At 40.8% G+C, this 72,089-nt stretch overlaps 3 protein-coding genes across 3 annotated transcripts; 2 read left to right on the top strand and 1 right to left on the bottom strand.

The window, feature by feature from the left end:
• Positions 1–15,289: 15,289 nt before the first annotated feature.
• LOC146133465 (uncharacterized) lies at positions 15,290–47,793 on the top strand. The gene is made up of 7 exons (XM_083397754.1): positions 15,290–15,749; positions 21,642–21,739; positions 22,551–22,878; positions 43,291–43,510; positions 45,830–46,317; positions 46,863–47,336; positions 47,648–47,793. Exons 1-7 carry the CDS (start codon positions 15,290–15,292, stop codon positions 47,791–47,793), a joined length of 2,214 nt encoding a protein of 737 aa, XP_083253880.1.
• Positions 47,794–48,651: 858 nt separating this feature from the next.
• Positions 48,652–58,374, top strand: LOC146133463 (uncharacterized). Its single transcript, XM_083396990.1, has 6 exons — positions 48,652–48,915; positions 49,518–49,732; positions 50,352–50,519; positions 55,268–55,722; positions 56,340–56,530; positions 57,283–58,374. Exons 1-6 carry the CDS (start codon positions 48,740–48,742, stop codon positions 57,656–57,658), a joined length of 1,581 nt encoding a protein of 526 aa, XP_083253116.1. The 5' UTR covers positions 48,652–48,739; the 3' UTR covers positions 57,659–58,374.
• Positions 53,816–54,490, bottom strand: LOC146133464 (uncharacterized). Its single transcript, XM_083397018.1, has one exon. The coding sequence runs from the start codon at positions 54,488–54,490 to the stop codon at positions 53,816–53,818; it is 675 nt and encodes a 224-aa protein (XP_083253144.1).
• Positions 58,375–72,089: the final 13,715 nt, after the last annotated feature.

Below are 72,089 nucleotides of genomic sequence, written 5' to 3'. Positions count from 1 at the left end.
ACCACAGCAGTTTCGCATTGGTAAGTAAATCTTATATTTTACTGACCGCAAACCTACATTGCTTTGCTATTCAGATAGGCTTATCCATACGAGAGCTCTGATAATCCGTATTTCAGTTACATATACAGGTTGGCACAATTGTTGTATGAGGTATATCTATAAGTGTAAGGACTTGTACTTTCAACCGCATAACGACGTAGACTTAACTACAACACCAGCTTAAGCCCAGGGCGACCATGTGCAAACAATGAGATTGCTCATACTTTTATAATATTCCAGTGGCGCAAATTGCTGGAGGGTTGCAGTCTTACCTGTTCGTATTTGTGCCATTGCAGCCCAAAAGATTTACTACGACCTATAGTAGAATCCGTGTGACATCAGCAGCGAGAGATGCACAGAGACAGTTTTTTCAGCGGTGGCCATTTTGTTGGATCGCAGCCATATTTAAGTAGCAGTCAGTTAAACTGCCAAGTCGTTTTGCCGCTTTTTAGGCAAATCCTGAGATGTTGGCAACCTACCGAGTTACTTGACTTTGATGAAAATTCCGAACTAGTTATTTTAATCAACCTGTCTGCACTTGACAATTTCCGCACATCATTTGCTAAGTGTATCTGACGAAAAAAGTATCGCGAGCTGTTGTAATATTATGCCTGAAGATGCGGTGTACGTTGTTCTTTTTCGCTGACTGATTCGTAACAAACGTAACAATTGACCAAAGTTTACTAACATAAGTATTGTCAGGCTTTAATCGACAAACAATACAGTTTAGTTGAAATGTTCAAAAATAGCCAAGCTATCGATTGAAATATAAATAAAATGAACACTTTTCTATGATGGTGTCAATAAACATTAGGTTATATTGTCATAGGTCTGTTTAAATTGTTTGCATCGTGTTGTTATTAACTGAAGCCTAGTGCTTAACTTGGTAAGGCTGCGCAAATCGCCTTGTTAAAAACGAATTCTCGCCTTTCGCTTTGTCTATTGGCTGGTATAGCGCCGAACAGTTGCTGTGATGGCAGAAAAAAACCACAACCTTATTCAATAGGCATCGTCAATTGGGCGACTTTCGCTTTTCAATAAGGAGAAATGTCCGAATAACGGCCAGACGCAGCAGTGCCGAAAAAAAACTTAGTTGTATCTCAAGTTGTTTTGAATTGTACTGGGAGAGTTGCAATTGTTTGGTGCGCGGCAAAAGTTTTGGCGACCTTGCGACCGAGCATGATGGTTGGCGGTTGTAGTAAGACGTAGTAAGAATATCAAAGCCCATACAGAATTAGGTATCATTTTAAAAGTTTACGAATCCCTCTTTATCTTTAAAAATTTATACTAGGCAATAATTTGACATTAGTACGGGTCCTCCAGGTATAGTTCAGACAGACAGGAACTGTTTAAACTTTAAAAGAGATTGATATTATTTGTCAAGGTTACGAAATTACGATAAAACAAAACGTTCTACTTCAATTGTTATTGAAGTAGAATTATGTTTTTAGGACTTCAATGTGTTCTACATGAAGGTTTTCCTTTTTTACTGAGAATTTATGTTGGTTATACTTTTCTTATATGAGCTTTGCCATTATTAATTGATCGGTTTAAACGTCATCAATATGTCTAATAAATTATTTTTTTTATGTTATTTAGCATTGGATAGTTTAGTGAAGAGCCTCTTTTGAATTAGATGGATAATTGCCTTTATTTTTCACTTAATTTCAATGGTAAATCATTGTTAAATTCTAATCTAGTGAAATAGATTTTTGTAACAAAATTCAGAAAATACATTCAGACCTATTGTATTTAAAATATATGTAACGAATTAAATACAGAAAATACATTTAGATATATTGTATTTAAAATAGATCTTAAAATTAAAATATAGAAAATGTATTCATATTTTTTTATGTTTGACTAAATATGATCAACTTCTTAGGACATTTGTTCAAACAACAAGAGATTGCATTGTTTTATTTTATTTTTATTCAAAGGTATTGCTTGATATTACTAATTAGTTTACAAGTGTGTTAGAGAAAATAGCTTTTACTTTCCATATGTTTTGTTGACTTTTTTGCTAAATTACAATGCTTTATATTGCTTTACACAATTGGTTCTATAATAGTCAATTAAAAACTATTTTCTTCAATATTGTGGTAACAATTGGAAAATATTTGAGACAAAGCTTATTAGTTATTACACAACATAAGGTAAACCAGCTAAGGACACTAACGTTAATTGGGTTAACTTATATCAGTATTACGAAACTCCCGCCAATTAACACCTGTTGACAAACTATTGTACTGAGCAAATTTCTAGATCCAAGCGTATTTCTCAATCATAAACGTAAAAAATAAAAACAAAGACCCTCTTACTGAAAAAAGGAATGTTACAATTACTTAGCGAGATAAGACCTTATAATTATCCTAATAAGTTAACCTTAATTTTATTCCGTATTTTAGGGAGTGTGCTATTACGAAACATCGGAAATAAGGTTTCTTCTATCTTTTGCTGTCCACTTAACAGGATACCCATAGGGAGTCAGGGTTAGGTTGGGGTTAGACTTGGGTCAGGCTTGGGGTTGTAATTCTAGGTGGACAGAACACTGTTGGTATGATACCTGACAAATTGCTGCTACAAGGCTTATTACGCGCTAGGCTTGTTGTCAAACCCGACAATTTCTTTTAACACCCTGGTTTCTTTAAAAAAACCTAAAGTTTGTAATATAACACGGAAGTTGTAATACGAGCAATTTAATCGTTATACCGGTCGTTGAATGCGCGCACATGTCGCCTTGAATAACTGCACAACCTTAAAACTAGATTCCGAATTGACTTCGCCTCGGGGTTATCCAGCCGTCCTTCCTTGAGAGTTGTCGCGAATTCTGTTTTTTGAACTCTAATAAAAATTAAACCAAAAGGGGCGTTTCTAAGTATTTTCACGCCCATCTTTGTAGCCCGTCTGTCGTCCGTAAACAATTATAATATTAAACGCGGCGCGAAACCGCTTTTAATTAACTTCTCAGTGCCGGGCCTGGCCTGCTGCGAAAACCTAACATGAAATCGGATTCGCTAGTATTGACCCTTGAAAGGGTTTGGTTCAAAAAGGGCGAATGGCAAACCGTTTATTTCACTGGGGCTGAGGGTAACGGGTCAACGATTGCTGTTGTGTTGTCTATTGTTTGCAACCAGTTCCCAAGCTATTTTGACTTGGACTTTTCTGCGCCAAGTGCCCTCAGCGGGGTAGCACGAAACGCGCTTAAACGTAGAGAATTGATTTCTCGGACAAACGCCCGATAAACGGTTAAAAGTCGATCCAAAATTCGCAAATGAAAAATAACCAAGCTCCATAATTGGGTAAAGTAGCGTATCCCGCGATCCATGGATTAAATACGAAAAAAGTTTGATTTTTTTCAAAGAAATGACCAACACTACATTAAAACAGTAGGCAAATTGATGGATTCAATATTTAATAAGGATTTGTAAAATTCGGTAAAAGTGTTAGGAGCTGAAGAAAACGTGCCAAAAGTTGCCTCGTAGCTTGAGGGCTGAGCCTAGTATGACGGCAATCGTTTGCAACCTTATTCCGTGAAAGTTTTACTTTGGGTAACCGCATTTATTGAAATTCTTTAATGAAAAGGTGTACCAAATACCAATTCGCAATACAGCAGAAACTCTAAGTGGAAATGCCAAAAATTTGTAAAGGAAAATCGGGGCGCGAGAGGCCGCAGCGTCGCGGACCCTTGTCAGCGATATCATTGCAGGTACCAGGCACACCCGTCGCATACACAAAGCGGCGGGCAACCTAATCCGGCCCAAACAAAGTTGACGGACTGGCTGGCCTGATGGCTCGATGCCTGGCTGCTGAGTGCTCAGCAAGGCTCGCCTTTCTGATGTGACGGGCGCCCTCTCCGCCGTCGGCCGTTCGTGTGTTTGGCTTGTAGCGGAGCAAGGCTGGCCGCAGACGCGCGCCTTTCTTTATTCTCCCAGGGCCGTCACGCACGGCCACCTGTGCGTTTGCCAGCGCGCTCCACGCACACACGCGGCGTCTGGCAATGCAACTTGACAGTGGACAGTCGTCTGGCGGCGGGCGCTGGCTAGCGGCGGGTCGCCCGACGCAGACTGCTGCTGGTTGCTGTAAGTCGAACTGGGCGCGTATGTGTCGCGTTACGGCCTCCGCGCTAGCTAGGGATAAACTCTTTACCGTGTAGTAGAGGGTTCGCTTATGCCGGGCTGGAGTGTGTGCGCTCATTTTGCGCGTGCCTGTGTGTGTGTTGGGCATTTGTGTGCTGGACTTTTCGGAGCGAGCTTCGCTGCCTTGTCCCGTCGTTCGGAATTCGCCGAAACGCGATCGAGCTGGTTTGGCTTGCGTTTGTTCGTTGGGTTAAGCCTCTCCCATGCTGTAGCCTCGCGCAATATCCAATCCAAGTGGACGGGCAACTTTTAAGTCCAAGCCCAAATCGTGTTCTCAAAGGGTTCTATTCTTGTTTTCTGTTTATCCCCTGCAGATGAAATTTAACCCTCAATTTAATTTATGCCTTAACCACCCAGAAGAAAACACACGTGCCTACAATGTTGCCCCAAAAGCTACCAAACAGATTTCAGGCCCTGACAATATTTCAAACTAACTCCCTATTTTTCCTTTAGCAACTTTCTGTATCGTTGTGTGCTTAAATGCCATCGTTAATGTATGATTCAAGAAAGAGAAAACCTACGCTATCTAAAATCTAAATCTTGGACCACGAATCAAAGTTTTAATAATAGTATTCAACGACAAGGAAAACTTGTGAAAAATGGTCTTAAGTAAAACTTGCAGCAGCAGAAGAACCAAACAGCTTTTCTAAGTTTCCCAATAAAAACGGCCAAATTTTTTGTATAATTAAGATTTGCTAAATAGCCTTATTCTATAATCCCCAAGAGTGTTTTCCACCGACTCAAAAAATTTGCAATAAGGCCAACATATATATGGTAAATGTTGCACAGATTAGTATTTTTTGGATTTAGGTGTACTGTAGTATAGACGAATAGTGCGTAGCTCGCACCCTGGAATAGCTTTATGCACTTTAATCATGACTTTCATCCGTTCTTGTTAGAAACGCAGTAGGCGCTTATATCACTCTAATATTGAACTAGAGCTGACGGAACATCGTGGGTATTAAGCGAGCCTGCTTAAATTACTTAAAACGAATTTTTGTAAACCTGTTTTCCATTATGGCATCAGTTGTACGTTTCACGTGTGTATATTGTAATCATTTTAGGTTACAGCCGCCGGTCAATACGGTTTAAATGCGCAGTATAATGTATATGGTTCATTTGATTTCAAACTAAAACCAGATAGCATAAATGAGATTTTTGTCAAGCTAGGGGTCTTACTGTCCCAAGTTTCTTCGACAGCAAGCGACAATAACACTTTGCCAATCATAAATTATGTATCTTTTCTGTGCGCGGGCCTGGCTCTGTTTGCCCCGCTTTAGTTTTCATTAAGATTTTCCACAGTATATATTAAGCGGTTATGATTATGAAGAATCTGGCAGGCTTGAGTTTTTCAGCGGTTAAATCTCAAATGTATGGTAGTCATGTGCAGCGTTGCTGTTTGCTCGAAGGCCAGCCGCGACCCACCATCCGTCCGGCCTCAGTCATATTTGCTTGTTCGCTGGAGAGAGAGCGACGGGAATTTTGGAGTACCCAAAGGCGGGCGGAGGTCGTTCGCCACTCTCGGTCAGTTCCGCGCTCGCTTCTCCCAAAAGCTCAAAGAGAAACAGTCGCTCCTTCTCCGCGCTGATCCTGCCTGCGTCCAGACTTTGGCGGTGGTCTGTAATTATTGAATATCTCTCGTCGCGCCGCGCGCCCGCCCTGGCCTCTGTGTTCAAACACGAGTGCCCGAAATGCGTTCTGGCCAAGGGCGGGTGGCCAGACTTTCGGACAAGTATGGCGACGTGCTTTTGCTGTTGCTTGTTGTCGCGTGTCCAGTCAATGTCCAGTCGACAGCCGGTTTGCGAGTTGCTGGTCAGCAGGGCTATGACAGCCGCTCTCTAGGTGCTGAAATGGCACTAGGCAGGTTTCCCCGTAAGCGCATATTATGCTTAGGTCGAGAAACGCCCGAGCGATTTTGCTAAAATTGCGTTGTAATTAGTTGTAAAAGGCGCTGGATGGAATCAGGTGTAAGGTAGTTAGCAAAGGTTAGTTTTGTTATGTACCTTACGCTCTTAGAAATGCTATTCAGATTCCCGAATTAGTTTCTCGCATATATGCGCATAATTTCCAAGGCCGTGCTGATAATTTGCGTTATAATCATTTATTGGATATACGTTTTTTTAGCACAGATGTTGTGCTTTGTATTCGATTCTTACCAGTGTCTTTAATAGAACCTTTTTTGCTATTAAGGTTTGCGCAACGCTTTTAAATCGACAAAATCGAGAAATTCGAAAAACTGTAGGTACCTTTAGGTGTAAAACGCTAAGCTTTACTATTTCATGTGCTGTTGTTTTAACAGAAATCGCGAAATCGATATGTTGTGCACTCGGCCCCCCCCGTAAAATTTGCGGAAAACGTTGGTGGCAACAAAAAATCGCCGAGAGCTTGAGTTTGAAACTGTTAAGAACTTAAGCCCTGCCCGAGTGTGGCACTTGACATAGACTAATGCTGTGGCCCGTGACTGTTGTAAGAGTGATTCGCCCTAAATGCCGACCGCTTTTTGACCACCACGGAGTTTTGGGCAGACCTACTGTTTCGCAGCAGGTTGTCGCTTTTATTAAAGAGGCCACGCTTAATGCCAGCCGACAACCCGTGGTTTAAAGTTATGTTAGTTTCCTTTAACTTGGCTTCAATAAGAAAAAACAGCAGGGATTTTCCGCGTATTAGGCTTTGCGCTAGTCTGGCATAAGGCATTCCCAAAATTTGAAACCCGTAATGACCATGTGCAATGCTAGTGTGTTGCAGTAACATCAGCCGCCAAACTTTAGAGAAGATTGTGAGATTTTATATATAAATGACAAGAAATACCTGAGGGAATGTTTCATGTGCAAACATATACACGGAGCTTTTGGAAAAGGACAGCCGATAAGCTTTGTTATAGAAAACAAAAAATAGTTGGCTTAGACCAATTGTAGAAAATCGAAACAGTAACAGCTGTGCAGCCTACCGAACTATATGGATTCTCTGAGATATCTTAAAGTCAAACGATACTCGAATTTGTTCAACTTCAAACTATTTACTATATATTATCTCGACCTGAACGCTAGTTTCGCGGGTTAGAGGTTCTACAATTACCAGTGCACTATTTCTTTTGAACATGTCGTAGTATGATTAATAAAGTTGAGTTATCATTCGCCAAGGAAGCATGGACTGTGTTGTACTTGTACTACTTATTATTCAGATTGGGTTATGTTTATGCATTTTCCGACTGAGCAGCGTGCATTTGTTTAAAACAAACGGATTTCAATTTGTGTCTGTTCCATAGGAAAACAAGTGGTTACTTTAGTGACAACGGGTAGTTTTTTTGTAACTGCCGTTTTAAGTTGTGCACTGTAAACTCGTGTAAAGATGCCGGTCCGTGTCTAGCGCGATGATGGACTTTAAGGAACTTCTACGCGGGGAGCAAGGCCTAGATTAAGTGAGTTCACTTTTGCCGTCTGTAAAACATCACGGAAAGTTCATAGTAGTATGTAGTATGTACAGTGCATTTCGTAAGTATCCAAAATGCTCTACCACTTACATTCGTTTAAATACCATGTTCCATTTGTTAAGTATTTTAGTTAACATTTTTCGTTTTTTTAGTTGTGTTTTGCCAACGTTAATTTAAAAGTCCTCGAAAAAATGACGGATCTCCCGTTTATAGATGTTATCCTGTTGTACTGAGCACTGACTTGACCCAAACTTAAGTGATTTACGAAAATTATTTGGTTAAAATTCAAGTGCTGCTATCGACGTTTTGGTAAATTTGGGTTACGTTCGTCAAGTACTATTTAGTGTAAAAATGTTAACTTGCGTTTTGATTCGTTTTTTTTTGTTTTTTTCTATGTGCAATATTGCTGAGAATGGACCGAGCTCAATAATTTTGTAAGTTTAACATATTTTTTAAAAGACAATGACGTGACTTGGATTCCACTTGGCATGACAATGGCTTGGACTGTGCTTAACTAGCTATTTGTCGCAATCTATTGGACTGTGACTTAGTCGTTTCAAATTGACATGTTTTAAACACTAAGAATTAATGTTGCAAATAGCTGGATTCCTTGCAGCAGTTACAAAGTTAACATCACGTCTAGTACAGGGCAGGAGTTGTTTATCCTCTGGCCCAACGTCCAAACATCTAGGCAACGTATAATTGTGGTAGTAAATTCAGTATATCTCACCCCCTACAATGGATGTTGGTCTCATGTATTATTAAGTATCAGCTATATTTACATACAATACATAAGTATACTGAATACTGCCTTTTATCCCGTGTAACCGGCTATTTCGTCTCGTCACCTAGGTCGCATAAAGTTCATCGTTAATTTTAATCCGTGCCTTAAAATGTCATTATTATTGTTATTTGCACCGCTCGTGTGCTACAGGGGAAGCAAATGCGATTAATTGAAAGGCAATTTAAAATGCCGACAGCTAATTTTTGGCCGAGGTTTGCCTTAAAATATTTATTTATCAACCCTGCAAATTTATACCGAGTTTCGGTATTGTTGTTTTTGTTTTGCTATGGGCTTTCCTAACCGTTTAAGTCTGAAGCTGTTTTATGTTTAACAAAACGACTCACATCAAAATGCATCTATGAAAAAGTTATAGTTAAGATTTATTTACGCGAAGGTTTGCATAATTATGAGATGGCGCGATGTTAGATTTTATGTTAATTAATACAAAACCAACCAGAATTTCAATGTGTTTTTTCACAGACAGAGGTTTATAGTTATTAGCTGTTTTGTTTTGCCATGCAAGTCACGTTTCTTTTTTATCAGTTGATAATTTTGACAAGCAACTTTCTGCCCAGAGGATTTGGAGAAGTTTAGCGCCTTTCTTTCGGCAAACATTCGCCGGTTTACTTGTCAATCGCATATTTAACAAAACAAAGCAGGGTTCTTAACAAGTCATTTTGAAATAACTTATGTTCCAGTCAGGCCATTTGTAAAATACACTGTTATAATGCATTACGTCAATGTGCACTTAAGTCACTGTTTTCCAATGCCCTGACTTGACTTAAGTCTTTTGAACAAAATGACTTGACTTGACTAAGTATTTTAGACAAATCACTTGGGTTAAACAGAGTGTTTTCATTAAGAATTTTTGTATTCATTTTGGGTGTTCATTCTTATATTTGCACATAAAACAAGTTGCTTGCTGTATTGTGCTATTTTTTTTTAGTTGAAGTGGTACTCATAAATTAGATGGAGATGTCTATAAGGACTTTACTTGGAATTAATTTGCTCTAATTTATGACTTGACTGGGACTTAATATATTTCAAAATGACTTGTTTACGATACTGTTAAATATAGTCTAACTTAAGTTATTTTGAATAAGAATCCAGTCAAAAGTCATAAGTTGCACAAGTCAAGTCATATTTTTAAATCCAAAAGACTTAGGTCGAGTAGGTTTGCCTACAAGACTTAGGTCTAGTAATTCGGCCCAAATGACTTTAGTCTAGTCAAATCATTTGACAGCAGTCAATTACGTGCGCTGAAGTCAAGTCATTGACGCAGACGAGGGAAAACAACTCTTTCGCGCAAGGACGATCCAGCTGTGGGGCACAAATTCTTTTTCGCGTGTTTCGATCTGTTGTGGGCCGCTCCACAGACAGGACAATGCATCCTCTATTTCGGGCCAGACGACGGCAATTACGCGATGACCTGTATTGTGAAATGGACCAGTGACATTACAGAATATAAGGCAGGGAGATAGGGGATTGTACCATCGATATGTCAATGGGCAGCCGTCCGGAATCGCAATGGGTGTGTCTGGTGGTGTAATAACTTATCTTTCTTTACGGAACAAAAAAAGCGACCTAATGTATACCTTTGTCATTCTGGAACTTATTTGCCAGATGGCTTCTAATTTTATATTTGATAAAATTTTACAGTTCGGTGACATTTGTTATCCCGTTTGTGCTGTGGGTATACTTTGTAAGTGGTGTTCTAATCCAGTGACCTTTCGTTAATAGGCACACTGACTGGTCCTACATATAACAGGCTTTTATTAATTTTCTAAACCGTTCTTAACTTCCCAAACTAGGACAATCGTTTTAGTGTTTTTCATGCGCCTATCTCTACCCATTCCTTTTAACAAATGACCTTTTTTAATCTGTAATTAGCCCCGAAAGATGTTATCTATATGATCTAGTTTACTGTTAGGCTTACGCAATTTCTATTTCTTATATAGTATGAGATGTAAGATACACCAAATTGTAACTGTGTGCTTCATATTCTGGCTGAGCATTTTAAATTCAACGTAATATAATTAGTGGATCGTAAAGCTGTTTCCGGTGGACCGTGCACTTTCGACTAAGGTTTCTCAATATGGTTGGGAAAAACCTAAGCTATAACATTTTTAGATAGAACCTAGATATTTCAATTTTTATGAGGATGGGTTCAAATCATATTCTCCTGCATGCAAGGGCGTCGATGGTTTTTCACCACCCCTTATAGTAACCCTTTAAAGCAGTGTTTCTTAACCTTTTTAGCGCTCGTGCTCTTTGAGCTTTCATGAAATTTTCTCGTACCCCCTGTCTACAATGGTTTATAACCTACGTGTTGAATGCATGCATTAAAACAGTCTTGTAGAAAATATTTACAACACACAAACAAGCAGTCAATTTACTAATGTTTTTTGTTGTTGTTGCTTTTCGTAAATTACGCATTCTTCAGAAATATCCAAAATAACGCATAATTTCACACTGCATGCCGTACCCCCTGCTTTGGTGCTTCGTACCACCAAGGGGTACATGTACCCCTGGTTAAGAACCCCTGCTTTAAAGCAATAGTGATTAAAACTGGGGCACAAGGCATAAAAAGGGTTGGTGAAAGTTAGCCACGAAATAAAACAAGGTTACGAAGGAATATTGAAATGGGAAACAACAAAGTTGTGCTGTTTATTACAATCGTCTCTTCCGAATAAAACAGTAAAAAAAAAACTCTCGATCACAAACCAATAAAAAACGTCCCCATTTATTTTTAACTAAGCGGATAAGATCTGTCCACACAATGCCTTAACAACGGTACTCAGCCTTTTCAGTTAGTCAAGCCTCACAAAAACAAGTATTTCTGGCCAGGCGCTATCGGGTTACTACGTCAGGCGTCTGGATTTGGCCGCCGCCGCCTTTGTCCTGGACATTAGTGAGCCTTTCAAAACATGTGTTGACTGGTTGTCCTTTCGCCCGACAAAAATCGGACTTTCGTTTCATCTTTGCTTTTTTACTCGGGCCATAGTTGTTCTCTCGTTCTGTCAGATTCATCAGGGCTGCCTCGTGGTCTCTGAATCTTCAAAAGTGCGTGAATTGATTTGCGCATTGTAATGTCGTTTAAAAATCCCTTGTTTTTTTCCAAAACTATTTGAATAGTTTGATAAATTTCAAAGCCAAAAAGGGCGAGTAGATCGACATCATCTTGATTAAGACGTTTCGATACGAACTTGTATCACCTTCAGTTAATGTGACTGAGAAATAAATCAAAACATTACATTCATCTATTAATTTCAAGCTATATTACAGATCCGTGCATAGTATACCTAAGTTGCTAAGTATCTTTGACTAGACCTTATCTTTGAATAGTATTTTTGAATATAATTTATTTCTGTCCAGCTTAAGTTGTGTGCTAAGAAAGTGCCACTGTAAAAGTAATTTTTCAACTATTGTTATTGTGTTGACCATGCCATTTATTATGTTTTGTTTTAGAGTAATATTTAAAAAAAAATATCAAGCTGTCCAATGTTATGCCTTTGAAAAGCAATTCAAAAGTCTTAAAATGTTTTAGATTTTTTTTATTATAGTGCGTGGCACCCTGATGTTTTCAGTTGTACAAGACAAACGTTTTGTCGACATTCTACAAATTTAATACAGTTCGACTTTTCACGTTCCAACTTATGTTTTATTCAATTCCCTTCAAAACAAAAACCAATAAAGGTCGTATTAAATAATATGTTACATGCTTTAAAACGTAAATTGACACTTGCCTTCTGTTAGTTGCATCCCTTTGCTTTAGGCCGCTTTTTTTCAGGGACACATATGCAGGAAAATGAAACATCTCTTCAATGGCGTCGATCCAACATTGACTAAGTCGATTGTTTACTTGTTCATTGTGTGTCGTCCAATCTGATCGACGCGTTCAATTCTAAGTGACCTAAACAATAAAGGCTTTGATCATTGCCAGTTAGACTGCCTTAAGTTTAAAAAGAAATGCCAAGGAAATTAAACTGATCGAAAATCGCTCATACGATTGTAGAATTCGTTTCAACCTATTTTACTGTGCACTGTGCAGTGTACAATTCCACAACAATATGATCTGACTTTTCCGTATGGTTTTAAAATCCTGCTTAGCCGCAAAATGTCCTCCGCGAAATTTGTGTCGTTCAGTAATGGCACTGCCAACACTTAACATATGGAATCAATCATTTTCATCCCCGAGTTTGTTGAATTTGGTCATCTGGCTAATGGAGACTCGGAGATGCAGCCGGTTTCGTCAAAAATGTCGATTGTATATAATTTTCAAAGTGTTAGACTTCATAGACGTTTTCTGTCTGTCGTCGGTTGATTTAGCTGAAGCCCTAATTGAAACTGGCTATTAAGTGCGATAAGGAATTGCTAAGCGTCAATGCGCCGTAGCTGCCCTGGAAAGCAGCCGCTGCAATAATAGTGTGGAATGAACCACGGTAACCCGCATACAATCAACAACACTGCTTTTTCCGTTAAAAAATAAAATAAGTATCAAAAAAATTGAGGAAGGAGGTTTAAGTGGCGACCATACTAACGCCCAAATAGAAAATTAATTTGCATTCGGCGTGCTTAAATGTTTACTACATCTTTGCTCTTTTGCCCAATCACAAACAGCTATTCGGCCTTAATTATTTACAATTGAAGCGGTCTGGACTAGTCAAGTGTACCGTCTATTGTTTTCCAAACTTTTCAGTCCCCGACCCTTTTTATTTTCTTAACTTTCCGCTACTATTCACGTTTGACCATAATAAACTGTTGTCTTTAACTGCACTCAAGTTATATGCAACTCTTTCGGGCATTTTATCTTCGCTCGCATGTTATGAAAGTTTTCTTTAAAAAAACGGGAACAACTTATGAAAGCAACATTTTATCTGAGGGTTACTTAAAGCTATTCTCGACTCCCGAAACTTGTTGTGATACCCCTAGCATGGGAGTGACCCCGAGGTTTAAAAACTCGGTTTTAGATCACAATATCATTGTGTTTACTGCATACCTTGCCGTGTACTTATGGTAACAAAGCAATGTGGCAAATTAATGTGACAGAAAGTGTAGTGCGAACTTTCTGTTTACGATAAACACCCTTCAGAGCACCGATTTTACCCCTATTGCCAAAGCACAACACTGTTTAAAGGTTCTTACCAAAGGATGGCAATTGAAAAACGAAAAGGTGTGTTCTTCGTTACGGCCCGCATCTTTTTTTATGCTGAGCATTCATTTGAATATGTATACTCCTGTGGTATTTGCAGTGTGGACGCCAGACGCCGCCTTATAGCATGGACGTTGTTAAATAAAAAAGCGTCTAAGACTAAAAACATTGTGACTTTTAACACTAGAAGGTTGTGATAATAAGTAGTATGATTGACAAAAGTGAGGGAGAATTCGTTCAAGGATAAAATTGAGTTTGGGGCAACGTTTTTGTCATTGCTGCATTTTATTTAAAGTATGCTATAAAGGTTGGCATGCTAAGAAAAAGCTCTCCCGGCACTTATTCATTTTCTCCAAAGTTTTGGCTACCTATGCAGGAAACCTTCATCATGGAATGCAACAACACCACATAAAGTAAGACGACTCGGTCCTTTTATCCTCCTGCCATGTTTCATGCAAATACCCGCCATATGTCGGTGCCGGCGACAACTATACAGATGTTTCTGCAGCAAAAAAGCGGCGGAGATGTAACGCGAAACCGCCCCTTCGACTATTTTCGCCGGTTTCGAAAAACAAGACGCCTCTTTGGCGATCGTGACTACGAATGCGCCAGACGCCCATCAATTCAACTCCAACACTCATTTTTTGCCTTCCGGATTTCTTTTTCTCCGCCTTTGACGCACTCGGGTTTCATTTTCCCCGTACCCAAGTCTTGTGAGATTTTACTGGAATTAAACGATTGTACACTGTATGATTCGCCAATCTCACGGAAACCTTAATAATACCAAGATCTTTGTTGATGGACGCATTTGTTCAACTCGAAATATGAAATTTAGGAACTTTAAATTGAAGCACAGATGTGCGTAAGCTTGTCAAACTTAAAGTACGCCCTCTGGCGTTCAACTGCCACATGATTTCCAACTCCAAGTGACTGTAAAACTCTTCTATAAATCAGGACAAATATTTAGCGGTATGCACATGTGTTTCTCCTGTACGGATAAAAAGTGGAATTGTGTATGTAGGAATACAGTGTTGACAACATTCTTGATTGTTCATACATAATTGTCTTTCAATTTGAATCTCAGGACAGTTTTATTTGGTTAGATGTCTTACGGCCGATAAAGGTAGTTCTAACGGTTGCCAAATACACTCTAATAATACAAGTAAAAAATATAAAATCGAGGCTTGTCTGTTCGGCACTAAACAACAAACCGCTTCCCCTTGGGTGGCGAGCGTGTTACCCTATGTAAAAAAAAATTCCTATTCGCCAAGAAATCTCCGTCGCTTCTGCTCGCAATTTACGTCGCAAAACACAGCCGGGATCGGGGGAGAGTTTTAACATGGCGGCAAAAGTGGCAACCGGGCAACTACCACCACTACCACGACACACATCGCCAACAAGTGCGACGCCGCAACAACAAGAGTAGGCGTACACGCCACCACACACGCGCAAAAAAAGGGGCGACGACCGGACGAGGTTATCTTCGTTTTTGCCACGTGACCAGAGAGCGGCACAGGAAGCGCTGGTAGGAAACACGTGACCGCTGGCTGGTTGGCTCGCTACTGCTGCTGCTGCTGGTGCCTGTCTCTAAACCGCTGACGCTCACGCCGTTGCCGGCATTTCAGCGAATCGCCTGCCGCTGTCAGTTGGTCCGTTGTTCTCGCGCTGGAAGCAGCAAGAATAGGATATGCGCGTATGACTTACCGGCGCCGCGTTACGGCAAGGAGATCCTATAGTGAGCGTCGATGACCAGTGTACGTTCTGTCAAGCCCACCCTGGGCACACCAGCGCTATGCAGCCCCGGCTATAGCGCGGACTACGAGGCAGACTTTGCACAGTCGCCGATCAACCTGGCCGTCGATGATAACAATTACCGAGCTCATCACCGGCAAAATCAAGCTTTAGAAGACTCCCAGGGCGTCCGTGCGACCATCACGGACGCCGAGAAACAGTTGCGCCGCCAGAACTCGAAGCTGTCTGAACTTGTGCGGGAAATCACCGAGAAACGGCGCCTGTCGATCAGCGAACAGGCGCAGCCTTCGCAGTCGCTGGAACTTGGGGTCGCCGGCGCCGAGCAGGGGTCCGGCCAGGGGCGCGGCGACCCGGGCGCGTCGGCCCTATCTTTGCCGACCAGATGCGACCCGAAGAACGCACACGGGTCGAACAGAAGGAAACAGAAACCCTTCAAGAATCCCCGGCATTCAGGTATGGCCTAAAAACTCTCTCTTCGTAAAGAAGATGCGCGACACACAAAAAAGTTCGAGGCAAATTGCAGCGGCCGAAAGTTTCAGTCGAGTTTGAGTTGAACTCGAGGGCAAAGGCTCTTTCGTAGGAAAACGAATTGTGTTCTGTTCAAAGTCAATTAGTTGCGCCAAACGGAAACCAGACGGTTTTCCACGAAACCATTACGGCATTACGCAAATGTGTATTCTCCTTTTCAGAGAAACATTTTCGAACCTTCGGCTCGCAGGTCAAAATTGGTAAACTTTTCTTGTGCCTTGCTTCTGCTAACATTGATCATAACGCAATGCTCTATAGATTGTTAATTTAACACAGCAACTCGCGTTATGCAAGGCAAAGACGACGATTATGTCGTAGAAAGTGGCAGGCTGTTTCAGGCGGCTGTAAGTTGTTGATCATCTGGTCGATTGTTCACTGAAGCTCGTGTAGATTGCTATTTTCCCGCTTCCTTATATAATAGGCGTGTCTGCGGCGCGCGTGTGACAACCATACAATGCGGAATACTAGTTAACGCCCTAATTGGATAAATTGTTTCTGGCTCGTCAAAAACACACTGTAGGCTTTAAGGTATTATTTTATTATTTTAAACCAGGAGAATAAAATTCAATGCGTTGTTTTTAAAGTACTATATCCTTTATTACATATCTGTGATATATAACTTTTCGAGAGTGGTTTGTATTAAAGATATCGTTTTTTTTGGCTGTTAGGGTTGATTCGAGTGCTTTCAGTCTTTTTGTCGTTTGCAGCGTTCGCGTTTGCAAACTTGCGCGACACGCGACATTATAGGCCTATAGACCGCGCGTGCGCATTTTGCGCGATTCGTAACTGTCTCGCTCGTCTGAATGCCGATGGGAAGAGGGGTGGCGTGTTGTGTTGTTCTGACTGCTAATTTTGCCACCTGAACAGCTTGCAGGCGTTAACAAGAGGGGGTACGTGATCTGGTTTGCCCCTTTAGAGTCGAGCCGGCGCCTTCACGCAGACAATATTCGGCGATAATTGCAATCGGACCGGTTATGCGTTCCCAAAATGCGACAACCATCATCCAGTTAGCGGGTCACGAACCTCGACAAATCGCGCCCAAATGCGATTAGCTGTTGCCGCGCAGACTAGCACCTGGCTGGCAATGACACCGAACATTGTTTCATCCCCGGCTTGATCGATTAACAATCGGCGCGCTCGTCTCTCGTTTATCAGTCTCTACCGAACAGTCGCGAACGGTCGCCCGGATAAGCAATCGCGACTTCCACGATTGGCGGGCTGGGCATAGTTTTGACGCGCGCCCTGAACGAGCGGCCAAAGCGCCGCGGCTGACATTGGCAATCGTCTGCGGGGAGACATGGCCCGATGTACAGTGGTTTGGAAATGTTTTGTTTTTTTTGGCGATCGTATTACTTTCTTCGCGATTAAACCCTTTTCTGTTTTAACCTGCTGCAGAGTTTTGTTATTGACGCAACTCGACTTGTACGAAACAAAATAAAAATGCCACCGCTGTTACCAAAGGTTGAAAGCCATTCTAGTATTTTCGATCTAAAAATGTGAATTTCAGTATGAAATCCAACTTCAAATCAACCTCATTTACCCTTAACATTGCCAACTAATTCAAAACTAAAAGTCATTCTTTGGACATAACTCTTACAGTGTGAAAAATGGTTTATCGCTAAAGGTGAAGTTCTAAAACGTTTTCAATGTAGAAAAAGTGTGCTTTACAGAGGTGTTCATTGGCCAATGTCTTTATTTCGTTAACTAGACAAAAATTTAATTGATAAGGAGACGCGACGCGTTGGATAAAAAACAACACTTTTTTCAATATAATCTCGTTTGTCAATAGTATTTGGGCATATTTTTTGTGTTTATCTCGTTTTAAAAGAATGGCTAAAAATACATTGGCCTTAACTCTTAAGGCCAACAATCTGAGTCGGAACCGGCAATAATCCATACCTTAACCAAACGAAATCGAGATATTCTAAAAAATCATAAGTGCAACACGAACGTAAGAGCCGCATAAAACTGGGTGAAGAACGCATGCGGCGAGCGAGCCGCGTGTCGGCCACCCCTGCACTATGTCGAGCACTTTGTGTCGCAAGCGGCTCCCGAAACATACGGGCGTTTTATGTCGTCACTGCTAGACGGACAATCATGGTCCACGGACAATAGCTAAAGATCTGTTTGACAATGCACCATAGTCGATTGTATAGTTCTCAGAACCGCGCCCTTACGCCGTAATGAGTGGCGTGCAGCTGCACAAGCGCTGACTTAAAGACAATGAGTTCGGCGTGACTTATTGGCTGCAACAAATAATGGTTAGACTTTAGTACCATTGTCCATTGCACTTCACACACGCATGTTAATCGGAGACTGTGTGGAAAACGGCACTTTAGACGTCCCGCTTACTCAACATTAAGACACAACCCTGGTGTTTTGGTCATAAATTGAGATCGAGTACATTGGGTTTTTAATCCCTCGGATTTTGCCGGTTAGGATTACTGCAAACCCAAAAGAGGCAAATAGAAATATTAATTTAATGAATGTGGGAATGTATTGAACGGGAATGCGCAGCTAACACAAGTGTGAGAATAGCATTTACAACATGTTTGTAAGATTTTACAAAGACGTAGCAGACAGCTTTCTCCGCAAACAGACGACCAACACAATGCGCATACTTGTGCTAGCTTCGTGAATACTTCTATCGGGATTATGTGCATCGTTCGTTTAAACCAGGGGTTCTTTAACTTTTTTTACCGCGGACCCCTAATTTTTTTTTGCTTCGCGTGGACCACGGTAGGCAAAAAATTAAAAAAAATTACGTCATCAATTAACGTTACAATACAAACAGACTTTAGAAATCTGCAGTTTTAGGTCCAAAAAATGGAATGTAAAATGGATTCTAAATAAATGCAATGCAAAACGTTTTATTTTTGATTAACCTTTTAAAATTAGATTTCTTCTTAAATTTAACGGTAGACTACAGTAATATTACTACACTAATATTAATACGACTTTCATGAACCGCCTAAAACTAGTTCACGGACCCCCAAGGGGTCCATGGACCCCAGTTTAAGAACCTCTGGTTTAAACCAAGTCCGTCTGTTGATTTTTTGTCTCGATTGCGAAGAGGATGGACAGTAGGCATAGTGCTGGTTGCTGTTCGGCGAAAAATATCCGGACATTGTTGGACAAACAGGCGCAAAAAGCTTACGGTCCATTGTTTAACCGCATCCGCATACGGCGCTTTTCTGTTGATGTGTTTTGGAAGGACATACGGCGACGCGCTTTTATTTTATCTGACTATTTTTTGTGCACTCTCCGTTTTCGTGAAACTTTGCTTGGGGTAAATGTAAAAAAAGTTATCAGATCCCACAAACGATTTTTCATAATTTTTAGTTGTTTTTTATAGTTTTAAGTTCTACATTTCTTGTTGTACAGCGTTTAAAAATCGATTTAAACGATATGACTTCTGTGATATGTGAAGATTTTTTTTAATCCCAAAGGGAAAAGGTTGCCTCTTGGGAACGTTTCTTCTTAAATAAATCAAGGTTCATTTTACCGGTTAACGCTATGTTAACTGTTCATATCCGAGCTTTTATTTTTTTATATTTCGTCCTACTACAGCGCCAATGATCTGAGGCGTAAGTGTTCTTATTTGCATAAACCCCCACCCTCTCCATTTTACCCATGTCCGATTACCACATTTCAAGGCCCTGCATCCCTTTTAGCGACTAGTTCATGTTTTATCAGCAGCTTCCTTTAACCGTTTCGACTGACAATTGTAAAAATCCGCGATTTACGCCTTTGTTGTGCGTGGATTTGTGGTGCACTTCTACAGGACTATATGAGGTGTAAAACCCGTTAGCAAATCGCTCGCTCCCGATTTTTATTACCTTTATACGAACACGAAACGAAATCACGCCTTTGAAGTTGCCTGGAATAGTGGTGGTTTTGACAAGGCTACCAGGCGTAAAATCTGTTTGTAAAATTACCTAAATCTCATTTCCGTTTCCATACAACCCAAAAAAATGTTGCTATATGACGCTTATTAAACAACAAAGGGCGGCTGTGACTTTTTAGGACGCCGACGCGACCAGAAAAAGGACACCTTTGCGAATTTAGGAGCACCGTATGAAATTGGTTTGTCAATGCGGAAGTAGTTAAAGGTTTTCTACTCTTAAGCCAATCGTATAGTTTGTAGCACAAAGGGTTATCTATAAAAAATCTGATCCCGTATAACCACGCTCTCTGTGGTTTCTCGTATATTGTCGCGTTCCGCCTCTTTTATACTCCCCTTCTTTTCACCAAATTCCAACAAATTTTATAGGATCTTTGGTTTACTTGTTTTCAGGAGGTGGTAATTTTAATCGATTGTATTGCGATTTTTGTAGTTTTATAAAGTGTAACGCGCTTCTTGACTTTGTTTCCCATTAGAGCCGATTTCTCTTCCAAATTCGTTGAAACTGCGTTTGGTCGAATCTTGCTCGAAGTAAACCCAGATAAACAAAAGTTGTTGGTGATTTATTAAAAAACACGTAAGCTAAATGGTTGAAAAGAAATAAGTTGACTCGCAAAAGGCCCAAGCACTTAACTAAATACCCTTCAGCCACGGCCGCCAAACTTTAAAGAACTCGGCAAGTAACATTGTCTTCCTTATGAAAACCCAGTCCCAAAACGTACCCCTGGCAAGCCTCATTTTTACCCAAAGGTAGCGAGGATTTATCCAAAAATAGAGTGCCCAAGTCCGACCGTACCCCTAAACGTTTGCCCTAATCGCTAAAGCCTTCGTCGTGATTGCAACGGCAACGCCCACTCTGTACATCGCTGGCGGCGTCGGCCCTTCGCATTTTCACTCGTCTGGCGCTTCGCTCTCGGGCGTGTGATTAATGGACGGGCGTTGGGCTGCGTGTTGCGCGCCCGCCTGTCGACGGTGGTGAACGCGTACCGGACACATATGCTCCCCTTCCTTTGGAGACCGTCGTTTTTCAAATAAGCACAAACCAGCAGCAGCAACCCCGCTGTGGCCGACCAAGTGCCAGCAACCCTCTCCAGCTCTTTGCGCCTACTAAAGGCACGAACTCGCGACTTCTGTAAAAATACTCCATTAAAGACCACCATTTTACTGTTATACCAATTTGCCCCTGTATTATGATTGTTGACCCTGGAATAGTCGTCTGATGTTGTTTAGACACCCTAGTCTAGGTTGCTTTAAAACGGTCTAGGACTCACTACTATGGCATTCCCCGTGATTGATTCCCGGCGCTCTAATCTTCCGACAACTTACTATGTGCGCTTTCCACGCGCGCCAAAGTTAGAAATTCCCTCTGTTGCGCGCCAAAGTACCTGTTCATTCACAACGCGTAGGCCTATTGAGTGTGGACGAGTGGCCACAGATCCCACAGCTCTATATGCAGGAACTTATGACTTAATTGTGGATGCTTAGGCGTTCTGAACACCACTGTTGACCAATATTCTGCAAAGGTGCATTACTGTCTCGACCGGCTATCGAACCACGAAACTGACCACTTTGGCGTCGTTGCTTGAAGTTTGAACTAAGGCTTCTGTCTGGGATAAGTGCAATATCGTGTATTACAACTGAGCCTTGAGGCACGCAGCTAACATATTTGCTGTTTCTGTCTTTGTTGTGTTTGAGTGCTCTGACCGCCCAACTGAAATCTTGTTTGTCTCCTTTGGTTTAAAATTCACAAAAAAAGTGTTCAAAACAACGATTTTACCTATTACAGCTATCAACTGTAAACGCCAGAACAGCGAACATAGACTTCCAATTTTTGTCATTTTATTTTATTTTTGTAAAATTCTCTGCCACGTATAGAGCATAAGAATAACCCTTTGCAAACGCTTTTCTCGCAGTGGACTCTAGTTCGAGCCCTGACAACGAATGCGACCAAATCATTTGCGGGAAATGCAACCGAACCTTCCCGCTTGCCGCCATCGTGCAATTTATACAAGTAAGTATAGAAAAATAAATGTTTTTAAAGCGTTCAATTGCTTGGATGCTACTTTTATTGGCCTACAGGTTTTTTTCAGTCGATGGTAAAATAATGGGTATAGAAGACTGAAGGCTTAAAAATCAGTGTTGCAAACAATTCATTTTGTAATGACTTAAGTCCAAGTCAAGTCATTTGTAAACTATCAAGTCCAAGTCAAGTCATTTGTAAACTAACAAATCAAAGTCAAGTCATTTGTAAACTAACAAGTCCAAGTCAAGTCATTTGTAAACTAACAAGTCCAAGTCAAGATTTTTTTAATAAATACCAAGTTAAGTCCCAGTCAAGTCACAAAGTCTATTCCAAATCCTTGTTATAACAATTAAACAAAAATTATTAAAATTGGTAAACTTGTTCGTATATGAGCATTAGCTCAACTAACTAATAAGCAAAACGCATCATATAGCAAGAAAATTATTTTATGTGCAAAATTTACAATATACAACCCAATTTTACCAAAAAATGCTTAATGAAATCACTTCATTTCAACCGAAGTCATTTGTCGAAAAGACTTAAAAAGTAACGTTAAGTCAAGTCATTTAAAAACAATGACTTTAGTCCAGTCATAGACTCAAGTCTTTTCAACACTGTTACAAAGGCACACGCTGTATTAAGACCCCCTTAGTACCAGAAGTGGCGCGTTTGCTACAAATTGTGAACTCCTGTTTTAAATGGTGATTTAAATCCCCTGTATTTGTTACAATCCAAAGTAACTTGCCCCGCGTCCCCGTTTTTTCACCTTTTCGTAAAACTCGCGCCTTTCCGTCTCCAGCATAAACAGTTCTCGTGCAAGGCCGACCATCACGTGACCTCGCCCGACGAGCACCACGTGCCCCATGACGTCACCAGTAGTGACGTCACTAAACTGCGTCACGGCGCGCCGCCGGCGGACAGCACGTCGGACGTGGGGGTGCAGGTCTCCCTCTTGCGCCCGGCTAACGAGAATCACTTCGCGTCGCTTCTTCCATCTAATGGATGCGGCGACTCGCAGAACCGGGCCTCCTCGAACGGGGAAATCACCCAGATCGATCTCACCGGGAACCCCCTTATGCAAAGCAGCGTGGCGACGAAAAGCGCGCACGCGGCTCTCGTCGCAACAGGTTGGTCGACGTTGTGATTTATTTTTGTGTTGTTATTTGCAGGAGTTTTTGGGCATGCTTTTCGCATTTTAAGCTAAAATTAACAAAATTTTAAAATACGCTGGCGTTGAACGTCGTAGCTCATTACATTCGTCCGACTTTTAAACTGGAAATGAACTGTTAAAAAAAGTCTCGTATACGGTGCAAACCAATTCAAATGCAACTAGTTTCCGATTTTTCAACACTTTGAACGTTTTTAACCACACCTGGAAATGCATTTCACGTACAAATAAAAACAAACTTGTAACTGAAATTGAAGCATGCGGTTCCACCTTCAACCGAAATTGTTGTTTAACTCATTAATAGGCATTGGTCAAGACAACCAACTACATTCCAATTTGCAAATATTTGGGAAACGTCGTAACTACTTCAGTCAAGTATATTTTCGTCATATATGTGCTGAAACAAATTAGACTAGCAAAATATTAGGGTATATGTTTAAACTGTTTAAAATATTAGAGAAGTATATTTTAATTGTTGAAATATTTTTCGAGCAGTATTGAGCTTTAAGAAGCCCTAAACTAAGCATTTACGAACCTTAGAACAAAAACTTTTGAGAAAAATTTAGTCAATTGCCCCTTTAAGTTAGGTCTTCCGTACTAAGGAAGTCAAGTGTGTGTTGACCGTATATTGCTATATTACGGCGATTATTTTTTGACTTAGCAAAATTCATCAAAATTATTTCAAATAAAATTGTTTCAAGAATGGTCGAAAATCGTTTGTAATTGACAAAAACTGTAAATATTTTTTTTTTAAATTTGTCAATATAATATTTTTTTTAGGTCAAAATTTCTCTTTTGGGTAAAAAATAATCGCCCAAGTCATTACGCTTTGCGCCTTTCTATTGACCCTAATTTGTAAGTGGCATGACACAAATAGATTGACATAGGTGATACGCTTGCTACCAATGCCAGACAAACCTGGTTGACTCGGCGCATTTTATCATTTCTGGCCAAGTTCGCTCATAACCAAAAGCAAACTGCGAAAAACTTGTAAAAGCGGTAAAACCTTCGCGTAATTAGTCGACAAGATCTGTTTTCGTGCTACTACGATAAGGCCCATGCCCCAATGCCCATCTGCTAATAGGAACACTGCTGTCCGATATAGTCTTGCTCGTTAAGTAATTGCGCCGTTGATTTTGTGATTGTTTGGATTGATCTCGGCGCTGCAAATAATCTTATAATGACGCCGAATAGCGTCTGGTGTGCGCTGCCGTTTGACCCGCGGTCTAATAATCTAAAGCTATCGGCTTAATTTTTTTCAAAAAGACAAACGTAATTTTTTTCTTGGTCGCTTTGCGGTCGTCGAAGATTTTTTACCGCAAAAACGCGACTCTGTTAAAATTAATTAAACGAGTTTATTTCGCTGTGGAGGTTTTCGCCTTTCATGTCAGAAGTATATTGTCAAAACAAACGAAAAAAAAAACGAAAAAAAGAGCTATTTCCCTTTCGGTTTTTCGGTTACAATACAAGGATTTAATCTGTGTGTGGTTATAGTCAGAATCTGATCTGTGTAGAAAAAAATCAACTCGATTTGCCCCTAGAAAAGAAATGTCATCGCCAGTGCCACAAAAGTCTCGATTGATTGCTTTTTACTCTTCCGAACCTCACATTAAACCGCTTTGACGAAGCTTGTGCGGCGAAAGCGGTGACACAAAAACAATTCAACCCGACCGATAGTGGTAAGAGAAATGCCACAGTGCGATATTCTCCATTAATATTCCTTAGACCAGTGGCGTATACCCACACAATCTCCTTCCCATCCCACTTTTTTAGGTTTATATGTCAGCTATAAATAAAAGCGCAAAGTTGCAGTTTCAGGAATTCTCAATTGGTTCTAATAAATGAGGGCCAGCAGGCATTGTGGTTTACCAGATTCATATATTCAAACGCAATGTCTTGGAATCTCAAGAGATTATATTTTTCTGCCTGTCGGCTTGAACGATGTTTTGACATTGTCTTATATATTTGCAAATTCCTGGAAATTTGCTGAGGTGTACTATGAACGAGTCTGTAATGTAGCTTGATATCATCTTGATGAAAACGTTGCGATACGTACTTGCATCATCATCAGTACACGTGCCTAATTGCTGTTTGTCAGCTTTTAATAAGGACATGTACTACACGTTTCAACACTCAATAGCCCGAATGCTAACCTCGGTGCTCCAGTTTAGAAGTTCTGTTTTATGCTATCGTTTTAAGTAAATGATCGCATTTTTTAGCATCAACGTCGTGCAAAAACATATATGAAAAAGCTTGTCCCAATAAGTTTTCTGGGTAATGTCTTTAATGATTACTCTTAATCTTCTACTCAGATTTGAAACTGCATTAATCGAGGTCATGTCGATGGTTTTGCCATTTAATTTTTTAGAAGAGTTTCGACAACGTTTTAAAAGCGAAACATGTCATCACATATGGGAGTATTCCTTTAGTTCAAGCATAAATAACATCATTTGAGGTGTCAAAAATAGAACCGCCTTGAACAAAAAACAAAAACCGCGGTCGCAAGCAACAGCCAACAGCCACCCACACCCGCCGGCACCGTTTCGACCAATACCGTAGTGGGCCACGATTCAGCGGAATTTCCTCAACCGATTTCCTCACTTGCAACATCAGTCATGGCTTGGGAACTCGCTCTGGCGGGCTGAGGGCAGTAAAAAACGAAGCGCCGAGCCAACATTTCGATTAAGGTTGCTACCTATAGGTACATTTAAACAATTCCAGTCGATACTTCTAGTTGTCTTGTGCAATAAGCGAAATATTGTGCTTATTTGAGTTTTCAACCGAAATTACCTCTTTACTTCATGAAGGGTGCCTTGGTCAATGCGATTTTAAAATGATTAGATTAGACCAGTGGTTCTCAACCTTTCTTCTTTCGTGTCCCATTTTCGTTGCACAAACATTCTGGGGCCCAATATTTTTTTTCATGAAAGAACAGACTATAAACAAGGTTTAGAACAAAAAATAGCGGAGCATGTATCAATAAATTTCTGTTTCATTTACATTCCTTCTCAATTCCTCCCCAAGCCATTATTCCTGAAAAATTAGGTATAGTGATCAGTGACACAAATGAAACTAAATTCTTCAAGGAAACCAAGGGCTTTTAAATTGGTCTGTGGCCCATCTAAAAAGTTTCCATGACCCACCAGTGAGCCATGGCCCGCTGGTTGAGAACCGCTGGATTAGACGTCGAAAAACATGTGTATGCAAGTTTCAAGTTAGACGCCGCTTTATCCACGTGCACATCCAGCCATCAGAGATGTACGTTGTGCAATACCCGTCGATTAACAATGGGATATTCGCCAGGGGGACAATTGTCGATTACCGCGAACTATGCGACACCAGACAGCAGCACGACGCGTGACACAGCTCGTATTCGTCTTTTGTGTCAATTGCTTCCGGCCCCGTCGTCGCAAACATATCTACATATTGTTACATCGCCGTTGCATGAATGCGCCGTCCGATTGTGAATGGCGTAGTCCAAGTATTGCGTTAAACTATTCTAATACGCTACTTCACGGCCTGTCGGCTGCTAAGCGCCACAACGCGTGTATTTTAATTGTATTAAAATAAGCTACAAGTAAAATAATAAAACACTAAAACAACGAAAAGCGGCCAACGCCTAAAAAGGTGACAGAAACGCCAATTCCCAGGGTTTCTATAAAGATTTTCAAGCTATCCCCAAAACACGACTGCCGATATTGGTTTTCGTTTACGCCAACTACACCAAATAGAGAAAAATGGTGTGTGTGTGTGTGTGTGTCAAATGTAACTAATTATTAGGTGCCAACGGAAAACGTGATAAAGATAAGAAATAAAGCGTGAAAGGTGAGGTGCAAAAGTGGAAAAGCGACATAATTTACGCCAGTGAGAAAGAAAGAGGAAAACGAAAGCACCCGTACAAACGAAAAAACTAAGAAACAACAGCGCACACACAAACGTTGAAAAATCGGTGCAACACGAGTAGGGTTACGACAATATGTGAAAGTCTTTTTTTTCTACTGTAATAAAGGGATTAAAAAACGCACAGCGATTATTTTGTCTATTCGTGATCGTAGCCCCTACCTCTCCTTAGCCATTTTCTTAAAATACGAGTTAAATTCTAAATTGGGGAAAAGATGGCACAGCTGGTTGTTTAACATAAAATAATAAAGTATTGAGTTGCCGAAAAGTTTGAATAAAGCAAACATAAACACGTTATGAACTAATTTTACCCATCCCGGCCTGCCGCTAAGTGTTAAATAGACTCTTATGTTTATATAAATTTTCTCAATTTATTGGCCTAGTGCAAAACAGGTTCGAATGCTATTGCAGCAAAGCTACGTGCTGTTTTTGCAAAACTGATTTACAGAAATAAAAAAAACGTTTGGTGTCGGGTTGCTTTCAGCGAAATTCGCCAAAAATGACACTTCTCCGTAGTTGATTACCCCCAGTCGAGCAGTGGGAGAAAGCTCGTCCGCCCAGTTAGGCACAAGCAGCCTATTTGCATTTAACATAGTAGTTGTGTATCTAACTTAGCTAATATTGTACAATCTCCACCTCACCAGCTGCAACCTTGGATAATCGATTTAAAAAATAAAAATGGTAAATGCAACATGATTTTACAACATGAAGCAACTCTTGACCTGAGGAAACAAAATGATCTAAAAGGATATTTGTTACAACTTTACGTCGCGTTTTCTTGCATCACGCGGCCAAGCGATCCCCCAGACATCCGAGCTTATTATTCAGCACGCCATTTCGCGCCTCAAAACGATGAACAACCCATCTTATACAGTTTGCTTCTTTCGTACCGGCAGAATCAGATTTCTAACAAGATGCATAGATCTAACTTGCCGTGTTGCTCGATTTGCATATCCGGAAAGTTCTTATAAGGTGAAACAAGAGCCGAACGAAGAACCTCTTGGGTATGTTCAAGCTCACGTCCGGTTTGTTTTCAGGCGCCGTTTTAACCCAATTGACATCGATTCGCCGTGATAACAGGGCGTAAAAACTTGCTCCAAGTTTAAGGGGCGCTGCGGTACCAACAGTACACGTATAGCTTTGTATAAACTGTTGCCACCAGGCATAGTATTAATCAACAACAGCTTATTTGGCAATTGTAACTGGTAACCAACGTTTTGGCAGCTTATTCTAGTCGCCTTCCTAAGTAGAAACGTAGCTTCAGCCACGAAACTTTTTCTCTGACGAAAGGTCGAACGACTCGATGTGCCTAACATCTAACGCGATTTGAAACCCCAAGTCTCAAAAATTCGACGACCAGCAAAATGCACGCCGATGTAATTGTGGCAACTGAAGACTTATTTACCTCCTCCTCGTGTAAATTTATCGAGCCCACTGTAGTACCCAATTTTCGGCTTACGGTAGCCCAGAGAAAAATCAAAACGGACTGCAACCTTGATATTATTTCGCTGAAAAATATTTGTATTCAAAGGATTGTCTAAACAAAAACAAAATTAAACAAAAAAAATAAAAATTTGAAAACATATCTAGGCACCTTCATGCATTAGGGATGGGGGGAGTACAAAGGCTGAGAAAAACGTAAAAGACATTTGTTTTTCAACTGTTGTTAAATACAACCAGAGGGCCAATTTGACAATTATAGAGGGATAATGTTGACAAAAGTGCTATCCAAAACTTTGAATAAGAAAAGTTAAATCCATTCCTACATTTGTTTAAAACTTCCAAGCGTATTTAAATGCAATTGGTTAATGCGTTTTTGATGCTGTTTGCAAGGGTAAACTTTTAAAAGGGGTGCAATTGAGGTCCATGGAAGGCTTAAAGAGGTGAAATACAACTGCTCAAGGCCGTGTTAACGTTCACAGCCGCCGCCGCTGCTGCTGCTGCTGCAAACTTGGTCACCAGTCGTCCGTTCCCGAACCCGGGCTCGCGATTGGTCGACGCCTGCCCGTATATGACCGTGAACCCTACGCATGACTGCGCACCGGCTCCCTCCCGCCCCCAAAGCGGCCCGAACGGCAGACCGGGCGAGGTTTGCTCAGACTTTGCGGTCAGCGGCTCCGTTAGGTCAAATAATGGCGGCGGCGTGCACGCACACACGCGTCGTTGCTGGCGGCCTATGAGGTGGAGCGTTTGCTCGGCGCATATTTCAGGGGGCGGTTGCGTAACTTTTTCCTTTCGACGACGGGTATTCGCCTTTGTTTTCGGAGCTGTGTGTTGTTCTAATCGCCTCTAACCCCGGTTGCCATTATACGCTTTGCCGCCTTCAACGGGTTAAGAACCACTGATCTAGAGTGAAACAATGTCGAAAAGGAACATTTTTCTAATATTTCGCAGTCCAATCATCCCCGTCTAAATGATCGCACCCTGTCTAATTTTGCAGTGACAAGCCAGAGGTACACAAAACACCAAATAGTCAGTCCGTGTACCGCTTAAATGCAAAACAAGGCGAAATACGCTCGTGTCGTTTCTGGCAATTCCCTGTCACTGTCAGTTCTCAGCAGCTGTCTGCGCAAGTGACTGATCGGTAAAACAGAAACGAAACTAAGTCTCAATTACAGTGAGAGGCCAGGAAATGAAAAACGACCCTTTCTAAAAAAACGCGACTGGAAACGACGAGGAAATTTCGTCCGAAAACGTGATGCCGCTTTACTCAGAGATACCCTGTAGGCCCATGCAGCCAAACCAGATGTTGTCAACCATTGCTGCCGTAACTTACGCATGCTCTCGTTCGAATGAATCCTATTCCAAATGAATGCCATCTTGTGTTTGATTGCTACAAAAAATTAGTTGTCGTTCATAGCCCCATTACCGACCTTTCTTCCGCCATCACACTGTGAACTCGCTAAGAATCAAGCCAAAACGATTTCTTGGCAGTTTATTGGCTTCAAACAGCGTATTCTGATCGAATTTAGCTTTCTAGTTGATACCCAAGAGCGCATCAAAACTTTATCAACGGAGAATTCATAACGTATAGTTAACGTTTCTTTATCAAGCGATAAATCTAAACCCTTCGTTAGGCAGCCTAAATAACTGCACAAACTAAAAATGGCATCAACGATCAGTAAGAAACTAAACTATAAAGATGGAAACAGCGGGAAAAGTCCGGATGGGAGGAAGATTGAACATGTACTTATCTGGAAAATAAACCTTTAATCTGCCCGAAAATGCTAACAACTAAAGCAATAATGTGAAACGTCGCCATCAAACCAGACCACAAAACTTTTCAAACAACTAATATTTATACCCTACAAACTGAAAAAGGAAAGTTTACTTAGTAGGTAATCTAACCGTCTGATATTCCTCAATAAAACCATTTGCTTACCGAATTCTTATCAAAACTACTAATGTTGTGGCGCGCTGGTGTGCGTAGATTCATTCCTATAGTGACTCTTTTATTGAACAAGTTTCCTCATCTCCGATCTGCAATCTAAAATATGCGCCTGGTGTCAAAAGCGAGGTTTTTTTCAATCCGTTTTTTTTCTTAAAAATGAATTGCAAAGCCAAAAAGGTCGAGTAGGTCGACATCATCTTGATTAAGACGTTTCGATACGAACTTGTATCATCTTCAGTTGATGTGACTGAAATAAACCAAAGCACCACTTATAAAAGGTGGAACGCGATTGTTTATTTTTCTTGGTTCGATAAATCCATGTGAACTTAAACAAAATGCTTTATTTTAAACCAGGTGGTACGCAGCGGCGGTCGAATGCCAAGTGGTACGCGAAAATAATCACCAAGCAATGTTTTCTCGGCCGCGAATTGCGAGCGTTTCACTCGAGCCGCAAAGACCACTTCGCATTGGACAACTAGATTTATTTTAGCTTATTAAAATTAGATCAGAATTAAAATTAGATCATTTCAGTTTTCTTAAATTAGATTAGAATTAGAATTACCGAACTCTTATAAAAAAGAACTTTCAACTCGAATTGGAACTAGAATTACATTTAACTATTCACAATCAATTTCATTTAAATCGCAAATTATTCTAATAATAATGTGAATGGTAAATATTCCTCTTCTAACTTTATGCCTTTCATCATAGCTTATGCTTTTAAGACTATAAAAAGTGCATACATGTCGTTCTGACCAAAAGTTTTAATTCAAATTCCCTTTTTCGACTAAGATACTAAAAATGCCCTTGGACAAACTAAAATTTTTTGTTAAATTCCGAATAAAGTCCTAGAATTAGAGCGCACCAGCAATTCGCAAATTAGATTAGAATTAGAATTAGCCGCGTTTTGCTCTAATTCGTTGAATTAGAAAACTAGAATTATCTAGTTGTACTCCCTTAATCCGGTAGCACAGTGCAAAAACGGCCTAGAAAAGGGGGCCGGCCAGCCGCGGGGAACGGCCTTGCGGGCCGGGCTTATATGCGAACATGTCGATCGGCGAGGTCAGGCCGCCGCGGCCAGACAAAACAATACGTGGCCGACAGGGAGCGGTATCGAAGCCGAATGCGAGAGCAGTGAAACAAAACGCAATCTCCCATCCGAGCCTGCCGAGCGGTTTGTTTGCCGACCAAGGACGAACAGGATTAACAAGCGCTGTGTGCCGATTCTAAACTAAGTCGATACAAAATGCGGACCTTTGGGCAGCTCAGCTCGATGACCGTAAAGGTCCTTTTCGCTGTTCTTGTGTTATTTGTTATGCTCTTTTTTTTTCAATGTTTGCAAAAAATCACAAAAATAAATTCTTGAATGTTTGGGAACGCAAATCTCCCTTGTTTCCCCTTTTCTGTTATTTTGCCATTGTGTTATTCTTTTATGCTTTTTCAAAGTTTGCAAAGAAGCACTAAAATTAATTCTTGAATCTTTGGGAAGCGCAAAGGGGCGAAAACCTCCCCTATTCCCTCCTTTAGTTGACGCGTTCCCACCCGGACAAACCGCGGACGGGCGTCGGCGGCAGCAGCAGCGGTCTCCAGTCGGATAGCGCGCTCAGCGAGGGGTCGCTGCAAAGTCCGAGACCGCCGCTTTGCCTTTTTCCTTTCGTCTGGTACGTGACCGGCTGGCCGGGCTTCGTCCTGCGCCGCTGTCCTCGGCCAACCTATATATCATTGGCGGGGCTATAGTGCGTTTTTCGATGTATGCGGCGCGCGCCGTCGTGCCTTTTGCGCTCACACGATGCGGACGGGCCAGCCGGCTGCGGTTTTCTGGGCCGTGTGTGCTCTTCGCAGCCGCCGCCTTAACTGCGACGCTGTGTTGCCTTGCGCGCTTTTTTTGACGTCAAACCAAACACTATACGGCGACGATAGCCAACATTGCACAACACGCCTGACGAAAATTTACAGGATATTTGCCCTTCTTTAGAGGGTATAATGCTTTCCCTGGTATCTATCCATTGCAGTACTGGAGTTCAGCGTGGCTTTGTCATGACATTGCGATCCACTTACCCATCCTATGCCGGGAGTGGCCCCATTTCGCCGAAGCTGTTATGCGATTTCTTTTTGCGCCGATCCCGCACACACACACGCCACCGCGTCATTGTGCGCGTGCGCGCGCTCCCCGTGAATAATCGCTCCGGCAAGGGCGACCGACGAGATCGCCGACACGCGACGCTCGCGTTGCCACAGCGGGCCAAAGAAAACACTGGGCGCGTTTTTTTTTCGGTGGTCACGCGCGCTAGCTGATGTGGAATATTTCCGGCCACCGAAGAGCATTGCGTATATGGCTGCCTTTGAACCGTGCCTGTAAGTTACTTAACCCGGGGCGCCTTTCGGTCAACGAAACCTAATGTTAGTTTCTGAGTGATTTTTTTACGGCAACCGGTGCGTTTGAAATGAACCGAAAAATCGTGAAAAAACTTGTTTTAGCGATTTGGAAGCACCCCGTTGTCCAGCGACGTTAAAGCGGCGTTTCTATGTGATCTGACCCTAAAACACCAATAAAAACGATTTAAAACGCGCCGACATTGGTTAAAAAAACGTACAGTGCACCTAAGTCTTAACACAACGGCTCTAAATCATTTGAAGGCCTTTTTCGTTTTCGCCCTACAAACGAATTATTTCCACCGACAATGTGCACCGTAAAGACGCAAACCGGTTCGACCATTTGTCTTGGCATTGGCAACAGGCGCTTTGCTATAGATTTTCGCGTTCCCTTTGCCCGCTTTCTAAAAGGTCCCGGCGCCGCAGAATGGACTTTTTTCCCCTATTGCGTTTTAGGACGGGCAATTTGGCCGGGTCGCCGACCACGCCGCATTCAGGTGCGTGTGTGTGGTCTAGTTTTTCCGAATTTTAGGAGGGAAATCGAACCCGCAGGTGAGACGGCCAAAATCCCTGAAAATGAACTTTGGGGAGATGCGGCAAAAAGCGAAAGCGATATGTGTAGGCGACTTGCGCAGTTACTGTGCAATCTGAACGACGCCCGGCCGTTTTTTGCATCGTGCCGACAACGAAAATTTATAGCAACCTTTTGCTGAAAAAGTGTGAGATACGAAAAAAAGTGTGTGACATGGAGAACTGTGAGATGTGTCCACACGCAAGGGTATTCGCCACACGCAACTTTGAACTTTGATTTTGTGTTTAACCCTGCGCAATGCATCAACCATATTGCGAGTAATCAAAACAACGAATAGAAACGAATCGACTTTGTAAGCAGATCTTCTTTGCTTTATTTTTTAAAACCAACCGCCCCGAAAAACAAAGTGATAGATTCAACAACAATGGATGTACCGCAATTGCCCAATGTATACACACTTGTAGCTCTTGAAGCAGCCCCTTTAAACGTTTTTGTGTTGTTGTCAATTTTAGCGCCTTTTTTGATCAGTTGGATGAACCCTCATACGCGTTTTTTCTCGGTCGGACCGTAAGAAATCACGAACAGAAACAGATTTATCTTTTTGTATGTTTTTCCACTTTACGGTTTTACGCAGCGTCTTCATAGCAGCTATTTTTTTGGCGAATGCGGTATAAAACGGCAAACGAAACCGGCTGCTTAGCGTAAACAAACAGGGAGCTACTCCCCTCTCCCCAAAATTAGGAAAATTGCGTATTGGGCTTAACCGCACCGCTTGCCAATACGCAACCATCGGCAGGCGAAATCGCTGGCCCGCATAATCCCAAACAAGCCACCTACGCGCGATTTAATCTCGAGCCGACGAACGCAGGCGCCGCCGATTGACGCAACATTAAGTCGAGCGGAATCCCATGTGCGTCTTCACGTACTTTCCGTAACGTTGCTCCTTTCCACAATGGCCAGTTTTGAAAGTACCAGATAAACCGTGCTTACCGCGCACGTTAAAACTACGTTTGGAAGTTGTTTTTATGTGTGTGTGTGTTTTTGTGTAACAAAAGGTACGCCTAAAAAAACGAGCGGTGATCAATGTCAAGCGTTTAACATTCCGTTTATTCGTATAGCGAAAATATCCCATACGAACGATCGCATCCGGCTGCACTAAATTGGCAGCAGTTTGTCACATAAGGCGTTCAATCTTCACACGTAAAGCTGTAAAAAAGAAAACGTTTTCGGTGAACCTCACTCTATAGTTTTTTTCAACCTATGAGCCTCGACCCAAAATTGGATCGCCGTTGGATTAGGTTGGCTCGCTGACTGCCGCAGCTCACACGGTTAGATTTACTGGGATCCCGTTTTAGGCAAGATGTCTTTCTATTTAAGAAAACGGCGCAAGCAAAACTAAAACATGGCTCATATAAACTCATTTCGATTTGATAAAACTATTTCCTTGTTCGTGTTTTGTCCACATTAGGCTCACAAAAAAAGTTTTTTTTACAGTGTTTTAGAGTCAATTAACATTGAGCATTTTGGACACGTGAGTTTTAAAGCGTATTACCCCATAAACTTGAACATAATGGGAAAAAGTTTATTTAAGGTGTTTTAGAGATAGTCCCTGGGTAAATAATTGTACGTAACTGAGCAAAAATGGGCGAATGAACTGCTGTATACGAGGCCGGTTATACAATTGAAGCGGCGGTTTGTGTGCTTATTTTTGCAGCGTCATCCCCAAAGTACATACACGTGGTTTCTTCTTTCAAGGCATAAACGGTGGAGCATCAGGCTTCGAGCAACGCGAAGAATGAAAAAATACCGCTGTAAACCAACCAGGCGCATACAAGCGTTTGTTTGAGCCCGACATCAAGATAGGACACAGCGTAATAAACGCGCGTTTCACCTCCGCTTTTGCGGTGAATGTCCTTGACCCAATTACGTGTTTGCCGAAATGTCTGTACGGGTGCCTTTGGGTTCTATACCGTGCTCGAATATTGCCACGAGAAACTTTTTTCCTACATGCTTTGTCGTTGGTGCAAATTGCCATAGTTTATCTACAAAAATATTTGTCTGCTTGCACTTTTTATCGCCCGAGATTTTAAATGACCATAACTGTTTTATGATTAACTGAATATTATTTGCGATCTTGCCCTTCCGAAGTCGTACTGATGAAAGATAATAAGTTAGCACTTGTAACACCTCACTTTGGGTGCCTTCGGAAAGAAAATGAAATCTTCAGAATCAATTCTTTAAGCATACTAGATCGCCACGAATCCCTTCAAACTTCACTGAGCATGAAGTTAAGCAAAAATTGACAAAAGAAAATTTCCAGTGACTGGTTTAAATCAAAAGAAGACTGAGCGATTTGAATAGACTTAATTCGAAAAGTAGATTGTTCGAAGCCCTTATTTTCCCCGTTGCCAAACAGATCCAACACGCACCGGTTGCTGTTGCGTTATACAGCAGTTACACAGGACGCGTCGGCCCCTAAATCGCGCGAATTTGCGCGAAAAAGTGAGGCGCGCCGAACCCCGAAGCGCCAATCGCTCGCTTCCTTATCCTGTATAGCAGTTTAGCAAGCTGGAGTTTAAGTCCCGCGATGGCGCGCCGGCGGGAAATCGACGCTCGCTGGCCCGCCGATTTCGCCCGAAGCGCGTTGACGAACGATGCGACCGACAACACTTCCTCAAAAGCGGCGGCGCGTCCACCCGAATTAGCGCTAACTGTTGGCGCTCGGGGTGCTGCCTAGAGAGCCAAGTGCGCAACCGCTTTCTCGTCACATTGTCGGAATTTCGGGCGCGACCAGCTGCTGCTGTCGTTGACGGGATGTGTTGCGCGTCACCGACACGGGACGTGTGTGTTTGGCGCCTGTTTACTCGCGAACAGGGGCCCTGGCCGTATGCGGCCACGTTGTTACCGCGTTTCCCCCATGCATGGCAGCCCCGCGTGGTCTTGTATGCGATGCCCGCCTATAGACATGAATTTGTTTGCGTCAAAAAAACACAGCAAGGGCGGTGTTATATTGTGGGCACAGAAGTTAGTGTTTTTTTTTCAAGGCTGAAAGCACTGAAAATCGCTATTCAGGCTTCTTTGTTTTGATTTAACTACATCAAATATAATGGACAAAAGTTAAATCATTGAATAAACTCATGATACTTACAGCGATTAAAGTTGATTAAAAGAAGTCTCGAAGCCAATAAGGTCATACCTATAAATTAACATCGTTTATGATGGTTGGGTTCAAATAATACAAAAATGGTGACGAGATTTAAAAAAACGATTGTCGCCCGGCGGTTTTCAGGTGGCCAAAAAAATACCAAAAATATGGTCATTTGTCTGAAAACGAACGCCGCTAGCTTAAGTCGACGATAAGTTGTGTTCAGGACTCTAAAAAGCACTTTGAGATAACATTTCATATAATAATCATCAGAACTTTACCTGGTATGCGAAAGATTTATTGGAACGCTAGCGAGATTCTACCAACTTTCTTTCTACCAACGTTATGGCCTTTGATTTTTCTCTCGTAACGCAACAGCGTATGTGGCTTGCGGCGTTCCCGCTTATTTTTCGCTTGTTAGTTTTTTCGCAAAGTCACACCCGAACTAAATGGTACGATGTTGCGTCTATGTGCTGCTTCCGTCGAGCAGGTTCGGCACTATACGGTGCCACAGCGCACTTGTCAGTAATTTATCACTCGGTTTCGGTTATAGGCAACAAATTAGATTCTCACCAATGCGAAACAATGCAACAGTATAACTATATAAGGGCGTCGTTCTTTCGGCTGGCTGAGTCTCGAAATATGTATTAGACAGTTTAAAATGGAGGTAGGAACCAGGAATTTTTGTTTACAGGGGGGGCATGTGAATAAGAACATTTCTCAGATGCCTGGCTTAGATAAACTACTTAAAATAAACACACCAAAAAGTGGTTTGTTTTCATAGAAAGCCTTAAAGAGCAAATTCGTTTGACAACATGGAAAGAGTAGGAAAAAAATGAGGTTCCTCCTAAAAGTGTTATTTATCCAATAAAACAATTTAAATCACGCAAAAATACCGAAAACTTCGTTTTTGCCTTATATGGCCCGCGGATCATATATTTCCTCTGTCTGGTATTTATTACTTTTACCTCCCTGTCATTTTTACACTTTATCACGAATAACGTGCCAAATCTATCGTCGCCTACCCGTGCGTCGCGCGCAAAGGGAATTACATCAAAACAGGCGGGCTTTCCGCGTTTTTTGACGGTTGAGTTTTGGGCGCCAACTGTATATAGTTGCAGTTCATCACTGGAAACAACCAAGTTCAAATGTAGCCGTTCCAGCATACATAATGATCTCTTCCGCTCGTGAATTTGTCACGTACGAGTCTGCACCCTTCGTAGTATTTTTGTGCACGTCGCTCGGCTACGAACTCACCCCAATGCTTCTCTATTGTTTTGTGTTTTTGCTCAGGGACGCCCTAGCTTATCATCGAAGCCCTGTCGAGCGTCTTACCGGAATGGCTTGTGTTAAGTTTCATTCCTATACTCCGCTATAGGTATGGGTGCATTGCGATTGCCTGGTCGACCTTCCAAGTTCGAAAAGACCAATTAATATGGTAAACTTTTCCGAGACACTTCTTCGATGGGCAAGCAACCACAACACAATACATTCCAAGAAAACTGGTAAAAATTTTTATAAAAACGCAATTTTCCAACATGCTTAAGTCAAGTCACTTCATTTTGTCCAAAATTTCAAGCCAAGCCAAATGAGTTTGCCGCAAGGGACCTAAGTCAAATTCTAGTCGCTTAAAACTGGGATTAAGTGCGCTCGAGTTGAGTAATTGACTCACGCCATTACAACACGGATAAAAACACAAATTTTCAACATGCTTAAAGTCAATTCAATTTATTTTGCCCAAAAGTAACCAATCCAAGTAAGCTTCCTGAAGGAACGGTGGAAGTCACATTCAAGTCACTTGAAACTGTGATCAAGTGTGCTCGAGTTGAGTCATTGACTCGCGCCATTACAACACTGACGGTTTCGGGGAGACTTAACTGACACCCCTCCCTACATCTGCCAACTTTTTGGGCTGTATAACGGCTTGTCTCCCTCCGCATTCAAGTTGGAAAAGTCGCGACGCCGTTCTCCGTCCGCGTGGCTCTGCACACGTCACGAATTGAGGTGCGCGAGGTCAAAAGCGAACGTGCAAAAGTCGCTGCTGCGCCGTCAACTAGCCACGGGCCGCTTCCTGGATATCCACAATCTATCTTCGAAGCGCCGCTGGAAATCGTCGCGCTTCGAAAGTACTTTTTTGTTGGCTTTGTCGTTCGCTCGTCTCGTGGTCTGCGGCAAAGCCCGAACAAGTCTGTGTTTTTTTGGCGTTTGATTGATGCACCATGACCGTGTGTCAAACTTGTGCAGGCGACGGACAAGTTGCATTGCCGCGAGCTTGTCAAGCCAGCTCCTATTCGTGTTACTTGATTTGGTCGAAACACAACAAGCCTTACCGCCATGGTGGCAACACTTCGTCGTCCAAGTGCCACAAGTGCAACTGCCACGGGCAAGCTGACAGTTGCCACTACCAACTTGCCATTGACACGGTTCTCTCTTGCTGTGTCTATTCCTTTTGAAGTTTGATACTTACACCCGCAAATTTTGCACCAACGTCATATCTGAAATACGTTACTAAATTCGCTTTTTTACTATGTAACAACACAAACGGTTGATATGCAGGATCTGTGTAATTTAACCGCCGTGATATGGAGCTTTCTAATCGGTACACTGTTTGGAAATATTCCGACAAAGCGTATGCGATAGCAAAACCTGGCCTTGTGCGCTATTTCGTTCGTTAAGACAACTTTTTCGGATTTGTTTTAAACAGTTGTTTCACAACTTTCTATGGTGATCGGATAATTTCCGTAGCTGATCAAACATTTGTTTTTATGTGCAAATTATTTCTTGATAGTCGAAAGCTCCCTAATTTGACTTGTTTTTTTTATGAAAAAAGTGTTTGTAACAGTATATAGCCTAACGTTTAAACAAACATGGACTTTTGTCATGATCAGTGGCAGCATTATTCACGAGCGTCTCAATAAGGTGACCACCACAAAACCTGAAAGCTTGAGAACCACTGGTCGAAGTTAAACTCACGTGGATAAATAAGACCTGCGTTGTCTTGCCAAAATGGCATCCACTAAAACCACCGTACCAGCGATCTAATTGCATGACTCTATTAATGAGTGGTCCCCAAGCACTAGCCCTGGAGACATTGTGTCGGTCTAAGGACTTTCTTTATATGCAGTTATTACTTTATATGCCTGATGCCAATTGGCGAACACCGATTGGGTGATTAAAGTGCACTGACGTGAACTTGACCTGTTGGGCCGAGGTCACATTGGTTCCAAATGGAAGTTAATCTTTTGTGCAAATAAAGACGACTTCCCCTATTAGAAACAACGAAATATGGTCTTAGAAATAAAAGTATTTTGTTAGGGGGCGGCTATTCTGTATAAATGGCCACAGAAAATTTGTTTAAAGAAACGTTGCAATATCACTGTAAATAACCAGTAAAGAAAGAACTGTTATTCGACTTTAAGAGGGCAGTATATTTCAACATCAAATTAATCACACCTCTGTGGCTCTATGTACTTTTCACTTTTACATACAACTTATAAGTTGATAACGTTTTATTTCTGTTGGAGATATAATGATGACATTTTGCCTATCCATCGTCTAAAAAGGGCAAAACGCCGCCACACTATACAGTGTTCAAACAACCCGAAAAAGCGGTCGCTTTTCTGCACCGATAATTTTCCCACAGTAAAAACGCCAAAAAACCCGACTTACGAGCGACTTTCGCTTTAATACGATCGCGATGTTTTTTAGCAAAAAATGCACCGTCCTTTCGTGGCGCTGCATTTTTTCTGCCATAATAGCTCGTTGACCCGAACGCATCATTTTCGTCAAGGGACCCTTTTGTTGTGGGGTGACCCGGTTTGGGGCCAGGTGACCCAGCGGCGCCGCGGCCCCCGCGCGCATTTACCCCGATTTGGGGGATAGGATATCCAAGTTCAATTCCGCGTCGTTGATCAGGCTGGGAGGAGAACCTCTGCTCTTGTTTGTTTTTGCTTCCACGCGCTCCTTGGAGGAGCAGTTGTGCTCTTGCTCCTAAAGGGAGACGGCTCTTCCTGGTAAATTCTGGGGTCGAATGTCGCCCGTAAGCTGATGGGTGAGACCCCGTCGGTCGGTGGGGCTCGCCATGCTCTGCGATTTTGCGCCTTTGTAGGCTCCAAGATACGAGAGTCGCAGTTTAGACTGTCGTATCGGCAGTGGTCGTACAATACGCCTTAAAATCAGACCTGAATGCAAACGCGCATAAAACGTATACCATGAAACAATAAAATACGACGCCTTCGCACAAAAATAGTTTTCTTTTTTGTTGTTTTTTCGTAGCCTGCCAAATTCTGGTCAACGTTTTCGCCCTGCATAAATGCCCACTTAAAATTTGTATAATGAAACGTTACAAAACACCTGTACCTAAGTGACCAGTAAAGAACACTGATGTTCGATTTTAAGAGTGCAGTATATTTAAACTTTAATTAATAATTACATTTTTGTTGGTCAACTTTCAAATTAGCACAAACTCACAATTACGGTTATTTTTTTTATTATTTGGTTATGATTCATGATTTAGTACCTGCATTTCTGCTAATCCGAAAATAATGTATTTTAGTTTTAAAGACAATCGTTTTGGGATTCAGTATATTTTTTGGCCAAATTTTCAAAGCTAAAGAGCCCCGTTTTGAGATAGTACACTTAAGAGTAGGAACCTTTTTTTTACTAAGGTTCAGACACCCTACTTAAGAGTAGGATCCTATACTTTGACCAACCATGAACTGTTGGAATGTAAACGATTTCCACATCGCTAAACCCTTATCGATGCTATAAATATGGAGTGCGCTCCAAAGCGTGTGGAAAAACCCGTTCCGTTATCACTGAAAGATAAGCAAAGAAAAAGAGAAAAAGCTTGAATTCCGAACCAACTTTGTTTCTGTCCGACACTTTACTGAAGTGATTTAAATCGACTGTGTAGTTCTCACGATCTCAAACCTTCACCAAACAGCACGACAAAAATCGATATATTTTTTGATATACCGCATGTGTGTATGTAAGTATATAAAGTCCTACATCTTTCGCCGTTCCGCTTGGTTTGTGGAAGTTATATACCCAAGTGGAATCGCGTCGGTTTCTCTATTACGTAAACAGCGTTCATGTCGAAGGGCTATTTTTTCTACTACAAGAGTCTGAACGCAGTAAAAACGCGTATGCAGCAAAAAAAACTAATGGCACTACGCTTTTAGCAAAGCTGTGATCAGCAACACTTGACAAAATAGCTTCGCTTTCGCATTTGTGCAAAGGTCCAAGTCACTTACACGTTGGTTTGTTGGGCGTGCGCCATGCGGGCTACTATAGCTTTCAAGGCTAGGATTGGGCTAGCTGGCCGACCCGACCAACTCGGATGGCCTAAATCTTTTTCAACCTTCAAGCCGGTCAGTAGATAGCCTGATGCTCTGCTCGCCTGCACTCGTAGACTGATTCTGCTACATATTTATGTATACGGACTGTAATGGTAAATAAGGTGCAAAACTGGGGAAGCTTTATTAAATTATACTAACTCTGACACAACTCAACCCGAGCTTATGTAATGTTTAAAAAATATTTGAACAGTGGGTAAATTTAATTTATTTTCCAGAAAACTTTAGTTTTAACAAGAAGTGTCCCAAAAGTATAGCCTGATCTATAACACAAATCGTCGTATGCATGCGTGACCAAAGTTTTTTTACTTGGTCGAAAGTTCGAAATTCGACGATTTTAACCCGACTTGAAGCCATCCAAAGTAGTTTGATGGCCAAAAGTTGTACATCACGCGACCGTGCTCTGGGCGGACAATAATATGACGCCTGTGTAGCTTATGTTGCGAACCCCGCCATATGGTGTGTAGCGCATATGGTGAGAGAAGTTTTAGATGCGACTTACTTAGAAAGGCTTGCAATCCTAGGATAACAAGCCCATTTTTTTTATAACACACAGTGGCCAAAGTATGGCAAGAGAAGTTTTAGATGCGGCTCGCTTAGAAAGACTTGCAATCCTAGGATAACAAGCCCATTTTTTTATAACACACAGTGGCCAAAGTATGGTGAGATAAGTTTTAGATGCGGCTCGCTTAGAAAGACTTGCAATCCTAGGATAACAAGCCCATTTTTTTTTATAACACACAGTGGCCAAAGTATGGTGAGAGAAGTTTCAGATGCGGCTCGCTTAGAAAGACTTGCAATCCTAGGATAACAAGCCCATTTTTTTTATAACACACAGTGGCCAAAGTATGGTGAGAGAAGTTTCAGATGCGGCTCGCTTAGAAAGGCTTGCAATCCTAGGATAACAAGCCTATTGTTTTTATAACGCACAATGGCCAAAGTATGGTAAGATAAGTTTTAGATGCGGCTCGCTTAGAAAGACTTGCAATCCTAGGATAACAAGCCCGTTTTGTGGATCGCTTTGGCGTTGGTGGATTAGTGGCCCTATTCTTATGGCATAGTCCGATATATGGTTGGTAAATACTTAAACGAAATTAAACTAAAAAGTGATAATATGCCTCCCCAAATACTGTCAGAACAACAGGCTTCTTTTCGGCTAGGTCTACGAACCCTGCAGCCTAATCCGATCATTTGTACAACTCTAAGAAACCAGAACGAAACACCCTTATACGATTTTTTACTAAAGTGTTTTTAAACCTGACAGAGCCTATAATTTGAAAGGCTTTCAAATAACCCCAGTCATTTTTGAACTTTTATGTGTAAAAAACAACAAAACATTAGACTTAGAGCATAATTATTGTTTTAGTTAGAGGTAGTGAAAATATCAAAGCCCTTATAAAAAGTAGGTAACATTTTAAACGTTTTAAATATCCTTTTATTCATTTTTAACTGGAAAACAAAACATGCTCAAAATGTATATATTTTATTTTTACAACAAAATAACAACTTGCCCGCCTGAAAAGCGTCCAAAAAGCTTTTTACGCCTCGATCAGCAAACGAAAACAAATGCAACAAATTACATATGATTATTAAACATCTTTAGATTCCTAAATGCGGCTTGCCAGTTTAACGAACTACACTTTGTTAACCTTAGTTTTTGTTTTCTCGCTCAGGCCAAGCCACGTCACCGGAGCTGCACGGTTCGCTGATGACGTCATCGGGCGCGTCATCGTCGTCGTCGTCACGGTTCGCCTGCCGCGAGTGCGCCAAGGAGTTCAGTTCGGCGGCCAACCTGCTCCAGCACATCCAGTGCACGCACGGGGTTCGGCTCATACATGGACCCACAACAGGCATTGCTACTGCAGCATCAGGCGCATCTGGAGTGGAAGCAAGGTAAGGTTTACTGCCCGCAGCTTTGGCCGGTCTTCACAGAGCTATGGTAGGATTGTACAAGGATGCCAAGTGTTATTTATTCAAGAAAAGGCGCTGGCCTAGAATCCTGCCACAATTGTTAAATCAAGGCTTAATATTTGGTTTAAGGTGCGAGTTAGCGTTTGAGTGTGGGTGGGTGAAGTATTAATATATCATTATTTAATAATATTACTTGACCCACCCTAACCCAAAACGCTAACACGCACCCTATCCCAAATAATGTGCGTTGTGGCAGGAGTGTAGACCAGCGCCCAAGAAAATATTCTAACAATAAAAGAACAATGTTAAAGGCTTCTTTTTGCTTAAAAAGTTATATGGAAAATGAATAAGCGGGCCTGATTAAACTGCTTGGGCCATAGTTTGCCTATAGTTAGATATTCGAAAACCAAGCGTTAGATATTGGAAACCATCTCCAGTGGTTATCAACGATCTGGGGGTTCTATTTTCAACACTGCGCATGCGCAGTACCTAATTTTGGAAACAAGTAAGGCCGTGGTAATTTTACAGACGTGATTGCGTATGTGGATATTTTTCAACCACATATTGTGAAGATTATGATATTTTGGACACCTATATGGAACACAGCTACCATAAGCGGCGTCTGTTTTAACCCTCCAAAAAGGGCGATGTGTTTTATACTTAAAAGGACACGTTAGATAGCAAAGACTCTCAAGTGGATATGAAGTTACAGTTTTTTGAAATATTCAGTCCCTTTTCTGCCAAATATGTTTGGCGTGAAACGCTTGCTCAAATCCCAGTCAAGTAAATATTAGAACAAGTCAACTGCAAGTCAAGTGCTTGTCATGGCGCCCAGAGATATTTCAAATTATTTAGAATTCCATTTTTTGCTCTATCGGTGAGCTTCCTGATACAATTTTTTGTCTACGATAAAAGTGTTAAAAATTGAAAAGGATTTTTCAACCTTGTTGCACAGTTAATGTGATGTTTCAATCGTGTTTATTGTAACGTTACAGTTAACCACTCAGCAAAAATACGAGCAAGGGTGCCGCAAACTATTAAAAATTTCAGTGGGGTGTCGCACGCCAAAAAGCTTGCGAAACACTGTGCAAACTACTTGTATCAGGTTTAACATTTTTTTCACTTTTTTATATACTTATAAACTATTACTTTCAAGTTTTAGTCAAGGTGCCGCGAAACTATTTATAATTACTCTAGGGTGCCAAAAGCCAAAAAAGATTGGGAACCACCGGCTTGGCTTGTGGGGAAATTTTGTCTCCTTTTAATTGTGTGTTGCTTCTGGTGTAACGGGGTTGCTGCGGAGTATTTTAATTGATTAGAATTGTATTTATTTATTTATTTTAAAAACCTAGGTTCAAATCTTTGATTGGTCCTTGGATTGTTTTTTTTTTGCGCAGCTTTAAGTTTATTCTGTTGCCCATTGCCTTAATACTGTTTTTTTTTTAATTATGTTCAAAACATATCAATTGATCCAATTTTAGGTCTTTAAAACATAAAAATTTTCTTCTCTGTTTATCTCTTAAAATCTAATTACTTTTTGAAATATATTGGATTTTCCTTTAGTGCGAGCTTGAGTTTATTAAATTGTTTGAGGTTGCGGTCAATGAAAACCGCGCCCTGGTTTCACTGTGTTGTTAGTTTCGCTATCGTTCAAGTATAAAAGTTATATTCTTTTTAACAAATGAAAAACATAAAAAGTTGGATTTTTATAATACGTAAACCGTTTTAAAAGACCTAAAACGTTTTACCAAAACTGAACAGCTAACCTTATGAATAATATGGAGCGTTAACCATTATCTCAATCTCGCTAACTCCAAAAAGGACCGAAAACACTCGTTAATAAATGTATTAATTTCCGTATCGATAGGTGTTCAATTCATATATTATTTGGGGGGCTAAAGAGTGTGCGCACGACAAGAAAGAATAGTGACTAAAAAAGCAACCCTGTTTATCTGGTTTTCATTGTATTACATTTCAAATTACGTTCTGAACAGAGAGCTTTTAATAGTATTTGAAAAATGAAACCTAACGTTGGTACTTTGTACATATTTGCTTAATTTATTTTTTGCCAGCTGTCAAAGACTATACTGCCATAGGCTAATTATACAATAAAAAAATGCCAATATTATATTTAGAATTATATTTTATGGGTTTCTCTCGCACAAGACCAAACGCCTAATATCTGTTATCTGAATTACGCTTTCTTATATATGCAGTTAAATTTTTCTTTTTTACACACAATCAGATTGGCTAAATGCAGTCTTGCTTTTAAGTAACACACAATCCTTTCCCCATGAACAGGCGCAGGCTGCCCCCTCCGCTGGAGCGCGCCCCTAAAATGCCCCCTCACCCCCAGCTTCAATTCTCGCACCACAATAACGTCACGCCGCGCTCGACCAGCAACTCGATGACGTCACCGCGCATCAACATACTCAATCAATGGATACAAGCTGCCTCGAACAGACCGCCTCAGGAGTCGCAGACCGACCCCGACGAAAGGAACCGATTCTACCAAACGGCGGCCGCCCTGGCCCTGGCCTCCGCGGCCGCGGGGGGTAATTTTACCCAGAACCCCCCGGCCCATGCACCCTTGCAGAGCGAGCCCCCCTTCACTTCGATTTCCCCGCTCGATTTGATCAATTCGGTGAATCAGGGAAACTACTCGGCTCGCTTGCGCCACCTGGCGTCGCAAACCAAAAGCCCGCTGCCGAGTCCGCGACTCGGTTCCGCGAGCGCGGCGACACCTGGCGGGCATTCGCGCGAGGGATCGGACACGCAGCCATCTGAAGGTAATGACCGATATAGTTGTCGATGGTTTGTCACCCACAAGAGCTGTTCTTCGCTTTGCTTGAAATTTTTTAATTCAACCTTAAAGTAAGACCTGGCCTGTGGATCATAACTTCGCTGTGTCTTATTAAAACTCTTAAATAATAAACTCGTATAAAACGATAGGCTTCCAATTCCTTACTTTATAACAGGCTTGATGACAAGGCCAAGCCTACTGAAAAATATACTTTTTTGCATTGGTTAGTGAACTTATGTATAACATAACCATACGATTCACCAAACTAATTTATATACAAACAATGTGCTTTGTCGTTTGCTTTATTGTACATAAGTGCCTGTTTGGTCTTTATTCGCATTGTCGGCATTTGGATACAGCCTTTTAAAATTAATATGGCATATTTCAAACAAAAAGGCGCTTCGCTTGCCTATACATGATTGACTTGTATCTATATTTGTATCTGTGTTAACAAGATGAAAACAGCATTGCTTAGCATTCGGGCGTCAAAATGTGTTTTGCAAATTGCAATCACGCGCTTTCTATTCGCAGAAAACGCCAACGAAGAAGGCCAGAGCCAAAACTCAGGGCCGCGTCCATCAAGCGACAAAAGCGCAGAGGAAATCCATCAGGAACAACAGCAATCCACCGATCAGCATCAACAACAACAGAACACGACGCCACGCTCAACGCGGCCCGCCTCGGTCGGCTCTTCGGCACTCTACTCCCATCTGACGGCAGGCGCTCGGTGGTCGAGTGGCCGCGACGGGGCGTACCGGCGCGGCGCCAATCGCTTGCGCTTTCCGCGCGTGCTTGGCAAGCGACGCAAGACGTGCGAGTTTTGCGGCAAAGTGTTCCGCTTCTCCAGCAATCTGCTGGTACACCGGCGCTCCCACACGGGCGAGCGTCCCTACAGCTGCCAGCTGTGCGATCACCGCTGCTCGCAGTCCAGCAAGCTGAAGAGACACATGAGGGTGCACCGACACGAGCTGGCCAGGATCGCAGCGGCAAGACGCAGCACCACAGGTGGGAAGTCGATTTAACGTGGCTCCTGCGCTTTTAATACGCTAAAATCGTGTCTTTTTTTGGGACGCAGATCGTTTTACACTGGTTAGTGGTTATGCCTTGTAAATTTTAGTCTGAAAGGAAAATGAGTCGATTCTATATCAACTCGTTTAGGGTCAAATAAATATGACTGCAAGTTTTGAACTGGTGAATTCAATACATTTTGTCATTATTTAGTACAACCCGATTATCCTGTATATAACCTAAAATCTAAAAACTCTAATAACGGTTGAAGAGCCAACCAAAAGGCCTAAAACTAAAACGTGTTACAGGCGAGGATCTCTCGAGCTCGGAGGCAGGACTAGGGAGCAAGTTGTCGGAAGACAAGGAACAATCTCCTCCAGGAAGCGGGAGCGTTTTCGGAGATGAAGAGATGGATTCTAGCATCGGGTCGGACAACAATGGATCCGATCCGTAAGTAGTTTTTAATTTGTGGTTTTGTTGTGGTGGTTAAGTGAGAATTTACGGGAGAAACCACGTTTGTCTGATTTCTTTTTTTGTATAATTCCTATTGAACAGTGATTGCCGAAGTTGGTTCTGCAGAACTCCTTTACTCCGTAGAAAATCAAAATGTTTTTTTTAACAAAATCACGACAATAGAGCTAAAAACTTTGTATCTATGCTCAGTTGTTTGTCTTATTTAGGTTTTCGTTTTAACCGAAAAAATTTGCAGTGTTCAGCAGATAAAAAGTTTCGGAAACAGTGCTATAGAATAAAAACAAATTATACTCAATACTCATTTGTGGTTGCTGAATACAACAAAAGTAATCTCTCAAGCTGCAAATACCGAACACAAAAACTGCAAATCAAGGGGACACTGTTAAAACACAGATCGTATCTGTGAAATGTCTGCATCTGACAGGAATCGAACCCAGGATATTTTGGATTCCTATCCTCACTGAATAACTGCAACAGCAATATTTGTGGCGTCCCTTTGGTCCTGTGGTTCTCAACCGGGGTGCCCTAGTGTGCCGCGACATATTTGGCAATCTTCAAGAATCTGATTTAACTGTTAAAACTTTTTGTGTAAGATTAAAGTGGATTAAATCCCTTTATAACTTCCTACGTTATCTACAGTTCATATGTGTTGTTCCAGTCACGGTTATTGTGACATTCTAGTGAATTACCTACGAAACAATCTTATAGGAGTGTCGCATCGATTTACTATTTCTGGGGGTTGCCGCTAGCCATAAAAGGTTGAGAAACACTTTAGTCCTACCTATATTCACGTCGCCCAAAAATACGTAACACACAAAAAAATTCTAAACAGATTTAACGAGGAGTCGTTACGAGACGTCACGTGCCTACTGAAGCGTTCCAAATCGGAGAGCGACGCCGGCCTGCGTGACATCAGACTTCCCAGTATGGAGGTCCGGGCTCTTTCGGCGCCGGACACCCCCATTAACAGCGAGGACGATTCCGTGTTCAACGGCGGCGTGACGTCATCGAGAAGCCCCAGCTTTCTTGGGCTGAACGGGGATTCCCGGGTTCCCAGCGATGACGACACCAACTCGTCTAACGAGGACGCCACCAAGAGGAAGTAAGTATTTCAACTTATTTTTTGTGTGTGTGTTTTTAAAGAAGGTTATGAAGAAAACTGCCAGTTTAACTTCTTGGCTGGCTAAAAGTAGTAAACTTTTGTCCTTAGTTAAAACAAAGGATATTTCACTAAACCAAGAAAACCCTGCAGTTAAACCTGCTGTTTTTTAAAATAAACAACGGCTTATTTAAAATTTAAAAGAAAGGGGGTATTTTGACTATTTTTCAACGACTAATTTTGACAATGAAATATAAAAACAGAGAGTTATTATGGTTTCTCATTGCTTAAATCTGTAACGCCTATCTAATTCTAAAATACTAGGTCGTTGGTTCGTGTATTTTTCGTGAATTTATTGCTTAGGTAAACGATAACTATATTTCACTTCTATGAGCTTAAACAGTAATGTTGTGAGTTTAGATACAGATAAAGCTCATATGAGTGAAGTATATTATATTTATCGTATAACAACTAACAAACTGATTTTCGATTTACTAGGTTTTGTAATTTGATATTAACCGCTGCACCAAGCACCAAATTAACAAACAAAATACAATCCGTGACCCAAAATGGCGTCCAAATTTTAACGCCTTGTACTTTTACAGCAGGTCACAAGATGAAGGCAGTGATCAAAATCTGAACGCACCGAAGCGTGTTAAAAGCGAGCCCCACCGCTCGCCCCCTCATTACCCCTACAAGACCCCCTTCGGCTTCAACCCCCCGCCCTTTCCGATGGCAAAAAGCGGGGAGTCCCCAGGACAAGTAGAGGCTAAAGTGAACAGAAGCCTGTCGTCCCCCTCTGCTAAACACATGCAACCAGGTATTACCAGTCAAATGGGTAATATTTTAGAAAAACAAAAAATAATATTTTACAAAAACAAAAATGATTTTAAGGAATCGACCAAAAAGGGTTGAACTCGGATAACTTGAGCCCGAATATAAAGGACAAGGTCAAATAGGTAGAGAAATAGACACCATATTTAGGGAGACGTTTCGTTACGTACTGGTATCATCACCAGTTCATGGAATACAATACTTTTGGCAGCAGATTTTTGCTTGTCGAACACTGTTCCGCTGACGCGCATATAAACCAGAAAAATTCGATCTAACTCACGATCGCATTTATCCGGTGTTATTAGGTTAGGGCAAAGGACGTAGTCTACTTTTTAACCTTGATTTTAAGCTTTTAACTACTTTAACCTAATGACAAAAAAACGATACCTTTGACTAAAATGTGGATCTTTTTTAGAAAATCTTTTTTTGAATAAAATGGTTATCTTAGATATACCAGCACGTGTTGTTATTTCTTATCATACACGTATAATTTTCGAGTGAAATTGTCACAATTTTTGGATTTGTCCTTTTACCCTTGGCCTTAATCAAACGAAAAAATGACGCAACCCTAATCCGTTTTTTTTTTCCAATTTCAATTTGCTTAGACCGCAGCTCTCCGCACGTCTCTTCGGTTCGTCGCGGTTCGCTGCCCGCTCTCTCTTCGTTCGCCGGATCCATGCTCCCGACCTCGTACAACCGGAGCGCGTCACCAAGCGGACGACATGCGCGTCTTTCGTCGACCGCTAGTAGTCGCAGTACGCCGCCGAGCGCAGGTGAGTTTACAATGTAGGAGCCAGAGCAGTGCACACGTCAGCTTGTATTTTCGAATGACCGAGCGAGTGACCGCTCGGAAAGAGCACGATAGAAAGACGTGTCGCGTGTAGCATGTCGCGTAACACATATAATAAAAGGATACGCTACAAAACCCCCCACCAGTGCGTTAGTCACGTTCGGTAACGAGCAGGCACAGTAATAACACGACCACGTCGAGTTAACCTCGGTCGAATGGGAAAAGAGGGTTGCGGTGGTATGCATGGAATATCGGGACGTTGCGGTAAACATTGGGTAAAAGTGGGGCGAGTATTTTCCATGTTTAATAAATCATTATCAGTGTAAGCCGGTTTAAGTCGGTCAATCGAAACAGTATCTACACGGCCATTAGCATTAATTTTGAAAAATTTACTGTTTCTTTCTATAACGTTAAACGGGCCGTCGTAAAGACACTGTAAGGGCGATCTATGACAGTCACGACGCACGAAAACAAATTTACACGTTTGAAGTATACGCGGTACACTACTATGCGATTGTCTGTGTCGTGATGTCGCAATGGCGCGAACGTTCTCCATTGATTTCCGGAAGTTGGACAGGAATGTTGTTACCTCCGCTGTGGTTGTAGTGGTGCCGTGTGACGGTGGTGAGAAAAACTCCCCTGGTAACCGCAGTGTCGTGCCGTACACCAGCTCTGCGGCAGAACAACCAATGTCTTCCTTCGGGGCCGTGCGAATGCCGAGCATGACTGCAGGAAGTTGGTCCACCCAGTGGTTGTTGTCCAATCGGGCTTTGAGTGCTGCTTTCATTTGCCGGTGGAGTCTTTCCACTATTCCATTGGATTGCGGGTGGTAAGCGGTGGTTCTTTGGCGATGGGAACCTAAGAGGGAGTTTAGGTTTGCCCATAGGTTAGACTCGAATTGACGGCCTCTGTCGGAAGTTATGGACTGTGGTGTACCGAAACGAGATACCCATGACAGCAAAGCCCTGGCACACGACTCTGACGTAGCATCCACCATCGGGATCGCCTCCGGCCACCTAGTGAAACGATCTATAGAAGTAAATATGTAAGAGTAACCCTGCGACATCGGAAGCGGTCCGACGATGTCCACATGAATTTCTGCAAACCTTTTGTCGGGAAGCGTAAATGAACCAAGCTGTGACAATGTATGGCGGTGAATTTTCGCCCGCTGGCATTGTAAACACGTGCGAGCCCACAGCCCAACATCTTTGTTTAAGCTATGCCAAATGAAACGATCGGAAACTAGTTTACGAGACGCGCGAATACCTGGATGTGAAAGGTTGTGTAGTACATCAAAGACAATGCGCCGAAATGCTAGTGGCACAACGGGTCTGGGATAACCTTTGGAAACGTCGCATAAAATAGTATCGCTAGATCCAAGGAGCGGAAGGTCCTGAAATTTAAGTGACGTTACAGCTGTTCGGTATGCACGAATGTCACGATTACCTTTTTGTGCTGTAGCCAAAGCGGCAAAATCTATCGCAGGAGACATCGTTGAATTTATAGCAACGCGAGATAATGCATCTGCGGCAGAATTGTGAGTGCCCTTAATATGTCGAATATCCGTTGTAAACTCTGAAATGAAAGACAAGTGACGAACCTGGCGTGGAGAAAGTTCGTTGGAGTTTCTATCGAACGCATGACTTAATGGCTTTTGGTCAGTGAGCACTGAAAATTGTCGTCCTTCTACAAAGTATCGAAAATGCCGAATGGCCAAATATACTGCGAGAAGTTCGCGGTCGAACGCACTGTACCTGGTTTCGGCGGGTTTTAGTTTTCTGGAAAAGAATGCAATCGGTTGCCACTTGCCATCGAGGTATTGTTCGAGAGATGCGCCCACAGCAACTGCAGAAGCATCTGTTGTTATTCGTGTTGCCGCATCAGGTTTGGGATGTACCAGCATCGTTGCTTTGGCAAGTGCGTGTTTTGATGCTAGAAAAGCAGTTGTACAGTCGTTGTTCCATACGAAATCGTTGGTTTGCCCACCCAGGGCAAGGTGGAGTGGGTGGAGAATTGTTGCTGCTCCTGGGATGAACCTATGGTAAAAGTTTAAGAGTCCCAAATACTCACGAAGGCCTTTCTTGGATGTCGGTTGCGGGAAATTCTTAACAGCTTCAACTCTTCCGGCAAGTGGCGCGATTCCTTCAGTTGAAATGCGGTGTCCTAGAAATTCAAGCTCTGAAGTACCGAACTCGCACTTGTCTGGATTCACGACAATGCCGAATTTTGCAAGCCTTTGAAACAATTGACGCAAGTGCCGCCGATGTGCACTTTTGGTCGGACTGAATACAAGAATGTCATCTAGATATACAAAGATAAAATCCAGCCCTCTACATACCTCATCCATGAAACGTTGAAATGTCTGGGCTGCATTGCACAACCCGAATGGCATACGTGTGTACTCAAAAAGGCCGAACGGCGTAATAATGGCGGTCTTTGGTACATCTTCTGCTGCTACTGGAATGTGGTGATAGGCACGGATGAGGTCTATTTTGCTAAAGATTTTCGCTTCGTTTAAGTTAGCAGATGAGTCCTGTATAAGAGGAATCGGATATCGATCAGGAATAGTTAGACTGTTTAGATTCCTATAATCGCCACATGGCCTCCATTTGCCGGACTTTTTGCAAACCATGTGCAAAGGCGAAGCCCATGTACTAGACGAACGGCGCACGATTCCTAAGTCTAGAAGGTTTTGGAATTCCGCTTTAGCGATTTTCATCTTTTCAGGAGAGAGTCGACGTGCCTTTGTATGTACTGGGGGACCATTAGTTACGATGTGATGCTTAATATTGTGTTTCAAAGAAACGTCATTGTAAACCGCGCTTTGAATAGAAGGAAACTCTTTAAACAGTGTTCCAAATTCATTTGTGGCATGGGTTAATGCTACCAAACCAAAAGAAGATGAGCGGGTCGCACCAGCGGAAACACAGTTAAATGTTTTAGCATCGATAAGTCGATTTTTACCAAGGTCGATTAGTATTCCGTTATGTCGAAAAAAATCTGCGCCGAGAATCGGTTGCGTGACTTCGGCTATAATAAAAGACCATACATACTTTTTGCTGAGCCCGATGTCTAGGTTGATCGACCGCGTACCAAATGTTGCGATGGTGCTTCCGTTTGCTGCAACGAGTTCCAGCTTTCTTTTACAACTGTTGCGATCCATTCTTGTGGCAGGAACAACACTAATCGCAGCACCGGAGTCCACGAGGTACCTTTGTCCAGTGGTGCGGTCATTAACGTGAAGAAGGCGGCGAGAACAACCAGCGGCACTAGCCGCCATTAGTGGCTGGTTGAGGCGTTTCCCTTGTACTCGCAGGGAGAAACGCACTTTTGTGCTTTAGGACCGAATCGCCTGTGGTACCAGCACAGTCGAGCGTCGTGCAGGTTTCTTGTTTGCGGCGTATTGCGCTTCAGAATTGCAATTTCTTTTTGCAGTTGATTGACTTGGGCCAAAATGGGTGACGTGTCCATCAGGTCAATCATGTTGTCAGCTTTCTGCGCCAAAGCTGATAATTCCAGATCAAGTGTGGCCAAAACTACTCGCAAATTGCCTGGTAATCGTTGAAGAAAAAGTTCGCGAAGCAAATTTTTCGAATCTTCTTCGCCCATAAGATGTTGCATTTCTCGCAACATTTCTGAAGGCTTGCGATCGCCCAGGTCTTCATGTCGAAGAAGTTTCTGTAAGCGTTGATGCTTGGTCATCGAAACCCTGCTGATGAGTGCACATTTTAACTGCGCGTAAGGATCCGCGTCATCTGGGTTTTTTATAATGTCCCGCACAACGGCGGCGATTTCGGGTGACACTGCTGCTACCACATGATGGTACTTTGTTTTCGATAGTGTCACGCCTTTCACACTGAATTGTGCTTCTACTTGTAAAAACCATAGTTCGGCGTCTTGTGGCCAGAATGGCGGAATTTTAACAGCAACGGCTGCGACATTTTCTTCGTCCATCATAGAATTAAGTTAAGTGCGTTGAACATAAGCTAGCCTACAACCTAGCAATGTGTTGTGGTTTTACCTTGCACTTACTTTGCTTGCCGGGGTCACCATTTGTAGGAGCCAGAGCAGTGCACACGTCAGCTTGTATTTTCGAATGACCGAGCGAGTGACCGCTCGGAAAGAGCACGATAGAAAGACGTGTCGCGTGTAGCATGTCGCGTAACACATATAATAAAAGGATACGCTACAACAACTTGATAGAATGTGCTTCAAACTTAGCGTCTCTGCCTTTTGCTATATATGAGCAAACTTGATAATTTAAGTACCTTTTCGCCTACAACCCTTTCCTAGTATGTTTGTTGCACGTTGTCATTGGCCTTCTTTTCCTTTGAAAACTCGCACTGGTTTTTATTCGATTTATCGCTTGTTGTATGCCGACGAGGTAGCCGAGTGATTAAGGCGATTGACTGCTAATCCATTATGCTCTGTACGCGTGAGTTCCAATCCTATCCTCGTCGCTTGGGGATGTAGCTCAGTGGTAGAGCGCACGCTTCGCATTTGTGAGGCCCCGGGGTCAATCCCCGACATCTCCATTTCTGTCTAAAAAATTTTTTTTCAGCCTTGTCTTGCAGTATTCAATCTACATTACATATCCGATCATAGGGTAGCAAGTGTACTGGTCCTTGTTAGGCCGACTTGTTTGTCATCCCTTTTTCAGTGAAGCTTAAAACTTAACACCTATGCATAAACCGCAAACAAAACAATACAACCCCTCTTCTCTTTTTCCAGGATTCGGCGAGGGCCCACCGTCCCAGGTCGTCTCGCCCGGCTTTCAGTCACCGGCCTCTCTCGCGGCCCAAGTGGCCCAGGCGCGCCGCTCCTCGGCCGGGAACATGCCCGAGATCGGTGACGTCATGTCGCTGGCCAACCACTTCGGCGACATTCAGAACGCGATCGTAATCGAGCGAATGCGCCAAGCAATGAACGCAGACCAGCAACAACAGCAGCAGCAGCAACAGCAGCAGCCGCGCTCGACCAATCAGCGCGGCGTTGGGGTGCAAGGCTCGACCAATCAGATCCCGTACCGGCTGCTGCAGCCTATAGGCAACCCTGGGTCATTGGGTGGGCCGCAGAACTCGTGGCTACCCCATGTGAGCGCCGAGGGCCGCGGCGGCAACGGCGGACAGATGAGATCGCGCGGACGAGGCAGTGTACGGAACGACACCTGCCAGTACTGCGGAAAAGTAAGAGTTTTTGTCCATGTGAATTTTTTAGTTTCCTTGTCGTCGTTTTCTCTTTAAAAATCGTTGTTATCAAAAGTCGAAAATGCTTATTAAAATAGTTAAAAGTTGTCGCTGTAAGTCTACTCTTTACAACCCAAGGCACTATGCCGTGTTTTATTAACCATCGGAAATGTTTTAAGAGTTCGTATAACTATAGTAATACCGCAAATATAGTATCACCTATGGAGTGTTAGAAAAATATTTAAAATCATTGATTTGTAATGCACAAATGTATTTTACAACCAAAAACCGATCACATTAGATTTAGAGCTTGGACGGGTGAATAGAAATATCTCGACCCATCCGCATTTATTTCTCAACGCCTATTAAATATACATATAGAATACCTAAAACTTTATACATATTTGCGGTCTGTATGTGGGTTCGTCGTTTGTTCAACCAAAGGTTGGTTGCGGGTGTTATCATCAGGTAACGTGTTTATATTTGTTTCGTTTTTTGTAAAACAAAAATCCAAGAGCATGTCAAGAAATCCCTCTCCCGTGTAAAGTTCGAAATCGTGTAATAAGGAACAATTGCTAGGTCCATTGGAAAACCTAAACTTACCCGTTCCCTCGCAGATATTCAAGAACACGTCGAACCTGACCGTGCACCGACGCATGCACACCGGCGAGCGACCCTACAAGTGCAGGTTGTGCGATTACGCCTGCGCCCAGTCCAGCAAGCTTACGCGTCACATGCGCACGCACGGGCTCAACGGCAGAGACGTGTACCGCTGCGACATTTGCGGCATGCCCTTCTCGGTTTACAGGTGAGTCCCTAGTTGTTGTTTTTAGTAGGCCGCCTACTGTGAACGTTTTGTTCGGCACATGACCGTTTTTTTTTAAAGAAAATGCTCGCTAATCGTTGCGCACGCTTTCTTTTCTTTTTTTTCTTGGGGGGGGGAGGGGGGGGGGCTTATTGCAATGGTACTTACTTACTTACTCAAACGTTTAAAATTTTTGCACATTTTGCACATGTTCGTAATAAGTATCTAGAATTGGCAGCAAAGTTAGCTTACATTGTCGTTACAACGAGTCCGTTTATATCAAAATAGGCTTTCCATAATTGCTCTTATACACCAAAAGATCGATTGGTAAAATGTACGTTGGCTATCCGGCTATCTAATCGTTTTAGGTAACGCCATAATTTATAAACGCTCGTTGTCCGATGGTGCAGTTGCGCACTTTGTAGTATATAAGCTGGCTAACTCATTCTCGTTTTAATTATTAACCCTGATGAGGTCAGCTGGTATCAACTACCGAAACGGCGGTTTATAACTTCGTTTCCACTAGGGAAACGAAATCTAAGTCTGCCTGTAGTTTAACACTTTCATTAATATTTTTCATCCATCAAAATTATATCACAGCGCATAAAAAAACACTCAAACATACAAACTGCGTATACAGCGCTGGGTTTTGGCTAACCTCGAGTTGCCAGGACCGCCGTACGACAAATACCCAAAACACATATGGCCTATAAAGAAAAACAATGCCTCTAAGTCAACCTCAAACATTTTTGCAGCACTCTGGAAAAACACGTGAAGAAGCAGCACGGCGACAGCGCGAGGGGTAACAAGTACGACCAGATGTCCATCAACCAGCACTCGTTCGTGCAGTCCAATCACCAGTCGCGTGCCCTGCTTGGCGCCAACCACCCCCTGGCCGCTCTGGCCGGGCGCCCGGGACTTTCCCGGAACGCGGGCCTCGACGTGGCGCCGCTGGGCCTCCGTTTCCCGGCCGGCGCCATGTTCAACATGAACGTGGCCAGCAATAACAACAACAGCAACAACCAACAGCAGACAAAAGATGGCGTCAATCTGGGCGCAACCGGCGAACCATTGGTGAGCAGCAGTAGCAGCCAAGCGACAGCCAACACGCATAGCGACGCCGCCGTTTAGCTCTCATGCGCTCTTCATTAAACTAATGACGTCATATACGTGTGTGAAAAAAAGAATAAGGAAAAAGTCTGTTGTTATTCTATGCAGCAGGGTACATGAAGCCCGACGTATTCTCGCTAAAATGTTTTTTTTTCGGAATGTTCTCATAGTACAGTCGCGCTTTCGTTTTTTCGCTCTCGTGCTTGCGTGTATGTTTGTATATCTGTGTGTCTGTGTGTCCGAGGGTCGCCAGTGTTTTCACGCGGCCTGCCGGGGTGCGGCGGCGCTGCAAATTAGTGTAAAGTTCCGCTCGTCAACTTAGCGATGTGACCACTCACGGTGCCACTGTTCATCGATAAAGAGTTCAGGCCGTCGACAGGCGCCAAGAGGAAATAGTTCCACTTCCCCATTGTTAGTTCCACGCAGTTCAAAGCCTCGCCGTTTACCTTTTTCTCGTCGTGTTCCGTTACACTTTTTTGCCAAGTTCCACAGCTCATCAAATGCTGACAAACTTCAAAAAAGTTCCAAACTATAGCCGTTTCAGCAAGTCTCCTTTTCTCTCTGTTTTCTTGTGAATGTCGATGCGACTATAAAAGATGTGTTTTCCCGATACAGCGGGCTTTAAGATGTTCAACGCACAAGGTGTAATTCGACGTACTTATGACGTCACCCATTACGTTACGTCATTATGTGGTTTCGCAGAAGGCCAACGGTGCCCATTTCACTTTATGTTCTTGTACTCTATGTCTCTGTTTGTCACTCACAAGATGCTAGGGTGCTCCGCGAACAACTCGACAAAATGTAAGAAAAATCCGTGCCATGTCATAATAGATAATACAGAACCGCCTCCAGTATATTCGAAACCTATTTTTTAGTAAATCATTTTTTGCCTTTATGTTTTTGTTGTTCTGCGAAATCGAATGACTTCACTTTTCTAAGTTTTCATGGATCGGAAACGAATTGCTATCCTTTGACTTTTTGATGCTGTTTTGCCGAGAAAATAACCGTGCTCAGGGGAACCACCGCTGCGGTGTTTCCCCAAGTGTGTGCGCGATTTTAAGTTAATTCGCTTTGGACCATATTTGGCTGGACGCCGGAAAAATAGTTCGCTTTCGCTTTCGCCAATGTTGTACAAAGTAACGTCGCCATAAAAACGGTCAGCTTCTCGTCGCATCAGCATGGTTATCAGCAATACATAAGCATACGGTGTGTTTCCCGAAAGAATGTTCTAAATTTTGCACCAGCTATACTTCCTGTTCTTATTGCGCTCCCGCACATCGGCAATTCAATACCTTCCGTTAAAGTTCAGCCGTAACCAGGCAGCATAACCAGTGTAAGACATGTGCTTTCGAATATTCGTGCTCTTTCTCGTGTCGTGTGCGATTTGATTTTATTTGTCGTTTATATCGGGAGACCTTAATCCGCCTTTAACTTTTCAAAAAAACGTGCTTTTCGCTTCAATATTCGTTCGCGTGTGCCGCAGATTCCTTTTTACGATTCTTAGTCGCTGATGTGCTCTTTAAAAAACGCTCGCCAAGATACTCTATCTTCGTTGATGAAATCGTTTTGTCGCGAGAAGAATAATTTATTTGCGACCCTCTTTGCCATATCTCTAGGTGCTTTTCCGCCCCGCCACTTTGGTTAGTACCTTTGTTTTGTTGCCGTTTGACCACGCGCTAAATTTTACCAAGACCTTTGCCGGCCGAAAGTGCCAGCATATAAATACTTGTTTTGTTTTGTAGGAAAGATCGTGCTTTGTTTCATATTAATCTGTCGGTTCGCATTTTACAATGTTCGGGCAGTTTTTTAAGCGGGAAAGTGGGTCAACGTAACAATATCCCTTGAATATCCACAAAGTTTAAAGTATAAGTAATTGGTGTTGAATAGCGGAGTGGTACAGCGATTTAACAAAATCGGTAAATAATTAAATTATATATATGCAAGAAAAATTGCCAAAATGTGGGAATGCGTTTTCGACTTAAAAAACAACTAAAATTAGAATTTAAAAGCGGCCAATGTTTCTCTAATACATCTTTGTCGAGTATTACATAAAATATGCCATAAAATTCAATTGAAACCCTACTTGTCTCGTGCTACCAACCGTTGGCCTTTGAATTTAATTTTATTTTAAAAAGTATCATTACTTTAACGCCCTTAGTTCTATGAAGTCCCCAGCTTTATGTGAAGTGTTTTCGTCCTTGTTGAATCTTCTTCTTGCCTGATTGACTGAATCCAATTTACCGTGTTTATGTCCTTTTTGAGGCCTTTTCCGCCGTTGAAATTTGACCAGCATACACGTTCACCGCCAAGGTGTAACCACCTAATTATTGATTCTCACAAGACCTTACGACTCTAAAAGAGGAATTTATGTTTCTACAAAACATGTTGTCGTTGAACTTTAAACATTGCCGATCCAAAATTTGACGTAAAATCTAAAATTAGACTCATCGGCAAATGATTACTGGACATTTTGTGTGTTTTGTTCGTTAATTGTTAGCGTGTTTAGGAAATCCATTTCTTTGACCACTTTGTCAAGTGAAAAAAAGCCCTATTTCGCTTCGTTTCCCAACTTGTGAATTTACACTTGTTGTAGGTACGCTATATGCTTCGTAATTGTGGGCGGTTTGCTTTTAAACATTGCATTTTTAAAAAGAAACTTGCAGATTGGTATTAATCACCTTAACGGGCAGAGTTTAAATGTTTTTCGGCTTTAATGTCCTGGGATCAAATATGCCCTCGCATCTCTCAAAAAATTGATTTGCGTCCCTGTGCTTTTACCGTTTCGTTTTTTGTTCGGGCGTCTTCCGTTTGCTTATAATTTTCTTGTAGGGACAACTTTACCGTCAACGTTCTTCGTGCTTTTTTCGCTCGTGTGCTTTGTTGCTTTGAGTTACCTTATTTCTTTTCAGCTGTGGCCATACGCGGCAAGCGCGCGTCTAAAACACCCTTAAAGTATGAGAAACGAGAATCTAACAGGGCTATCAGCGTTGCACGTTTTCGACTGCGTTAAGTGGTTTTCATATTTAAAAAATAATTATTTTTAAAATGCGTGAAGGAAAGCCATTTTTTGGTGGAAGGTCACCTTTTTGTTAACGACGCACAGTATGACGTCATCGCTGTTTGCCCTGTAGATTTCTTTTGCACTCTCTCCGAAAAGAAAAAAAAATCTTATTTCATTCCCACCTTCTCACCCAAATGTCCACTGCATAAGATGCGGTGCACACGGCACTGTGCTGACACTGCCTATACTTAAAAATTAAACCTTATACGGCTGATATAGTAGCGGGAAACAAAAGGTGTCTGCATATTGTAGGCCTATTTTTTTAAAACTAAATTTGCTTGAATTAGTGGCATCACATCTAAATAGCCAATATGACTGGCCCTCTCATCCAGCAATTTAACCGAGTTGTTATATTACATGCAATATCATTTTTGCCAATGATTTTGTGTCTTGTTTGTTTGCAAATATCCAAATGTATTCAAAATTCGCTTGCAGATGTTAGTAAAAACGACCGCAAATTGGGTTTAGGGTTCTTAAAATTATTAATCTTACAAACCAAAATTATTTCAAAAGCTACTTCGTCCAATCGTTTACCAAACTTTATAAAACAATTTCCCCGCCACTCACAGAAACGCTTTTCTCACGAATTTCTTTTTTTTCATCTGCTGCTTACAAAATAAGGGCCTTTTTCGAGAAACTTTTCCGACCGTTTGGGTTGAAAATGATGTGGCCAAGCCACCGGCGTTTTTCGTTCTTTATATTCATGCTCACAAGTGTATTTGATATTGACTATGAAATATACCGGTGTTACGCAATATCAAATATCGGCTGTGGTGATTTGGTCCGATCTGTGTTCAGTGCACGTTTTGTATAGTTAAAGTGTTTTTCAGTTACTGGACCAAGTAACAAGTACTATTTAAGTGTCCGGGTACATTTCGGAAAGGCTATTACCGCATTAAGTCATTTTTTAATTACTACAGTGAAGTCATTTGTAAAATAATAAATAACAAGTCAAGTCGTAGTCTAAGTTGCCAGTTGACCAAGTCAAGTCATATTTAAAGAAAGTCAACTTCAAATCACATCCTTGTCCCAATAAAATTTAGGATCAATACCGCGATTTTATAAAACATACTTAACTAAAACATTTTATTTCAACCTAAGTCATTTGTCCGAAAGACTCAATCCAAGTCAAGTCATTTTCCCCAGAAGAAGTCATGTCATTTAAAAACAGTAACTTAATTGCACCTAAGTCAAGTCATTGTCTAAGTCATTTTAACACTGGCAGTTGCCCTAATTAGTATTGTGGTGCATACCAACGCTAGGCAAGAAAAGCAACTACATATAGCATGCAGTTAGGTTCGAACTCACGGCCTCGGTCAGGGTCGTCGCTGTATGAACTCAGCTAAAGGCTTAAAGGAGAGCAAGTCGAGAAACGAAGCCCCGACCAAGCAACTGAGCCTTGAAATAAGCATCGTGTGTTATTATAAGTATGCCATAATTGTTGGTCAGTAAAGGCTAGGCCTATACTTGACCAGGGCTGATCACAGTGTGAATTGATTGGCCCAATCGTTTTGCTTAAAGATAACTGGAAAGGTGTTTTTTACTGGAAAAGGTGTATTCTTGGCAGATCGTGTCTTGAACAGCGTCTTGCCTGACTTGTCTTAACTTAACTCTTTTCGATAAATGACTTTATTCTGGCAATTTATTTAGGAAAATTACTTTGGTTTCAATTTAGTGTCTTTATTGAACATAATTTTCTTTACTTGCATTTACGTGTAAAAAACTTTTTGTTATTTTTTGTTCAGTTATTGCTTATAATCAGACCAGTTTAACAATTTTAATAATTTAACGATTTTTTATGACAAGGACCTGACTTGGAGTTTACTTTCTCTAATTATGACTTGACTGGGACTTTAACTGAGCATCTCTTGATCAGGACTGGGTTTTGCCCTGAGCAACCTATGACCTGAACTGTGGATGGAACTTGACTTGTCATTTATTTAAAAGTACCTGACTTGGACTTAAGTTATTCTACAAATGACTTGACTGGGATATACACTTCTGGTTTCTAACATAAAGAAAACTATAATGACTGTCGTAGCATTCGCGTGCAGTCAAATACTTGCAATTTTTGTAAAATCCTGTATATTGTGGTAGGTAGGGTCCAACTGTCCGTGATAACAACTTTACGACATAAAACATTTAGTCTTACAAACACCGGTTGTTCTCATAGCTCAACATGATTAAGGAACCCTACTACACTGTCTATCCAGTTTTTTTTTTAATTATTGAAGTTTGTTTAAATGACATGCACATATTAATTTCTTTGTAAAGTAAATTAAATCGCAAGAAAATCAATGAACCCAAAGCGCCCCTGAAAATTAAAAGGAAAAGTATGAAGTCCCCCGCGGGGTCATCGGATTTAATTGTTGTTGGGCTGTCAATCAAACCGAAGTAAGGGAGTTGTAGCAACCTTTCGCAAGACGAAATCAGACCATTGTCATTTCGGCGAAATAATTTTTTTGTAATTTTTAGGATTTTTTAAAAAAAAATTCCGCTGTTTACCACATAGCAAAAATATTAGGAATTGAAAGATAAAACAAAATCTAAGTAAATTGTTAGCTAAAATAGGACTGGCAATTTATTACCTTAAAGTATACACACTGCTAAACAATAAAATACAAACTTAATGATGTGAACAACAGTGCATATTCACCTAATTGAATTGTTTAAGCCTAATATATTTTAAAGAATTATTGGATAATGAAGATCGAGTTTTGAAAACTATCCGAACTGAGGAAGTTTATAAAAATTGTTATGTAGCTACTATGGAACATACCCAACAAAATAAGATTGGTCTCTCACTCATCTGATTAAGAAATTTACAGCGAAATGACTTTTTCAAAGCCTGATATTCGTCAAAAAATGTTGACATTTTACGCGTATAGAGAAGAAATCAAGGGCGATTTTGAAAACTATCCGAACTGAGGAAGTTTATAAAAATCGCTATGTAGCTACTATGGAACATACTAAATAAAATAGGATTGGTCTCTCACTCATCTGATTAAGAAATTTCTAGCGAAATTACTTTTTCGAAGCCTGATATTCGTCAAAAAATGTTGACATTTTACGCGTATAGAGAAGAAATCAAGGGCGATTTTGAAAACTATCCGAACTGAGCAAGTTTATAAAAATCGCTATGTAGCTACTATGGAACATACTAAATAAAATAGGATTGGTCTCCCACTCATCTGATTAAGAAATTTCCAGCGAAATGACTTTTTCGAAGCCTGATATTCGTCAAAAAATGTTGACATTTTACGCGTATAGAGAAGAAATCAAGGGCGATTTTGAAAACTATCCGAACTGAGCAAGTTTATAAAAATCGCTATGTAGCTACTATGGAACATACTAAATAAAATAGGATTGGTCTCTCACTCAACTGATTAATAAATTTCCAGCGAAATGACTTTTTCGAAGCCTAATATTCGTCAAAAAATGTTGACATTTTACGCGTATAGAGAAGAAATCAAGGGCGATTTTGAAAACTATCCGAACTGAGGAAGTTTATAAAAATCGCTATGTAGCTACTATGGAACATACTAAATAAAATAGGATTGGTCTCTCACTCATTTGATTAAGAAATTTACAGCGAAATGACTTTTTCGAAGTAATATTCGTCAAAAAATGTTGACATTTTACGCGTATAGAGAAGAAATCAAGGGCGATTTTGAAAACTATCCGAACTGAGCAAGTTTATAAAAATCGTTATGCAGCTACTATGGAACATACTAAATGAAATAAGATTGGTCTCTCACTCATCTGATTAAGAAATTTACAGCGAAATGACTTTTTCGAAGCCTAATATTCGTCAAAAAATGTTGACATTTTACGTGTATAGAGAAGAAATCAAGGGCGATTTTGAAAACTATCCGAACTGAGGAAGTTTATAAAAATCGCTATGTAGCTACTATGGAACATACTAAATAAAATAGAATTGGTCTCTCACTCATCTGATTAAGAAATTTCCAGCGAAATGACTTTTTCGAAGCCTAATATTCGTCAAAAAATGTTGACATTTTACGCGTATAGAGAAGAAATCAAGGGCGATTTTGAAAACTATCCGAACTGAGGAAGTTTATAAAAATCGCTATGTAGCTACTATGGAACATACTAAATAAAATAGGATTGGTCTCTCACTCATCTGATTAAGAAATTTACAGCGAAATGACTTTTTCGAAGTAATATTCGTCAAAAAATGTTGACATTTTACGCGTATAGAGAAGAAATCAAGGGCGATTTTGAAAACTATCCGAACTGAGCAAGTTTATAAAAATCGTTATGTAGCTACTATGGAACATACTAAATAAAATAGGATTGGTCTGTCACTCATCTGATTAAGAAATTTCCAGCGAAATGACTTTTTCGAAGCATAATATTCGTCAAAAAATGTTGACATTTTACGCGTATAGAGAAGAAATCAAGGGCGATTTTGAAAACTATCCGAACTGAGGAAGTTTATAAAAATTGCTATGCAGCTACTATGGAACATACTAAATGAAATAAGATTGGTCTCTCACTCATCTGATTAAGAAATTTCCAGCGAAATGACTTTTTCGAAGCCTAATATTCGTCAAAAAATGTTGACATTTTACGTGTATAGAGAAGAAATCAAGGGCGATTTTGAAAACTATCCGAACTGAGGAAGTTTATAAAAATCGCTATGTAGCTACTATGGAACATACTAAATAAAATAGAATTGGTCTCTCACTCATCTGATTAAGAAATTTCCAGCGAAATGACTTTTTCGAAGCCTAATATTCGTCAAAAAATGTTGACATTTTACGTGTATAGAGAAGAAATCAAGGGCGATTTTGAAAACTATCCGAACTGAGGAAGTTTATAAAAATCGCTATGTAGCTACTATGGAACATACTAAATAAAATAGAATTGGTCTCTCACTCATCTGATTAAGAAATTTCCAGCGAAATGACTTTTTCGAAGCCTAATATTCGTCAAAAAATGTTGACATTTTACGCGTATAGAGAAGAAATCAAGGGCGATTTTGAAAACTATCCGAACTGAGGAAGTTTATAAAAATCGCTATGTAGCTACTATGGAACATACTAAATAAAATAGGATTGGTCTCTCACTCATCTGATTAAGAAATTTACAGCGAAATGACTTTTTCGAAGTAATATTCGTCAAAAAATGTTGACATTTTACGCGTATAGAGAAGAAATCAAGGGCGATTTTGAAAACTATCCGAACTGAGCAAGTTTATAAAAATCGTTATGTAGCTACTATGGAACATACTAAATAAAATAGGATTGGTCTGTCACTCATCTGATTAAGAAATTTCCAGCGAAATGACTTTTTCGAAGCATAATATTCGTCAAAAAATGTTGACATTTTACGCGTATAGAGAAGAAATCAAGGGCGATTTTGAAAACTATCCGAACTGAGGAAGTTTATAAAAATTGCTATGCAGCTACTATGGAACATACTAAATGAAATAAGATTGGTCTCTCACTCATCTGATTAAGAAATTTCCAGCGAAATGACTTTTTCGAAGCCTAATATTCGTCAAAAAATGTTGACATTTTACGTGTATAGAGAAGAAATCAAGGGCGATTTTGAAAACTATCCGAACTGAGGAAGTTTATAAAAATCGCTATGTAGCTACTATGGAACATACTAAATAAAATAGAATTGGTCTCTCACTCATCTGATTAAGAAATTTCCAGCGAAATGACTTTTTCGAAGCCTAATATTCGTCAAAAAATGTTGACATTTTACGCGTATAGAGAAGAAATCAAGGGCGATTTTGAAAACTATCCGAACTGAGGAAGTTTATAAAAATCGCTATGTAGCTACTATGGAACATACTAAATAAAATAGGATTGGTCTCTCACTCATCTGATTAAGAAATTTCCAGCGAAATGACTTTTTCGAAGCCTAATATTCGTCAAAAAATGTTGACATTTTACGCGTATAGAGAAGAAATCAAGGGCGATTTTGAAAACTATCCGAACTGAGGAAGTTTATAAAAATCGCTATGTAGCTACTATGGAACATACTAAATAAAATAGGATTGGTCTCTCACTCATCTGATTAAGAAATTTACAGCGAAATGACTTTTTCGAAGTAATATTCGTCAAAAAATGTTGATATTTTACGCGTATAGAGAAGAAATCAAGGGCGATTTTGAAAACTATCCGAACTGAGCAAGTTTATAAAAATCGTTATGTAGCTACTATGGAACATACTAAATAAAATAAGATTGGTCTCTCACTCATCTGATTAAGAAATTTCCAGCGAAATGACTTTTTCGAAGTAATATTCGTCAAAAAATGTTGACATTTTACGCGTATAGAGAAGAAATCAAGGGCGATTTTGAAAACTATCCGAACTGAGGAAGTTTATAAAAATCGCTACGTAGCTACTATGGAACATACTAAATAAAATAGGATTGGTCTGTCACTCATCTGATTAAGAAATTTCCAGCGAAATGACTTTTTCGAAGCATAATATTCGTCAAAAAATGTTGACATTTTACGCGTATAGAGAAGAAATCAAGGGCGATTTTGAAAACTATCCGAACTGAGGAAGTTTATAAAAATTGCTATGCAGCTACTATGGAACATACTAAATGAAATAAGATTGGTCTCTCACTCATCTGATTAAGAAATTTCCAGCGAAATGACTTTTTCGAAGCCTAATATTCGTCAAAAAATGTTGACATTTTACGTGTATAGAGAAGAAATCAAGGGCGATTTTGAAAACTATCCGAACTGAGGAAGTTTATAAAAATCGCTATGTAGCTACTATGGAACATACTAAATAAAATAGAATTGGTCTCTCACTCATCTGATTAAGAAATTTCCAGCGAAATGACTTTTTCGAAGCCTAATATTCGTCAAAAAATGTTGACATTTTACGCGTATAGAGAAGAAATCAAGGGCGATTTTGAAAACTATCCGAACTGAGGAAGTTTATAAAAATCGCTATGTAGCTACTATGGAACATACTAAATAAAATAGGATTGGTCTCTCACTCATCTGATTAAGAAATTTACAGCGAAATGACTTTTTCGAAGTAATATTCGTCAAAAAATGTTGATATTTTACGCGTATAGAGAAGAAATCAAGGGCGATTTTGAAAACTATCCGAACTGAGCAAGTTTATAAAAATCGTTATGTAGCTACTATGGAACATACTAAATAAAATAAGATTGGTCTCTCACTCATCTGATTAAGAAATTTCCAGCGAAATGACTTTTTCGAAGTAATATTCGTCAAAAAATGTTGACATTTTACGCGTATAGAGAAGAAATCAAGGGCGATTTTGAAAACTATCCGAACTGAGGAAGTTTATAAAAATCGCTACGTAGCTACTATGGAACATACTAAATAAAATAGGATTGGTCTGTCACTCATCTGATTAAGAAATTTCCAGCGAAATGACTTTTTCGAAGCATAATATTCGTCAAAAAATGTTGACATTTTACGCGTATAGAGAAGAAATCAAGGGCGATTTTGAAAACTATCCGAACTGAGGAAGTTTATAAAAATTGCTATGCAGCTACTATGGAACATACTAAATAAAATAAGATTGGTCTCTCACTCATCTGATTAAGTAATTTCCAGCGAAATGACTTTTTCGAAGCCTAATATTCGTCAAAAAATGTTGACATTTTACGTGTATAGAGAAGAAATCAAGGGCGATTTTGAAAACTATCCGAACTGAGCAAGTTTATGAAAATCGCTATGTAGCTACTATGGAACATACTAAATAAAATAGGATTGGTCTCTCACTCATCTGATTAAGAAATTTCCAGCGAAATGACTTTTTCGAAGCCTGATATTCGTCAAAAAATGTTGACATTTTACGCGTATAGAGAAGAAATCAAGGGCGATTTTGAAAACTATCCGAACTGAGGAAGTTTATAAAAATCCCTATGTAGCTACTATGGAACATACTAAATAAAATAAGATTGGTCTCTCACTCATCTGATTAATAAATTTCCAGCGAAATGACTTTTTCGAAGCCTAATATTCGTCAAAAAATGTTGACATTTTACGTGTATAGAGAAGAAATCAAGGGCGATTTTGAAAACTATCCGAACTGAGGAAGTTTATAAAAATTGCTATGCAGCTACTATGGAACATACTAAATAAAATAAGATTGGTCTCTCACTCATCTGATTAAGAAATTTACAGCGAAATGACTTTTTCAAAGCATAATATTCGTCAAAAAATGTTGACATTTTACGCGTATAGAGAAGAAATCAAGGGCGATTTTGAAAACTATCCAAACTGAGCAAGTTTATGAAAATCGCTATGTAGCTACTATGGAACATACTAAATAAAATAGGATTGGTCTCTCACTCATCTGATTAAGAAATTTCCAGCGAAATGACTTTTTCGAAGCCTGATATTCGTCAAAAAATGTTGACATTTTACGCGTATAGAGAAGAAATCAAGGGCGATTTTGAAAACTATCCGAACTGAGGAAGTTTATAAAAATCCCTATGTAGCTACTATGGAACATACTAAATAAAATAAGTTTGGTCTCTCACTCATCTGATTAATAAATTTACAGCGAAATGACTTTTTCGAAGCCTAATATTCGTCAAAATATGGCAGTATTTTTACTCGTATAGTAAAGAAATCAAGGGCGATTTTGAAAATATCCCAAATACTTTTTCGAAGCCTAATATTCGTTCTGCATATTACTTAAAAGAAAACACTATTCGGTTCATCTTCGATTCTGCAGTTTCGCAATAATATTTAATTGTCTCCAAGTTTTTAATGCCTTTTCTGCTTTGATATTTAGATGCTAGCCAATATATTTTTCTTAGTTTGGTGAATTGAATATGTTGTTATTTTGATAGTAAGTTTCAATTTTATATTTTTATTGCAATAAAATTTTTGTGTTTTGTGATTCTTCGTATTTAAAAAACGCATAATTAGGTTTTTGATTACGCGACAATGGTCATTGTGTTGTAGAAAACATGCTGGATTCAAATTTATCATTTTTTCTTATTTTGTTTCTTGTCGCTTAACCGTTGCATTAGTTAACCGTGGTAAAATGGCAGTGTTTACGCTTAGCAGTTTTATCATAGTTAATCTGACTTAATCAAAATGCAGCAAAACACAAGAAGCTGTTTAATAAGTTAAATATTACAGATTTAGAAATTAGTTTCACGTCCTCAAACTAAATTAACACAGCTACATGTTACCGTAAATTTGTTATATGTTGATGTCAATTGAAGCATTTTTGGCAGGGTACTTAAAGTTCGGTAAATTTTTGTATCCAACATTAAATGCCCTATGTGAATGTAAAAAAATGTAGGAAAGGTTTAGTGTTATTACTGCAAGTTTAGGCATTATCCAAACACACTTTTTATATGGTAGACATAAAACATTAAACTATAGCGTTTGGCCTAATTTGATCAAAGCTGTTTAAAATGCTTTTCATTGAATAAGGTTGATTGAAGTTGACTAATACTGATAAAAAAATTACCACTGCAGGATACTGTTTAAAACGTTTAAACAGATCTTGTTAAGATGTGTGTGACTTGCAAATGCAATTCGCCTAGTACACATATACAGTACCATGTGTCGTACCGGTATAAAAAATATACGTGCCTGTTAACATATTCGAATGGTTGATGTATTACCATCCTTGAGTTTAGCTTTTTTTAAATCACTTTTTCGATGTTTAGAATAATGTTTTTTGCTTTCAGCTTAAGATTTTTAATCTGCTTATTTCCAACTGCGACTTACTGAAAAGCAAAAGTGTGATTATTGGCAAGGGTTGATTGCATCGACTTACATTTTATTGACCTATACAGGTTTAAAACACAGCTTAAGTTTTCATACCTGATTCAGGGAGTGTGGGCTTGTGACTGGCATTTTACTTGTTTATTGCTTGTTTATAAACGAGTTGACGAAAGTTTTTAAGTAAGTTTTACAGAGAGGAAAGAGATGTTTCGACGCAAGGAGAGGGTTCGAGGGTATCGGACGAGGACGAAGAAGTACACTCTCGGTGTGAGCGGGAAGCAGACGGCCTACCTTCGCCCAGAGCCGTCCAGACTGCCTTCGGTGCTTCTGGTGACGGACAGCAATGGCCGGAACATCGTTTATCCGCAGGTAAAATAAACTTAGAAAAGGTTTGTTTTAGACAATTGCATTAATAGGCGAGTTATTAGATCCAAAACACTTTTGATAATCGCAGTGATATAGAGAGATTAAAAACTTTCGCTCTATACATGTTTTTGGCTAGTATTAAGATGTCTTGGCAAATTAATAACTTCTTCGGAAAGTTTAATCATTGTAAAATTTTCAATAAAGGTTTCCCGGCATTACTAGTAAGCATCATAAGCAGTTATAAAATAGGCTAAATTATTGTTGCATTTGAACAAATTGTACAGTTTAACAAGCGTATTTAAAGTTTCGCAACTTTATTAGGCTATCTACATTGAATTTGGATCCGAACCATCACTTACAAGTAACCCTTTAAAATATTAATTAAACACATACAAACGTTTTTGTTCAATGCTTAGCTATGACAAAACAGACCAGAATATACTAATTATAATACCGTGTGGATTTCAAAGGCATAAAAACCTCTTCACGTAGAAAAGGCGAAATTCTACTTAATGTAAAAAATTCCAACATCTGCCTAGAATGATAAATAAGCCAATTTATATATATGTATTCGTTTGGTCAGGTATAATGTACTTTTGCTTCCTTTATTGGCATTAATGTACTTTGTTTACTTTACTGGCTTATGTTAATTTGCAAGCTTAATTTTAATTGCGCATTTTCAAATGTCCTAATATTAATAATAATGTATAAACACTGTTTTTCAAAAAGGACTTTTACACACAGACCATATAAACGATATTTTTTTACAACTCATGAACAATGAAAACATGTAACTTTCATCTTAATGTATTTCAAGGTGGTGAAGTGCGCGAGCGAGGTGTTCTCTCTGTCTGCGATTTCGATCCCAGGCGGGGAGATCGACCATGGTGCGATCGAGCTGGCTGATGGGACGCGGTTCGAGAACATGAGCTACATCGTTCTTGCACTTGGCACCAACGACTTCAGGAGGTGGTGGGACAACGACATCGGTGCCAAGTGTAAGAACATCATCGATGTATGTCGGGAGTGGTATCCAGGTTCCGAGGTAGCCAGCTTAGAGTCAACCGTAATAGTCCATTTTAGTCGTTTTTATAATCATTCTAAATAACAAAATTTATAAAAATGATATCATACAGCAACTCATCTTTTATAAGTTCAAAACAGTGAAAGAATATTAGTTACAGCGTAATAGTCGCCAGCAATACACTCACGTTGGTTGCATTTGATATTTGTGTAACGAGAATAAAAAAAAATAATTTTACTGCTCTCCACCGTCAAACATCAATTATTGTCGTTA

The sequence above is a fragment of the Ascidiella aspersa genome, chromosome 9, assembly GCF_963924565.1.
Source record: "Ascidiella aspersa chromosome 9, kaAscAspe10.2, whole genome shotgun sequence".
Classification (NCBI taxonomy): Eukaryota; Metazoa; Chordata; class Ascidiacea; order Phlebobranchia; family Ascidiidae; genus Ascidiella; species Ascidiella aspersa.
The sequence above is the reverse complement of the archived record's forward strand: the minus strand, read 5'-3'. Positions and strand labels throughout refer to the sequence as shown.

Excerpts from the sequence above, each read along its gene's own strand:
- LOC146133464 (XM_083397018.1), bottom strand. The coding sequence starts at position 54,490 with ATGGACGAAGAAAATGTCGCAGCCGTTGCTGTTAAAATTCCGCCATTC.
- LOC146133463 (XM_083396990.1), top strand. The coding sequence starts at position 48,740 with ATGGAGGTCCGGGCTCTTTCGGCGCCGGACACCCCCATTAACAGCGAG. Across the intron at positions 49,733-50,351 it reads TGCTAAACACATGCAACCAG|ACCGCAGCTCTCCGCACGTC; the intron begins GTATTACCAGTC and ends CAATTTGCTTAG. Across the intron at positions 55,723-56,339 it reads CCTGCCAGTACTGCGGAAAA|ATATTCAAGAACACGTCGAA; the intron begins GTAAGAGTTTTT and ends GTTCCCTCGCAG.
- LOC146133465 (XM_083397754.1), top strand. The coding sequence starts at position 15,290 with ATGACCAGTGTACGTTCTGTCAAGCCCACCCTGGGCACACCAGCGCTA. Across the intron at positions 15,750-21,641 it reads CAAGAATCCCCGGCATTCAG|TGGACTCTAGTTCGAGCCCT; the intron begins GTATGGCCTAAA and ends CTTTTCTCGCAG. Across the intron at positions 22,879-43,290 it reads CGCGGCTCTCGTCGCAACAG|GCCAAGCCACGTCACCGGAG; the intron begins GTTGGTCGACGT and ends TTTCTCGCTCAG.